At 44.8% G+C, this 72,089-nt stretch overlaps 2 protein-coding genes and 2 pseudogenes across 3 annotated transcripts in view; all 4 read right to left on the bottom strand.

Moving 5' to 3' along the window:
- Nucleotides 1-3,020, bottom strand: part of FCAR (Fc alpha receptor) — a 12,270-nt gene extending 9,250 nt beyond the window's left edge. Inside the window, 2 exon segments of the mRNA XM_045987294.1 lie at nucleotides 2,472-2,507; nucleotides 2,898-3,020. Coding sequence (XP_045843250.1) covers nucleotides 2,472-2,507; nucleotides 2,898-2,931 — 70 coding nt within the window. The 5' untranslated portion in view covers nucleotides 2,932-3,020.
- Nucleotides 3,021-8,059: 5,039 nt separating this feature from the next.
- On the bottom strand, nucleotides 8,060-15,778 carry LOC123930861 (putative killer cell immunoglobulin-like receptor like protein KIR3DP1). 2 transcript variants are annotated; one of them, XM_045987291.1, is made up of 9 exons: nucleotides 15,646-15,778; nucleotides 15,418-15,453; nucleotides 14,351-14,635; nucleotides 13,398-13,697; nucleotides 12,203-12,238; nucleotides 10,464-10,763; nucleotides 8,991-9,095; nucleotides 8,613-8,665; nucleotides 8,060-8,516 (listed from the first exon to the last, which is right to left on the bottom strand). In XM_045987291.1, exons 1-9 carry the CDS (start codon nucleotides 15,677-15,679, stop codon nucleotides 8,370-8,372), a joined length of 1,296 nt encoding a protein of 431 aa, XP_045843247.1. In that variant the 5' UTR covers nucleotides 15,680-15,778; the 3' UTR covers nucleotides 8,060-8,369. The 2 variants fall into 2 exon arrangements, with proteins under 2 accessions (XP_045843247.1, XP_045843248.1); XM_045987292.1 differs by lacking the exon at nucleotides 15,418-15,453.
- A 22,534-nt stretch (nucleotides 15,779-38,312) lies between these two features.
- Nucleotides 38,313-42,567, bottom strand: LOC123930618 (annotated as a pseudogene).
- A 20,165-nt stretch (nucleotides 42,568-62,732) lies between these two features.
- Nucleotides 62,733-68,120, bottom strand: LOC123930617 (annotated as a pseudogene).
- Nucleotides 68,121-72,089: the final 3,969 nt, after the last annotated feature.

The raw sequence follows: 72,089 nt of genomic DNA, 5'->3' as shown, positions 1-72,089 counted from the left end.
GGGAAATAATCAAGATTAGAGCAGAGATCAATGAGGTAGAAACCAGAGATACAGTAGAACGTATCAATGAAACTAGAAGCTGGTTTTTTGAAAGAATCAATAAGATCGATAAACCATTTGCCACACTAATCCAAAAGAAAAGAGAGAAAGCCCAAATTAATAAAATTATGAATGAAAAGGGATAGATCACAACTAACACCAAGGAAATAGAAACAATCATCAGAAATTATTACCAACAGTTATATGCCAATAAGCTAAGCAACCTACATGAAATGGCTGCATTCCTGGAAAACTACAAACTCCCAAAATTGAACCAGGAAGAAATTGACAACCTGAATAGACCAATATCTAGTAACGAGATTGAAGCAGTGATCAAAAACCTCCCAAAAAACAAGAGCCCAGGACCTGACGGATTCCCTGGGGAATTCTACCAAACTTTCAAAGAAGAAATAACACCAATTCTCCTGAAGCTGTTCCAAAAAATTGAAGCAGAAGGAAAACTTCCAGACTCTTTTTATGAAGCCAGCATTACCCTGATCCCCAAATCAGGCAAAGACCCTACCAAAAAGGAGAATTTCAGACCAATATCACTGATGAACATGGATGCAAAGATTCTCAACAAGATCCTAGCAAACAGGATCCAGCAGCACATTAAAAAGATTATCCACCATGACCAGGTGGGATTCATCCCTGGGTTGCAAGGGTGGTTCAACATTCGCAAATCAATCAGTGTGATAGAACAAATCAATAAGAGAAGAGAGAAGAACCACATGGTTTGCTCAGTTGATGCAGAAAAAGCATTTGACAAAATCCAGCATCCATTTCTGATTAAAACTCTTCAGAGTATAGGGATAGAGGGAACATTCCTGAACTTCATAAAATCTATCTATGAAAGACCCACAGCAAATATCATCCTCAATGGGAAAAAGCTTGCAGCCTTCCCGTTGAGATCAGGAACACGACAAAGATGCCCACTCTCACCACTCTTGTTCAACATAGTATTAGAAGTCCTAGCAATGGCAATCAGACAACAAAGAAAAATAAAAGGTATCCAGAATGGCAAGGAAGAAGTCAAACTCTCTCTTTGCAGATGACATGATTCTTATATGGAAAACCCCAAAGACTCCACCCCCAAACTACTAGAACTCATACAGCAATTCAGTAACGTGGCAGGATACAAAGTCAATGTACAGAAATCAGTGGCTTTCTTATACACTAACAATGAAAATACAGAAAGGGAAATTGGAGAATCGATTCCATTTACTATAGCACCAAGAACCATAAGATACCTGGGAATAAACCTAACCAAAGAGGTAAAGGACCTGTCCTCGAGGAACTACAGAACACTCATGAAAGAAATTGAAGAAGACACAAAAAGATGGAAGACCGTTCCATGCTCTTGGATTGGAAGAATAAACATTGCTAAAATGTCTATATTGCCTAGAGCAAACTATACTTTTAATGCCATTCAAATCAAAATTCCACCGGTATTTTTCAAAGAGCTGGAGCAAATAATCCTAAAATTTGTATGGAATCAGAAGAGACCCCAAATTGCTAAGGAAATGTTGAAAAACAGATACTAATTTTTTAAAAAAAATACACAAGTATATAATCACAGGCCATGACACACAGTCTGCAGCTCAGAGATGTAGATCTTGGAAGTCTGATAATAGTGTAAGGGTTCAGCTGATGAGTAGCAGCTGACTAGGCAATGTGGATGGGTAGATCTGGAGCATTGTGGATAGAAGGGATGATGGGAGAAGGGTTAATAAAGTACAAATAAGTGAGGGACAAATTAAAGTAAGTTCTGCATGGGTGCGGAGCAGAGTTTCAGTGGGAGAGCAGAAGATGGGTTGGGGGAGCAAATGCAACTTGTGCGGGCAGCACTTGGGAGAACCAGTCACGTCAGTAGATTTATCTGAAGTTTGACCCCTGAGGGGTTGGAGGGAGATAAAGATACCTGTGCTTTAAACACTCAAGTAATCCAGTCTACAGTCTTTGGAAGGAGCTGGAAGAGAGAAGACACGGATGGACAAGACAGGAGTGGAGGGGACAACATACACTCATACTTGAGAGCTACTTGGTGTCCAGTACAGAGACAGCTTGTGAGGGTGGGACTAAGGTAACATCCCATTAGATGAAGCAAAGTGGTTAGAGTGGAGAGAATTAGATTGTGAAAACAAGCAGGTCTGACACAGGGACAGATATTGGGCAATCACCAATGGTTCCCAACTTCCTCACCCCTGCAGTTGTGAACAGTCAGTTAAATATGTATCTTTGATATTGGGGAAGACAGTCTAATGGAAGAAAACACTAAATCCAGGTCTGAGTATGATGTGTTTGGAGAGGGGAACACAGCAGAGATGGCTGGGATGGGGAATAAAATTGGAATTTGCTTGGGTTTTTGACTGCTCTTAACCCTTCTGTCCCAAGATATAAGGTAGCTGGGAGAGAGTTAGCAGAACACTTACCTTCCTGTGCCCAAATCTTCTGGCTCTGACAGAGCACTGGAAGAGAGAGATTCATGAAAGATCAGTTCTCTGGTTTCTATATTTATTTCAAGTCACCCTGCTTAATGACATGCAGGGTGTAATTTTTTTCTTCCACAGCAAGCATCGTTTTGAAGCTCATCTTTTAGTTTTATCTTCCAGATTCCAGGCCCTAAGGCTCTCATCTATAGGAATTCTGTACCCCTCATGGATCTCTAGACAGCATTACATGGGTTGAATACATCCCATATGTTACTTGGATTTAGGCAGACACAGTTATAGATAGCCGGGCAAAGGTCAACTCTCCAATATGGAGGTTAGAATCTTCTGAGCCCTCATAGTAAGAGGGACATTGACTGTTTTGGGGCTCCCCCCTTCCCCTGGACCCACTTGCTTTTGAGGACTCACCAAGACAGAGAAGGATGGTGTCTCTGGGGTCCATTATTCTGAAACAGCCTCAGCCCAGTTAGTCTCTTGTTGGTGTACATTTGCAGAATGAGAGATCTTTGTAGACAGTAAGATAGATCAGCAGGAAGTATGAGGTCAGAGTCTCTGGTCAGAGAATTTCTCCATCTATTGCCCCACAAATAATGGTTCCTTCCCAAGAACTAAGTTCTGGATAGCTCTTGGGTGGGGCCTGAGAGGCGACCAATCTTACTGCTTATGTTTCCTATTGAGAAGTGAGTGTTTTCCTCAACTGATGTCTATTGGGGCTTAAATCCTTCTTTAAACCAGAGCCCACATGGAGGGGCCTGGGACAGAGTGTCAGATGGTGCCATACAGACAGAGATTCGTCTTCATTGGACCATTAGTCAAAAGCCACATGTCCTTGCCTGTTATGGACCCATGTGCCCTCTCTGGAATTCAGGGACTAAGTATATACACTTGGCTTCATCAGAAAGACATATACTCTCACACAGAGGATTTTCTTTATGCCAGAATGCAGAGGAATTTTCTCAGGAGCTATTCATCATCTGTAGGGAAAGAAAGTCTTATACCTGTACCTATTCTTATCTATATATCTAGATACAGATACTGGATAGATAGACATTTAGCTGTAAGATGGGATGGGAAGTCAAATATTCCAAATCAAATTCTCTAACATTTGCCACATTTTCATTATAATACATACACTCTTGCCTTCCAATACACCAAATGCCCAAAGTCTTGAGCTTCTCTCATCTTTTGGAAGGCACGACCAACAGTCATATTTTTAAAACAGTGAAAATGAGTCTTCAAGAGAAATGACTTTGCCAAAGACCCTGCAGTTAAGAAGGAGCAAGACAAAATTTAATTGTTAGATATCCAAAAAATTTTCATCTCTGAAGCATGTCTTGGACTCTCCAGGGGAGACGCTAAGGTTATTTGATCCTTCATCCTGGGACGAGATGATCATGACCAATATGTTACATTCCAATGATCGATAGAGCGTGGATTTGTCTATTTGCTTGTAGGAACACAGTGACTCACCCTTGAGGGAAGGGTCGACTTGAAAAGACCCAAGGGATCTACTTTGAGAAATGGTGAAAGTTGCTTTTCTTAGTATATACTGATATCTGAATATTTTATATTGTATGTCAGAGAATAAATGGAAGTGTTGCTATCTAGCTATAAGATATATCTATCTATAATATCTATTTATATCTATATATACATATAACTATACTATTTATATAACTACATCATATATCTATTTATCTATATATATATAGCTATAATATATATCTATCACTGTTTAATAAAATATGCCTTTGTCATTGAAAAAAAAATGAGCTTACTTCAGGATACGTCATATTTCCCAGCTGCTAGTGTTTTGAAATGGTGACCAGCATTGTATCCTAGACAAAGGTTTTTTTCAGCTTTAGCACTGTTGACATTTGGGGCTGGAGAAGGATTCTCTGCTCCCTGTGTGTGTGTGGAGGAGGCCATCCTGGACACTGAAGGGTGTTGAGCAGCATCCCTGACCTCTGCATGATAGATGCCAGTAGCAACCCCCTCCACAGTCATGACAACTAAAAATATTTCCAGACATTGCCATAACGGTTCCTGGTGGGCAATATTGCCCCAACTGAGAACCAATGTCCCGCACCATCTACTGGCACATGCGGGCTGTGGAACTAAACCTTGTTCTGAGATATCACTTAGCTTCATACATCCCACAGCATCCCACCTCCTTTCCTTGAAGCATTTAGCTTCTACAGGATGTAGGCCCCACTTAGGGTCACAGAATGTAGATCAGTCCAGTGGGAAGGCCTCTAGAGAACATTTCCAAGCACAAATCCTCAAAGTGTTCCTTTAACTTGCTGTTCCCTGAGGTCTCAACAAGTTCCTCCCAGAATCAAACCTATCCTAAACACCCTGTTTTTTCCTCCCAACTACCCTGAAGGAATCTCTTGCTTCTCTGCCAAGGAGGAAGACACTGTAGTCTGGAGGAAAAACTCACCTTCTCACATTAATTTGTAACACTTCATGAGAAGCTACATGGACACTTAACCTCTCTTCCAAACTCTTGCCTTAACCCTAGCATCCATGCTGAAACTCTGTTCAAAAAGCCACATCTAGGCTGGGGTTGCAGAAAACCTCGGTTGTCCATGTGATCATTATGGGTTCATGCATGCCCTGATGTCTGGGGAATTCCAGGTAACTCCACCATGTTTCCCCTTGGAGATATCACTAAGATCTAATATGCTTGTTTTCCTTCCCTGGCTATTGTACACTTATGTTGTGCAGAAACCAGGAGTCCCAGAGAATTGATCCGTACCCTGGGTGCAGTCTGTCAGGCCCTGTCATCACTGTTCAGGTCCCTCTACAAACTGATGACAAGAGAGGAAGCTGAAAAACTTCCTTTCTAATTATAGCCGTTTCCCCACAATGTGTGATGAACAAAATTAACTGACTTCCTGGAAATTTTTTGAGCCAAGTCCAAGGCCATACCTGGTTCTAAATTCAAGTGTGTTTTAAAGTCCATATCTGGGACAATCCCCTAAATCCAAGGTGTGACTTTTGTTTACAGGCGGTGGTATGGATGGGCTCAGGGGTCTTCTCTTTGGGGCCCCATGATGGTCAACAACTGTGCTGTGTTGTGTGGCCTTTGGCAAGACACATCTTCTCTTTGACAAGACACTTAATCTCTTTGAATTTCCCTACTTTGCAAAGTGGTGATAACAAGGAGTTCTGACAGATTTCACATAAAGATTGATCAAGGAAACATATGTAAAGCACATTTAATTAAACAGGTGCTCAAAAAGGTGTGAATTCCTGTCATTGCCACAAAGACACCTATCATTTTCACTGTTGTTCACTAATAAAGATGTTCACTAATTTTGATGCTAATTCTGCATCCAAAATATTGTTAGACCTATGTTCTAATGAGCCCCCCAAACTCAGATGTCTTAATTTCTTACACTGCTTTGTTTTTCCAGAATCATCCAGATAGATCCACCTGCTCCTACTGGATCTCCTTGATTGAGCCTTGGGGGCAATCATCTATACTGAGTTGAGACATTGTGTGCATGGGACCCTTTAATGTGCCCTGAAGTGGGAGCTGCAGAGGTGGTGGGAGAGAGCCAGTCCCCATGCTGGGGACACCAGCCAGGTGCTCTCTGGCAACCAACCAGAGTTTCCAGGTGTCTTTCACTTGAGGATGCTTGGACCTGCCCCCAGTATGGCTTCCCAGATTCCAGTAGTAATGGGTAGATCTATCCAGATGACTCTAGAAGGATGAAGGAGGGCAAGAAATTTAAAACATGAGTTTGAGAGACTCACCATGACTAGATACATAACTGTGACATAGTCGCACAATGGATTCCTACACAGGAGGGAAGACACTTCTCTTACATGCATAGATAGGATTAAATTTCAAGCATAGACCGGTGGAACAGAATAGAGAGCCCAGATATGGACCCTCAACTCTATGGTCAAATAATCTTCAACAAAGCAGGAAAAAAATACAGTGGAAAAAAGACAGTCTCTTCAATAAATGGTGCTGGGAAAACTGGACAGCTATATGTAGAAGAATGAAACTCGACCATTCTCTTATACTGTACACAAAGATAAACTCGAAATGGATAAAAGACCTCAACCTTAGACAGGAATCCATCAGAATTCTAGAGGAGAACATAGGCAGTAACCTCTTCGATATCAGCCACAGCAACTTCTTTCAAGATATGTCTCCAAAGGCAAAAGAAACAAAAGTGAAAATGAACTTCTGGGACTTCATCAAGATCAAAAACTTTGGCACAGCAAATGAAACAGTCAACAAAACAAAGAGGCAACCCACGGAATGGGAGAAGATATTTGCAAATGACAGTACAGACAAAAGGTTGATATCCAGGATCTCTAAAGAACTCCTCAAACTCAACACACATAAAACAGATAATCATGTCAAAAAATGGGCAAAAGACATGAACAGACACTTCTCCAATGAAGACATACAAATGGCTATCAGACACATGAAAAAGTGTTCATCATCACTAGCCATCAGGGAGATTCAAATAAAAATGACATTGAGATACCACCTTACACCAGTTAGAATGGCCAAAATCAGGGGCGATTGGGTGGCTCAGTGGGTTAAAGCCTCTACCTTTGGCTCAGGTCATAATCCCAGGGTCCTGGGATCGAGCCCCGCATCGGGCTCTCTGCTTGGCAGGGAACCTGCTTCCTCCTCTCTCTCTCTGCCTGCCTCTCTGCCTGCTTGTGATCTCTGTCTGTCAAATAAATAAATAAAATCTTAAAAAAAAAGAATGGCCAAAATTAGCAAGACAGGAAACAACGTGTGTTGGAGAGGATGTGGAGAAAGGGGAACCCTCTTACACTGTTGGTGGGAATGCAAGTCGGTGCAGCCACTTTGGAGAACAGTGTGGAGATTCCTGAAGAAATTAAAAATCGAGCTTCCCTATGACCCTGCAATTGCACTACTGGGCATTTACTCCAAAGATACAGATGTAGTGAAAAGAAGGGCCATCTGTACCCCAATGTTTATAATGGCCACAGTTGCCAAACTGTGGAAAGAACCAAGATGCCCTTCAACGGATGAATGGATAAGGAATATGTGGTCCATATACACGGTGGAGTATTATGCCTCCATCAGAAAGGATGAATACCCAACTTTTGTAGCAACATGGATGGGACTGGAAAAGATTATGCTGAGTGAAATAAGTCAAGCAGAGAGAGTCAATTATCCTATGGTTTCACTTATTTGTGGAGCATAAGAAATAACATGGAGGACATGGGGAGACGGAGAGGAGAAGGGAGTTGAGGGAAATTGGAGGGGGAGATGAACCATGAGAGACTATGGACTCTGAAAAATAATCTGAGGGTTTTGAAGGGGCGGGGGGGGCGGAGGTTGGGGGAGCCAGGTGGTGGGTATTATGGAGGGCATGTATTGCATGGAGCACTGGGTGTGGTGCATAAACAATGAATTCTGTTACACTGAAAAGAAATTTAAAAAAAAGAAAAAAATTTCAAACATACAATGTTGAATGAAAGAAGTCAGTCACAAAAATGCATACTACGTGATTCCATGTAGATGAAACTCAATAATAGCTAGGAAGAAACATGACTGATGATAGATAGATTTATTTGTTTATGTAACATAGCAACACAAGTCTGAACTTACTCTTGAGAAGGAAAGGTGGTTTTGTGGACAATATTGGAAATGTCTGAATCATCCTAATAGTATCCTAGAAGGGATGGAGGGTTTTCTAGGGGGTTTTGATATTGTTATTCCTTCTTAGGATGAGAGGAAGATGAAGACTTCTGTCTTCTGATTCCAGCTGTTGTTGGGGAGGGGTGTTCAGAAAGTGCTATGGCATCCATGGAGAGCCTCCTCAGGGTCTTCTTGTGGGTTCTTGGGGCATAAAATTCATGCCTTGATTGGTCTCAGCCTGTTGAGAGTTCCATGTACACACTGTCATAATGCAAGGGTTCCCCAGGCCTCTGGGAAGTGGGAGTGGTGTTTTTCTGCATGAAAATGCAATGATCCAACTGTGTGTATGTCACTTCCTGTGGGCCTTCTGCTTGAGGGTCCTGCATGACAGGAAATGGTTAAGAGGATGAGCACAAACTCGGGGGATTCAGAGGAGATGAGATGGCCCTGAAGAGGGTGAGCCGAGGACAACCTACCTCCCTGCTCAGCATTCTGTCCACTTCAGGCTCTCTGTTCATTATAGGAGCATCTGCAACGAATGGAAGTCATCAAAAACTTGGAAGATTCTCATTTTATAGATACAGATACCAAAGCACAGAGAGGTGCAGCAAAGGCCTGGAATTACTGCCACAAAGTAGAGTCAGAAATTCTACCTCTCTGAAGTTCAAAGATGTATCTCCTTCATGTCTCCCTATTTCCATTCCGTTGATGAGGATGGGGGCATGGAGGTTCTCTCTAGAAAGCCCAACCTCTGTGGCTCCTGCTTTGAACCAGGAGTCAGCCTGCACGCAGAGGTCCCCCTGCTCCCCCACTCTTCCCCAGACAGGCACTGGCCTCTACTTCCCAAGACTCACCCTCTTTGGGAGGGCACCACTGACGAGTGAGGAAGAAAAGAAGGATGGCGAGGAAGACGATGACCACTAAGGGCACAGCCAGAACTTGCTGGTGTCTGGGGTTACCTGTAGGAAGAAATGGATCTAATAGAAGCAAATACAGGCAGCACCCAGTGTCCTGCCATCTTGGTTCCAGCCCCACTAGACCATTTCAGATCTATGACCTACACAACTGTAAGATTATTTAAAAAACTGTGTTGTTTTCATGCACTGAGCATGTAGAGATTTGTTATAGCAGCAACAGAAAATGGATACAAAGCACATATCCAGCACAAGGATGTATAGTGGAGCAGTGCTTGAATGAATAAATGAGGCAATCATAATTTGGGTGGTAGACTGCATTCTCAGTTCTCTCTCCCTCTACTGGGTACATCACGGTTGCAGCTTGACAGACAAGAGCTAATTTCTTGGCAAATGGAACTTCTCTAAGCACTTCCTGCCCCTCACCAAATGCTCTCTTCCTTCCCCCTGCCCTCAAGTCCCCACAAATCTTATCTCCACTTAGGAATGGGGACAGAGTAAGCCCGGCATTGTTCCCAGCCAGGAGATCAGGTTTATTCTCACCCTCCTCTCCTAGAGGAGGTCTCTGCTGCAGAAAATTAGAGGTTAAGAGTCCTCACTGGCCCTGTGCTGACCCAGACCCTTCTGCTGTCGTAGAGTCTGGTGATCAGAGAGGGAAGGTAATCAGCCCAAGGTCACGGAACTGGAAGGTGGCTGAGCCAACACTCAAACCCAAGGCTTCTCTCCGTCAGGTTTCCACAAACAGGGATAAAAGGCACCGTTTACTTACCAGTTTTGGAGGTTAGTTTTGTGGATGGGAGACAACTACTTGAAGAGTTTCATAAAAAACAAGCCAGGAGAGAGGTGGAGAAGTGGAACTGACTGTCTTCTACCCACTGAAGCTCTTCATCATCTAACACTGAGCTCGTGGGAGCTCCTAGAACCCCTCCCCAGAATCTCTGGGGCCTTGACTTCCTGGGGCTTCAAGCTGCTGAGAGGAGATGGGAGAGGTTGATGACAAAAAGGGCCTCTACTACAGAGGAGGCTTCTCCATCTTGTGGTAAAGACACTCATACCACCTGGGAGAGCACTTTGTGGGCGAGAGGTGAGGAAGGGCTGCTGGGAAGTGGGGAATGGTGATGGGCCAATGCAACATCTGATATCCCTAAACTGGGCCTCTTATCTCCTGATCCTGGGTTTGCCCTGACCTCTTTCCATCTTTCTGGGGACACAGATCCCCAGTTTGGGTCACCACACAAGCCATGCAGGAGGATGTTGGAGGTGAGTCCTCAGTCTCTCCCTCCTTGTCTCTATCTATGCTTCCATCTCCCCAGAACTCCTAAGCATCCCCCTAGTACCAGAAGGATGCCCCTCTCATAGGCCTTCAAATCATCCTGAATCACTGGACACAGAGCAGGTTCTGGACTTCCTCACCTGTGACAGAAAGGTACAGTGGGTCACTCGGGCCTGACCACTCATAAGGAGAGGTGTTGAAGGAGCCGTGGCATCTGTAGGTCCCGCCGAGGGCTGGGTGTGCGGGACCCAGAGGGAAGTCAGCCTGGGTTGCACTGCCATGCTTCTGCCCCTTAGCGAGCCAGCACTCATGGGGCTGCTCATCTCTGGATAGATGGTACACATCAAAGGACCTCTCTGAGCAGCAGGACAAGGTCACGTTCTCTCCTGTCCTCACCATGGTGCCTGGCTGGGCCCAGAGAGAAGGTTTCTCTTGTAGACCTGGAGGAAGGGGAGGTGGTTCAGTACAGAGAGGCTCTTCCTTGCTCATAGTGTCCTTCACACCTGGACTGAGAATTCTCTCCCCTGTTCCCAGAGCCCAAGGCCCACTGTGTCCCCTCATGTTCACCTCTCCTACTCTTGTGCTTGCCCCCCTCCTATCCTTTTTCCCTTTTGTGCTGCCTTACTCTCTCTGCCTCTCCTGGGATCTGTTGGTTTGAGATGCCTTTTACTTTAATTATGAGACTCTCATTCCACCTTGTCTTTGTCTTTCTGCATTATCTATCTATCAATCACCTATCTATCTATGTATCTTTCTATCATCTATCTATCACCTCTCTATCTATCATCTATATCATCATCTATTATCTATCATCTCTATCATCTATCACTTATCAATCTATCACCTATTTATCTATGTATCTATCATCTATCAATCTATCGATCACCTATCAATCTATTATCTATCATCTATCTATCTATCATCTATCAATCTATCACCTATCTATTTATCTATTATCTATCTATCTATCTATCATCTATCAATCTGTCTTCTATCTATCTATCATCTATCATGATCTATCAGTCTATTATCTATCTATCTATCTACCTATCATCTATCATCATCATCATCATTTCCCTATCTATCATCTATCTCCATCACCTTGGTTTCTATGATCTGCTCTGTTTCTCTGTCCTCAGTCCTCTTCTGGGATCTCTGTCACCCACCCCACATCATCTTTCTCTTTGTGCCCCACTAGAGGGTCATGTTCCCTCCTGAGGTCACAACAGGGCTGGGCAGGCTGAGAGGCTGGGTTTGCCCTGGGATCCTAGGAGAGGAGGAGGGGCACATGTGAAACGGGGCTCAGACCCCCACATTATCCCAGGCTGGGCTGTGAGAGGGAGACACCTGAGAGCCCACCTCCTTCCTGAGGGCAGAGTCTGGTTCTGGGACCCTGAGTGGGCTCGCACCTGTCACCACCACCAGCTCCAGGGGGTCACTGAGCTCTGACCAGCCAGTGGGACTGAGATAGTCACAGCGGTATCTTCCTGCATGTACATCTGTCATGTGTGTGATGGAGAATTTGGCCTTGTCCCTGGGCTCTAGTGGCTTCTGTCTGTCCATGGTCTCTAACTTTCCCTCTTTATGCAGGTGGTACTCCTGGGCCTCCAGGCACCCCTGACACCAGATGGTCACACCAGTCCCACAAGGCCTCACAGAGCCTGGGTCAGCCCAGATGGTGGGTTTGGGGAGGGTCCCTGGAAGGAAACAGAGGCTGGGACACAGAACTTCCCCACCCCCCAAGTCCTAGCTCAGCTCCAAACCCCCAGACACTCCCCTCAGTCAGCCCAGAGCTGCTGTTCTCTATCCCCTGCTGCCTGGTGGGTGACCCCTGTCCCCAGTGAGGAGTTGGGACTGGGACCCCTGGGGAAAGACTCACCTGCCTGTGCTTTGGTCCTGGGATCCACACTCAGCCCTGGAAGAGAGTCCCTGTGAGAGGTTTGCCCCAAATCTTGGCAGATCCCCTTCTCCCCTTGAGCCTCCTGCGCCTGGGATCTCCTACAGACCAGGGACTGGCTGTGGGGTGGGACCCTCCAGACTAGGATGTCCCCTCCCCTTCTCAGATCTCATCAAGACAGAGCAGGGCTGTGAGGGTGGGGGTCATGGTGTTTCCTCTCTCTGGTTCCAGCTGTGCAGACGGAGGGTCCACTGTGACTACAGGACAGACAGACACACAGGGTGTGTGCCCCACTCTCTGGTCTCAGTCCTTTAGGGTTTTTATTTGCATTCTCCATCTTTCTATTTCCTTTTTCTTTCTTTTGTGTTTTGTGCCTCCAAGGCAGTGTCTGTCTGTCTATCCGTCTGTCTTTCTCTGTCGTCCCTCCATTCTGTGTGTGTGTTCACATGCACACATGCATTTCTGGTCTATTTACACAGACTTTCTACGTACATTGACACACATCGACTCTACTTTCTCTCTGATTGCATCTCTGTAGGCTTTGACCTCAATAATCCTGTAACATCCTGGGTGACCTTCAACATAGGCCTGAGAATCAGCTTTGGGAACCCGTAAAACACACCACACACAGGGGCTGGTTCTGGCTGCTCCACCTGGGAGCATGGTTTCCTGGGGCCTATTGTGGCTCAACGACATGGGATGAAGGCGTGTGAGAGTGCATGCGGCATCTGTGGGTGCCACATGCGGTGAGGACCCAGGGCCCCTCGGTCACCAGCCTGAGACAGGCCAGCCTGGCCCTGAAACTTGGTCACATACATGGTGTGTCTTTGGGTTCACCTGGTAGAGAAAAGGGCATGGACTTTAACTGGAAACCACATTCTAATCTGTCCCAGGTCTCTGAACAAACTCAGGGTGGAAGGGCACCCTGTCTCTGATGGGGGTGTACCCGACTCTCTCTGTCCCTTTGCTCTTTGTCTCCATTACTGACTCTCTGCCTCTGCCCCCTCTAACAAGCAATTTCTACTGTTTCTCTTCTGTCATTGTCTCTCTTGGTGTAGCTCTTGCCAAGGCTGCCTCTCTTCATAAAAACCCACATTCATCTCTTTCTTCACCACATGGGGCTTCCAGGTCTTATCTCTGTCTCCAAGAGGATGGGGACAGGTCTGGACAGTCTCACCTGTCATCACGATGTCCAAGGGATCACTGGGGGCAGACCACACATGGGAGGAGCGATAGAGAGAACCAAAGCACCTGTAGGTCCCTGCATGGGCGGCTGTCACAGGACCCACGGAAAAGTTAGCACAGGAGCCCCCATGATGATGCCGACCAGCACGGTACAAGGGGTCCTTGGATACCCCCTCTCTGTGAAGAATGAAGCTTTCAAACAGGATCTCTGAGCAACAGACCAAGGTCACGTTCCCTCTTGATTTCACCGGGGGACCCGCCTGGGCTAACAAGGAAGGTTTCCTGTAGACTCCTAAGAACATAGATGTTATAAATTGAGAAGGAGCCACCCTGCCTCACCCCATTCCCTGGGATCTGAAATGACTGAGGGTGCCCTGTGTCAGTCTGTCTCCTTCTCCTCTGTGTCCTTTTCTGTCTGCATGTCCCGGTCCCTCTCTGCCAACATGGGTCTTATGGGCTAGGATCAAGGAAGGGGTTGACAGGACTGGGTTCCTTCTGGAGGCTGAAGGGCAGAATTCGAACTTGAGCCTTTTCTGGCTCCTGGGGGCAGCCTGTATTCCCTGTCTTGTGACTCCTTCCTCCATCATCAGGGCTAGCAGTGGCTGGTGGACTCTCTCAGGCAGCATGACTCTGAAGCTCATTCTCCTGAGTCCTTCTACTTTGTTATTACACTAAGTTCACCTGGATAATCCAGGATAATCTCCCCATGTCAGGGCCACTGCTTAATAACCTTAATTCCATACTCAACCTTAATTGCCCTTGGACTATTCATAGACGTGGAGTGTTATGATATAGACATCATTGGGGGGCCATTATTCTGCCCACCTTCATGAAATGCCCTTTCATCTACAATACTTGGAGCCATTCCCGTTGTTCTAATTGGACTTGACTAACACTCCCATCAGGAAATCTGACATTAGAAAGATTGGGACAGTGTTCTCTGACCTGTGACCACAATCACCAGGGGGTCACTGGGTGCTGACCACACAGAGGGGGAAGCACGGTAGGATCCACGACATCTGTAAGTCCCTGCATGTTCTGGGGTTACAGGGCCAATGAAGACACCATTTTGTGATATTGTGCTGTGTAGCTTGGAGATGAAGATGTTATTGTCCTTGTACAGTCTGAATATTTCAAACTTGTGATGGGAGCGACAATGAAGAGTCACATGCTGTCCTTGAGGAACCATGGGGCTTGGCCAGGCAGAGAGGAAGGGCTTGTTCTGACCACCTGGGGGAGGAGGAGGCACAGCATTTGTTTCCCCTCCCTTGACTCAGAGGCCTCCCTTCTTTCCAAGTCTCCATGGCTCCTTTCCAAACCCACCATGCCGACACCACACAAAGACTCCTCATGCCACACAGACATGTAGGCCTCTCCTACAACACACATGTCAGCTGAGAGTCTGGGTGAGTGCTGAACTGTGGGCTCTTCCTAGGTGTTAGTAATGTAAGTCAGTTATGTAAAAGAAGACAAAGGAGATGCTGAACAGAAGAGTAATGACCTAAGTGTATGCCAACATCAGCAAACCCATGAAGCAGATTACATGACAGAGCCTTGTCGGAATGTGCTGGAATTCCAGGGGTCCTGGCATGGGGATCTCTCCCCTCTGCTGAGAACATCAGTGGCAGCTGCCTGGGGCTCCTACACTCGTGGGTGTGTTGGGGAGCTCGAGTAGTTGTCCCAACCTCAGACAGTCTGTTGTTCCTGGCACTGCTTGCCAACTCTGATCTAGAGACAGCAACAGTTTCTCCTAGACCCCCCAGGTCTGAGAAGCAGTATCCTCCAGATGGCTTTAGAGCCTGGCTCAGCCAAGGGGGTGTAGTGAGGGTCTCTGGACCAAAACTGGGACTAGGGTTTCCCTGGGTCCCCTACCTTCTAGTTCACAAGAGATTCACCCACAAATCCTCCCACAGTCAAACCATCACCCAACCTCCTGTACCGTCTGCTTTCCTATTGCAGGAATTCTCTTATTCTGAGTGGATGGCAGCCCAAGTTTTGGGAAAAGGACTCACCCACTTGTGCCCAGAGCCTCTGGCTGAAAAAGAACCCTGGAAAGAAAGACTCACGATGGATTGTCCATCTCCATAGAAGACCCGGCCTCCCACTCCCCCCACCTGGCTTGAGCTTCACTATCAGGTCTGCTTTGTCCCCATGGGAATGTTCTGCTATGGGGAGACCCAGCCTCCCAGGCCAATATTTCCACCATGCGTTCCCTCTCTTCGACCCCTTCTGGGACTCACCAAGACATGCGAGGCTGATGACTGCAGGGGACATGGTGCTGCTCCTGCTGCACGGTGACCCAACAGAGTTGACAAGTACACAGGATGTTGTGAAATGGGGCCCAGTTCGTGTTCATAAGCTGACCGCAGCGAGGAAAGGAGACGCACAGACGCTCTTCTTACTCTGTATCTAGGTGGGTGTGAGGGCTCAGCTGAGGGTAAAGTCGGGCTTCCTGGAAATTGTTAGACTGGACCTGTCGTGTCACATCATTTACTGTGGTCAGACTTGAAACGCATCTCAGACACCATTTGTCACACCCAGAATGATGAAAGGATAGCAGTTTTTTTTTTTAATCTAAGCTTCAAAATCTCCATATGTAACATACAACATATCTAGTAGATAGTATTATAAAAAGAATTATAATATATGAATCAAAATGATTTTCTAAGCTGACATTTCTGGTACTGAACCCATACTTATTAAAGATTATTTAATTTCTCCTTTGAAGGATTATGCAGTCATTTAGAATCATAGAATATCACTTTATTAGCAAAGAACAATGCATGTAAATTCTGGATCATATGGTTTTACCTGAAATTCATCCTATGACCCAGAAATCCAAACTCAGAGATTCATCTGTCTGTGTCTATCTATATATATCTCTCTCAATGTTACATAAATTTAAATATCCATTAATACAATGCTATGGGAAATTCACCTTCTTTTTACAAAATTTTTATATTTAATTTCTTTTCAGTGTAACAGAATTCATTCTTTATGCACCACACCCAGTGTCCACGCAATACATGCCCTCCATAAAACCCACCACCAGGCTCCCCCGGCCTCCCACCCCCGCCCCTTCAAAATCCTCAGATTGTTTTTCAGAGTCCATAGTCTCTCATGGTTCATCTCCTCTCCCAATTTCCCTCAACTCCCTCTCCTCTCCATCTCCCCATGTCCTCCATGTTATTTCTTATGCTCCACAAATAAGTGAGACCATATGATACTTGACTCTCTCTGCTTGACTTATTTCACTCAGCATAATCTCTTCCAGTCCCGTCCATGTTGATACAAAAGTTGGGTATTCATCCTTTCTGATGGAGGCATAATACTCCATTGTGTATATGTACCACATCTTCCTTATCCATTCGTCCGTTGAAGGGTATCTTGGTTCTTTCCACAGTTTGGTGACTGTGGCCATTGCTGCTATAAACATTGGGGTACAGATGGCCCTTCTTTTCACTACATCTGTTCTTTGGGGGTAAATACCCACTAGTGCAATTGCAGGGTCACAGGGCAGCTGTATTTTTAATTTCTTAAGGAATCTCCACACTGTTCTCCACATAAAATTTTTTTTTCCATTTTATTTATTTTTTCAGCATAACAGTATTCATTGTTTTTGCACAACACCCAGTGCTCCATGCAAAACGTGCCCTCCCTATTACCCACCACCTGTTCCCCCAACCTCCCACCCCTGACCCTTCAAAACCCTCAGGTTGTTTTTCAGAGTCCATAGTCTCTTATGGTTCGCCTCCCCTTCCAATTTTTTTTTTAATAAACATATAATGCATTTTTATCCCTAGGGGTACAGGTCTGTGAATCGCCAGGTTTACACACTTCACAGCACTCACGATAGCACATACCCTCCCCAATGTCCATAGCCCCCTCCCCCTCTCCCAATCCCACCTCCCCCCAGCAACCCCCAGTTTGTTTTGTGAGATTAAGAGTCATTTATGGTTTGTCTACCTCCCAATCCCATCTTGTTTCATTTATTCTTCTCCTATCCCCCTAACCCCCCATGTTGCTTCTCCATGTCCTCATATCAGGGAGATCATATGATAGTTGTCTTTCTCCGATTGACTTATTTCACTAAGCATGATACGCTCTAGTTCCATCCACGTCGTCGCAAATGGCAAGATTTCATTTCTTTTGATGGCTGCATAGTATTCCATTGTGTATATATATCACATCTTCTTGATCCATTCATCTGTTGATGGACATCAAGGTTCTTTCCATAGTTTGGCTATTGTAGACATTGCTGCTATAAACATTCGGGTACACGTGCCCCTTCGGATCACTATGTTTGTATCTTTAGGGTAAATACCCAGTAGTGCAATTGCTGGGTCATAGGGTAGTTCTATTTTCAACATCTTGAGGAACCTCCATGCTGTTTTCCAGAGTGGTTGCACCAGCAGCTTGCATTCCCATCAACAGCGGAGGAGGGTTCCCCTTTCTCCGCATCCTCGCCAGCATCTGTCATTTCCTGACTTGTTAATTTTAGCCATTCTGACTGGTGTGAGGTGATATCTCATTGTGGTTTTGATTTGTATTTCCCTGATGCCAAGTGATGTGGAGCACTTTTTCATGTGTCTGTTGGCCATCTGGATGTCTTCTTTGCAGAAATGTCTGTTCATGTCCTCTGCCCATTTCTTGATTGGATTGTTTGTTCTTTGGGTGTTGAGTTTGCTAAGTTCCTTATAGATTTTGGATACTAGCCCTTTATCTGATATGTCGTTTGCAAATATCTTCTCCCATTCTGTCAGTTGTCTTTTGGTTTTGTTAACTGTTTCCTTTGCTGTGCAAAAGCTTTTGATCTTGATGAAATCCCAATAGTTCATTTTTGCCCTTGCTTCCCTTGCCTTTGCCGTTGTTCCTAGGAAGATGTTGCTGCGGCTGAGGTCGAAGAGGTTGCTGCCTGCATTCTCCTCAAGGATTTTGATGGATTCCTTTCTCACATTGAGGTCCTTCATCCATTTGGAGTCTATTTTCGTGTGTGGTGTAAGGAAGTGGTCCAATTTCATTTTTCTGCACGTGGCTGTCCAATTTTCCCAGCACCATTTATTGAAGAGGCTGTCTTTTTTCCATTGGACATTCTTTCCTGCTTTGTCGAAGATTAGTTGACCATAGAGTTGAGGGTCTATTTCTGGGCTCTCTATTCTGTTCCATTGATCTATGTGTCTGTTTTTGTGCCAGTACCATGCTGTCTTGATGATGACAGCTTTGTAATAGAGCTTGAAGTCCGGAATTGTGATGCCACCAACTTTGGCTTTCTTTTTCAATATTCCTTTGGCTATTTGAGGTCTTTTATGGTTCCATATAATTTTAGGATTATAATTTAGGATTATTCTCTGCATCTCCTGGATTTTGATGCTTGTTCCCTTTTCCATATTAGGAAAATTCTCTCCAATAATTCTCTCCAATAGACCTTCTGCTCCCCTCTCTGTTTCTTCTTCTTCTGGAATCCCAATTATTCTCAAAGATTTTATTTATTTATTTGACAGAGAGAGAGATCACAAGTAGGCAGAGAGGCAGGCAGAGAGAGAGGAGGAAGCAGGCTCCCTGCAGAGCAGAGAGCCCGATGCGGGACTCGATCCCAGAACCCTGAGATCATGACCCGAGCCGAAGGCAGCGGCTTAATCCACTGAGCCACCCAGGAGCCCCTGGAATCCCAATTATTCTAATGTTGTTTCGTCTTATGGTGTCACTTATCTCTCGAATTCTCCCCTCATGGTCCAGTAGCTGTTTGTCCCTCTTTTGTTCAGCTTCTTTATTCTCTGTCATTTGGTCTTCTATATCACTAATTCTTTCTTCTGCCTCATTGATCCTAGCAGTGAGAGCCTCCATTTTTGATTGCACCTCATTAATAGCTTTTTTGATTTCAACTTGGTTAGATTTCAGTTCTTTAATTTCTCCAGAAAGGGCTTTAATATCTCCAGAGAGGGTTTCTCTAATATCTTCCATGCCTTTTTCGAGCCCGGCTAGAATGTTCAGAATCATCATTCTGAACTCTTGATCTGACATATTACCCATGTCTGTGTTGATTAGGTCCCTAGCCTTTGGTACTGGCTCTTGTTCTTTTGTTTGTGGTGATTTTTTCCGCCTTGTCATTTTGTCCAGATAAGAGGATATTAAGGAGCAAATAAAATACTAAAAGGGTGACAAATACCCCAGAAAAATGCGCTGTAACCAAATGAGAAGAGACCCCAAATTGTGGGGGGGAGAAAGGGGATAAAAAGAGGTTCAGAAAAAAAAGAAAAAAATTTAAAAAATAAAACAAATGAAGAAAAAATATAAAAAAGAAAGAAATATATATATATATTTAGATAAGCTAGTCAAAAAAAGTTAAAAAAGAAAAGGGTAAAAGTTTTAAAAAATTTAGCAGAAGAAGAAAAAAGAAAAAAAATTGAAAAAAGAAAAAAAAATTGAAGTAGCCGCAAGACTAAAGAATCATGGGGGAGAAAGCCATGAGTTCCGTGCTTTGCCTTCTCCTCCTCTGGAATTGCGCTGCTGTCTTAGGAATTGAACCTACTTTCCTTGATAGATGAACTTCGTCCTGGCTGGATATTTTGTTGCTCTTCTGGGGGAGGGGCCTGTTGTAGTGACTCTCAAGTGTCTTTGCCCAAGGCAGGATTGCACCGCCCTTACCGGCGGCCGGACTAAGTAATCGGCTCGGGTTCGCTTTTGGGAGCTTCTGTTCCCTGAACGCTTTCCGTAGAGTTCCGGAGGACGGGAATGAAAATGGCGGCCTCCTAGTCTCTGGCCTGGAGGAGCTGAGAGCCTGGGGCCCCACTCCTCAGTGCGCCCCCAGAGGACAGCACCCAATCACTCCCATATCCCCAGCCTCCAGCCGCGCTCCGAGCTCACCCAGCCCACGACCAGTTCAAGGTAACCCCGAGCTGAGAGTTCAGTCCTCGGCTCTGTCTGTGCAGCCGGCTTCTCCGTTCTAATACCTGCGAGCTCTGCGACACTCCGACACCCCCGATCCTTCTGTGACCCTGCGGGACCTGGGGCCACGCTGACCCCGCGTGGGCTTCACCCTGGTTTAGCCACTGGAGCAATGTCCCTTGTGGAACAGACTTTTAAAAGTCCTGATTTTGTGCTCCGTTCCTCCGCTGCTTGCCGGGAGCCGGCCCCTCCCCCCCGTGGTCTATCTTCCCGTCGTTTTAGATTCACTTCTCCACCAGTCCTACCTTTCAGAAAGTGGTTGATTTTCTTTTTTTAATTTATTTATTTTTATTTGTTTATTTACAGCATAACAGTGTTCATTGTTTTGGCATCACACCCAGTGCTCCATGCAGTACGTGCCCTCCCTATTACCCACCACCTGGTTCCTCAACCTCCCACCCCCCCCCCCCCCCCGCCGCCCCTTCATAACCCTCTGGTTGTTTTTCAGAGTCCATAGTCTCTCATGGTTCATCTACCCTTCCAGTTTCCCTCAACTCCCTCTCCTCTCCATCTCCCCATGTCCTCCATGTTATTTGTTATGCTCCACAAATAAGTGAGACCATATGATACTTGACTCTCTCTGCTTGACTTATTTCGCTCAGCATAATTTCTTCCAGTCCCGTCCATGTTGCTACAAAAGTTGGGTATTCGTCCTTTCTGATGGAGGCATAATACTCCATTGTGTATATGGACCACATCTTCCTTATCCATTCATCTGTTGAAGGGCATCTTGGTTCTTTCCACAGTTTGGCGACCGTAGCCATTGCTGCAATAAACATTGGGGTACAAATGGCCCTTCTTTTCACTACATCTGTATCTTTGGGGTAAATACCCAGCAGTGCAATTGCAGGGTCATAGGGCAGCTATATTCTTAATTTCTTCAGGAATCTCCACACTGTTCTCCAAAGTGGCTGCACTAACTTGCATTCCCACCAATAGTGTAAGAGGGTTCCCCTTTCTCCACATCCTCTCCAACACACGTTGTTTCCTGTCTTGCTAATTTTGGCCATTCTAACTGGTGTTAGGTGGTATCTCAATGTTGTTTTAATCTGAATCTCCCTGATGGCTAGTGATGATGAACATTTTTTCATGTGTCTGATAGCCATTTGTATGTCTTCGTTGGAGAAGTGTCTATTCATATCTTCTGCCCATTTTTTGATATGATCATCTGTTTTGTGTGTGTTGAGTTTGAGAAGTTCTTTATAGATCCTGGATATCAACCTTTTGTCTGTACTGTCATTTGCAAATATCTTCTTCCATTCTGTGGGTTGCCTCTTTGTTTTGTTGACTGTTTCCTTTGCTGTGCAGAAGCTTTTGATCTTGATGAAGTCCCAAAAGTTCATTTTTGCTTTTGTTTCCTTGGCCTTTGGAGACATATCTTGAAAGAAGTTGCTGTGGCTGATATCGAAGAGGTTACTGCCTATGTTCTCCTCTAGGATTCTGATAGATTCCTGTCTCACGTTGAGGTCTTTTATCCATTTCGAGTTTATCTTTGTGTACGGTGTAAGAGAATGGTCGAGTTTCATTCTTCTACATATCGCTGTCCAGTTTTCCCAGCACCATTTATTGAAGAGACTGTCTTTTTTCCATTGAATATTTTTTCCTGTTTTGTCGAAGATTATTTGACCATAGAGTTGAGGGTCCATATCTGGGCTCTCTACTCTGTTCCACTGGTCTATGTGTCTGTTTTTATGCCAGTACCACGCTGTCTTGGTGATCACAGCTTTGTAGTAAAGCTTGAAATCGGGTAACATGATGCCGCCAGTTTTGTTTTTGTTTTTCAACATTTCCTTAGCAATTCGGGGTCTCTTCTGGCTCCATACAAATTTTAGGATTATTTGCTCCAGCTCTTTGAAAAATATCGGTGGAATTTTGATCGGAATGGCATTAAAAGTATAGATTGCTCTAGGCAGTATAGACATTTTAACAATGTTTATTCTTCCAATCCAAGAGCATGGAACAGTCTTCCATCTTTTTGTGTCTTCTTCAATTTCTTTCATGAGTGTTCTGTAGTTCCTCGAGTATAGGTCCTAGTGGTTGATTTTCTGTTTCTAGAGTTGCTGTTCTTCTTCTCTTCGATCTCCCATTGGATTTGTAGGTGTTTGCAATGTTTAGATAAGCTATTGAGCTGATCTCCTGCTACCTGATGTAGTCTCAGCCTGCTACTTCTCTGCCATCTTGACTCCTCCCCCTCCACATAAAAATTTTTATAGCTCCATTTCATTGTTCTGGATTGCAATTAGTATTTCTTTCTTTCTTTTTTTTTTTTTTTACTTTTCTTTTAAATCTTTATTTATTTATTTATTTATTTATTTATTTTTAATTTTTATTTGTTTATTTTCAGCGTAACAGTGTTCATTGTTTTTGCACCACACCCAGTGCTCCATGCAGTATGTGCCTTCCCTATTACCCATCACCTGGTTCCTCAACCTCCCACACCCCCGCCCTTTCAGAACCCTCTGGTTGTTGTTTTTTTTTTTTTTATTAATTTTATTTATTTATTTATTTTTATTTGTTTATTTACAGCATAACAGTGTTCATTGTTTTGGCATCACACCCAGTGCTCCATGCAGTACGTGCCCTCCCTATTACCCACCACCTGGTTCCTCAACCTCCCACCCCCCCCCCCCCCGCCGCCCCTTCATAACCCTCTGGTTGTTTTTCAGAGTCCATAGTCTCTCATGGTTCATCTCCCCTTCCAGTTTCCCTCAACTCCCTCTCCTCTCCATCTCCCCATGTCCTCCATGTTATTTCTTATGCTCCACAAATAAGTGAGACCATATGATACTTGACTCTCTCTGCTTGACTTATTTCGCTCAGCATCATCTCTTCCAGTCCCGTCCATGTTGCTACAAAAGTTGGGTATTCATCCTTTCTGATGGAGGCATGATACTCCATTGTGTATATGGACCACATCGTCCTTATCCATTTGTCCGTGGAAGGGCATCTTGGTTCTTTCCACAGTTTGGCGACCGTGGCCATTGCTGCTATAAACATTCGGGTACAGATGGCCTTTCTTTTCACTACATCTGTATCTTTGGGGTAAATACTCAGCAGTGCAATTGCAGGATCATAGGGAAGCTCTATTCTTAATTTCTTCAGAAATCTCCACACTGTTCTCCAAAGTGGCTGCACTAACTTGCATTCCCACCAACAGTGTAAGAGTGTTCCCTTTTCTCCACATCCTCTCCAACACACGTTGTTTCTTGTCTTGCTAATTTTGGCCATTCTAACTGGTGTCAGGTGGTATCTCAATGTTGTTTTAATTTGAATCTCCCTGATGGCTAGTGATGATGAGTGTTCCCTCTATCCCTATACTTTGAACTTCTCAAACTCAAGTGATCATATCACATCAGGGACTGTGACTCAGTACCCATTCTGCCAGTGGCCAAGGGGGAATTTATGCACTCTCCAGCACCACAGGGGAGCAGGCTGAGGCTTCTCTCTGAGAGGGAGATTGGGGTACAGTTTTCTTTCCTCTGAACTCCAAAAATGATCAAAAGCTGTCAAGGTAAGGGGGAAATAAAAAACAACAAACAAACATAAAAACCTTCGGAGAACAAAAGCCTGAAAAAACCGGTTTCCTCAGAGCCCACCCCCTTGAGGGGGGCGGGAGGAATTTACTCAGGGAACATCATTGACTGAAAACCCACGTGGCAGGCCCCTCCCCCAGAAAACCAACCAGGAAAGAAAAAAAAAGACAACAACCACCACTACTTCATAGATACAACTTTTATTTTTAACTTATTCTCACTATTCTGGTTCATTTTTTTTATAGAGATAATTTTTTAACCTATTTACCAGCACAGTGAGATGTCCAGTACATCAAATTCCATAACAACCTTCTAACCTGAACTTTTTGATACATGCACCCATGGTTTTCTTTTGCTTTTCTATTTTTTTAATTTTTTTAAAGAATTTTAGTTTAGTCTAGTTTATTCTTTTTTTATTTTTATTTTCTAATATTCATATAGAGTTAAACTTCAAGGTAATCCCCTTTCCCCAATCAATGCTACCCCTATAGGTAAACCAATTTTTAATCCCCCTTTATCTTAGGAAGGTTGAATCCTTTAACAAAGATAGCAAGATACATCCAGGAAGAATCAAAATAACCTTCCTCACCCACACTGAGAATTTATAACCACTCTTCCATCTTTTCTTCCGCCAGTGTTTCTGTGTATTTGTGTTTGTCCTGATAGTATATAAATCTTATAGTTGGAGTTCTTTTTGACGAGCTTCTTCCTTTTTTTTTTGCTTTTATATATATACATATATATTTTTTTCCTCTTGTCATATACTTTTATCAGTCTTTTTGTTTCTCCATTTTTGTTTGTATACTTCATAAATCTTACTTTGGGGCCCGTTTGGGCTGAGCCTTCTCTTTTATCTTCCCTTTCTCCTCTCTCTCTCTCTCTTTTTTAATTTTTTAAAAAAATTTCTTTTCTTTTTTCTCTCATCTGGGTGGGGAATCCTGATTGCTCAGAAGTGTTCCAGGGTGCACCTTGACTGTAGCACAATCGATAAATCCAGCTACATCCGATCAGTCATCTCTCACCAAAATGACAAGGAGGAGAAATGCCCAACAGAAGAAAAATACAGAGGATGGGCCTTCTACAACAGAGCTAATGGCTATTGACATAGACAATATGTCAGAAAGGGAATTCCGGCTAACAATTATCCAGGCAATAGCTAGGTTGGAGAAAGCCATGGATGACCAAACAGAATTGATTAGGGCAGAACTGAAAGCCACCAAGGATGATGTTCAAAATGCTCTCAATGAGTTCCAATCTAATCTAAATTCTCTAAAAGCTAGGGTAACTGAGACAGAAGATAGAATTAGTGATCTGGAGGACAAACAGATAGAGAGAAAGGATCAGAAGGAAGCCTGGAACAAACAGCTCAGAAGCCACGAAAACAGAATCAGGGAAATAAATGATGTCATGAAAGGTTCCAACGTCAGAATTATTGGAATCCCCAAAGGGGAGGAGAAGGAAAGAAGTCTAGAAGATATAGCGGAACAAGTTGTCTATGAAAATTTTCCCAATCTCATGAATGGAAACAGCGTTAATGTACTAGAGGCAGAACGCCCCCCCCCACCAAGATATTAGATTCTCGAAAGTCCTCGCGACACCTGATAGTTAGAATGAAGAATTACAATTGTAGGCAGACCCTCTTGAAAGCAGCTAGGACAAAGAAGCTTCTTACACGCAGAGGAAAGCCCAGTAGAATAACATCAGACCTGTCCACAGAATCCTGGCAAGCCAGGAAGGGCTGGCAAAATATATTCAGAGTACTAAATGAGAAGAACATGCAGCCAAGAATACTTTATCCAGCAAGACTGACATTCAAAATGGTTGGAGAGATAAAGAGTTTCCAAGACCGGCAAGGCTTAAAAGACTATGCAACCATCAAGCTGACACTGCAGGAAATATTAAGGGGGGTTCTATAAAAGAGGAAAAATCCCAAGAATATCATTGAACAGAAATATATAGAGACAATCTACAGAAAGAAAGACTTCAAAGGTAACACGATGTCAAAAAACGTATCTCTCAATAATTCCTTTCAATGTTAATGGCCTGAATGCACCCATAAAACGACACAGGGTTGCAGATTGGATAAAACGACAGGACCCATCCATATGTTGTCTACAAGAGACCCATTTTGAACCTAGAGATACACCCAGAACCCAGACTGAAAGTGAAGGGACGGAGAAGCATCTTTCATGACAATGGGCCTCAAAAGAAGGCCAGAGTAGCGATTCTCATATCAGATAAATTAGATTTTAAACTAAAGACTATACTCAGAGCAACAGAAGGACACTACATAATTCTTAAAGGGACTATCCACCAAGATGATCTAACAATTGTAAATATCTACGCCCCAATATGGGAGCAGCCAATTACATAAGAAAACTATTTTTCAAGATAAAGAGTCATATTGATATGAATACATTAATAGTAGGAGATCTTAACATGCCTCTCTCAGTAATAGACAGATCACCGAAGCAGAAAATTAATAAAGAAATAAGAGCATTAAATGAAACATTGGACCAGATGGACCTCATAGACAAAAACAGAACTTTCCACCCTAAAACAACAGAATACTCATTCTTCTCAAGTGCACATGGAACCTTCTCCAGAATAGACCACATACTGGGTCACAAAGCAGGACTCAACCAATACCAAAAGACTGACATTATTCCCTGCATATTCTCAGATCACAAGGCTTTGAAGCTGGAGCTCAATCACAAGGAAAAGTTCGGAAGGAACTCAAACACCTGGAAGCTAAAGACCACCTTGCTTAAGAATGCTTGGATCAACCAGGAGATCAAAGATGAACTTAAACAATTCATGGAAACCAATGAGAATGAAGACACTTTGGTTCAAAACCTATGGGATACAGCAAAGGTGGTCCTAAGGGGGAAATACATAGCCACCCAAGCCTCCCTCAAACAAATTGAAAAATCCAGAATACACCAGCTGTCTCTACACCTTAAAGAACTGGAGAATCAACAACAAATCAATCCAGCTCCACAAGCAAGAAGGGAAATAATCAAGATTAGAGCAGAGATCAATGAGGTAGAAACGAGAGATACAGTAGAACGTCTCAATGAAACTAGAAGCTGGTTTTTTGAAAGAATCAATAAGATCGATAAACCATTGGCCACACTAATCCAAAAGAAAAGAGAGAAAGCCCAAATTAATAAAATTATGAATGAAAAGGGAGAGATCGAGAGGGGAGTCAACAGTGAAAATGAACTTTTGGGACTTCATCAAGATCAAAAGCTTCTGCACGGAGCACTGGGTGTTGTGCAAAAAGAATGAATACTGTTACGCTGAAAAAATAAATAAAATGAGAAAAAAAAAAAAAAGCTTCTGCACAGCAAAGGAAACAGTCAACAAAACAAAAAGGCAACCCACGGAATGGGAGAAGATATTTGCAAATGACAGTACAGACAAAAGGTTGATATCCAGGATCTATAAAGAACTCCTCAAACTCAGCATGCACAAAACAGATAATCATATAAAAAAATGGGCAGAAGATATGAACAGACACTTCTCCAATGAAGACATACAAATGACAGCTTTGTAATAGAGCTTGAAGTCCGGAATTGTGATGCCACCAACTTTGGCTTTGTTCTTCAATATTCCTTTGGCTATTCGAGGTCTTTTCTGGTTCCATATAAATTTTAGGATTATTTGTTCCATTTCTTTGAAAAAAATGGATGGTATTTTGATAGGGATTGCATTAAATGTGTAGATTGCTTTAGGTAGCATAGACATTTTCACAATATTTATTCTTCCAATCCAGGAGCATGGAACATTTTTCCATTTTTTTGTGTCTTCCTCAATTTCTTTCATGAGTACTTTATAATTTTCTGTGTATAGATTCTTAGTCTCTTTGGTTAGGTTTATTCCTAGGTATCTTATAGTTTTGGGTACAATTGTGAATGGGATTGACTCCTTAATTTCTCTTTCTTCAGTCTTGTTGTTGGTGTACAGAAATGTAACTGATTTCTGGGCATTGATTTTATATCCTGACACTTTACTGAATTCCTGTACAAGTTCTAGCAGTTTTGGAGTGGAGTCTTTTGGGTTTTCCACATATAGTATCATATCATCTGCGAAGAGTGATAGTTTGACTTCTTCTTTACCAATTTGGATGCCTTTAATTTCTTTTTGTTGTCTGATTGCTGAGGCTAGGACTTCTAATACTATGTTGAATAGCAGTGGTGATAATGGACATCCCTGCCGTGTTCCTGATCTTAATGGAAAAGCTTTCAGTTTTTCTCCATTGAGAATGATATTTGCGGTGGGTTTTTCATAGATGGCTTTGATAATATTGAGGTATGTGCCCTCTATCCCTACACTTTGAAGAGTTTTGATCAGGAAGGGATGCTGTACTTTGTCAAATGCTTTTTCAGCATCTATTGAGAGTATCATATGGTTCTTGTTCTTTCTATTAATGTGTTCTATCACATTGATTGATTTGCGGATGTTGAACCAACCCTGCAGCCCTGGAATAAATCCCACTTGATTGTGGTGAATAATCCTTTTAATGTACTGTTGAATCCTATTGGCTAGTATTTTGGCGAGAATTTTTGCATCTGTGTTCATCAAGGATATTGGTCTGTAGTTCTCTTTTTTGGTGGGATCCTTGTCTGGTTTTGGGATCAAGGTGATGCTGGCCTCATAGAATGAGTTCGGAAGTTTTCCTTCCATTTCTATTTTTTGGAACAGTTTCAGGAGAATAGGAATTAGTTCTTCTTTAAATGTTTGGTAGAATTCCCCTAAGAATCCGTCTGGCCCTGGGCTTTTGTTTGTTTGGAGATTTTTGATGACTGTTTCAATCTCCTTACTGGTTATGGGCCTGTTCAGGTTTTCTATTTCTTCCTGGTTCAGTTGTGGTAGTTTATATGTCTCTAGGAATGCATCCATTTCTTCCAGATTGTCCAATTTGTTGGCGTAGAGTTGCTCATAGTATGTTCTTATAATTGTCTGTATTTCTTTGGTGTTAGTTGTGATCTCTCCTCTTTCATTCATGATTTTATTGATTTGGGTCCTTTCTCTTTTCTTTTGGATGAGTCTGGCCAGGGGTTTATCAATCCTATTGATTCTTTCAAAGAACCAGCTCCTAGTTTCATTGATTTTTTCTATTGTTTTTTTGGTTTCTATTTCATTGATTTCTGCTCTGATCTTTATGATTTCTCTTCTCCTGCTGGGTTTAGGGTTTCTTTCTTGTTCTTTCTCCAGCTCCTTTACGCGTAGGGTTAGGTTGTGTACTTGAGACCTTTCTTGTTTCTTGAGAAAGGCTTGTACCGCTATATATTTTCCTCTCAGGACTGCCTTTGCTGTGTCCCACAGATTTTGAACTGTTGTGTTTTCATTATCATTTGTTTCCATGAATTTTTTCAATTCTTCTTTAATTTCCTGGTTGACCCATTCATTCTTTAGAAGGATGCTGTTTAGTCTCCATGTATTTGGGTTCTTTCCAGCTTTCGTCTTGTGATTGAGTTCAAGACAGCATGGTACTGGCACAAAAACAGACACATAGACCAGTGGAACAGAATAGAGAGCCCAGAAATCGACCCTCAACTCTATGGTCAACTAATCTTCGACAAAGCAGGAAAGAATGTCCAATGGAAAAAAGACAGCCTCTTCAATAAATGGTGCTGGGAAAATTGGACAGCCACATGCAGAAAAATGAAATTGGACCACTTCCTTACACCACACACGAAAATAGACTCCAAATGGATGAAGGACCTCAATGTGAGAAAGGAATCCATCAAAATCCTTGAGGAGAACGCAGGCAGCAACCTCTTCGACCTCAGCCGTAGCAACATCTTCCTAGGAACAACGGCAAAGGCAAGGGAAGCAAGGGCGAAAATGAACTATTGGGATTTCATCAAGATCAAAAGCTTTTGCACAGCAAAGGAAACAGTTAACAAAACCAAAAGACAGCTGACAGAATGGGAGAAGATATTTGCAAACGACATATCAGATAAAGGGCTAGTATCCAAAATCTATAAGGAACTTAGCAAACTCAACACCCAAAGAACAAACAATCCAATCAAGAAATGGGCAGAGGACATGAACAGACATTTCTGCAAAGAAGACATCCAGATGGCCAACAGACACATGAAAAAGTGCTCCACGTCACTCGGCATCAGGGAAATACAAATCAAAACCACAATGAGATATCACCTCACACCAGTCAGAATGGCTAAAATTAACAAGTCAGGAAATGACAGATGCTGGAGAGGATGTGGAGAAAGGGGAACCCTCCTCCACTGTTGGTGGGAATGCAAGCTGGTCCAACCACTCTGGAAAACAGCATGGAGGTTCCTCAAGATGTTGAAAATAGAACTACCCTATGACCCAGCAATTGCACTACTGGGTATTTACCCTAAAGATACAAACATAGTGATCCGAAGGGGCACGTGTACCCGAATGTTTATAGCAGCAATGTCTACAATAGCCAGACTATGGAAAGAACCTAGATGTCCATCAACAGATGAATGGATCAAGAAGATGTGGTATATATACACAATGGAATACTATGCAGCCATCAAAAGAAATGAAATCTTGCCATTTGCGACGACGTGGATGGAACTAGAGCGTATCATACTTAGTGAAATAAGTCAATCGGAGAAAGACAACTATCATATGATCTCCCTGATATGAGGACATGGAGAAGCAACGTGGGGGGGTAGGGGGATAGGAGAAGAATAAATGAAACAAGATGGGATTGGGAGGGAGACAAAGCATAAATGACTCTTAATCTCACAAAACAAACTGGGGGTTGCTGGGGGGAGGTGGGATTGGGAGAGGGGGAGCGGGCTATGGACATTGGGGAGGGGAGGCGAACCATAAGAGACTATGGACTCTGAAAAACAACCTGAGGGTTTTGAAGGGTCAGGGGTGGGAGGTTGGGGGAACAGGTGGTGGGTGATGGGGAGGGCACGTTTTGCATGGAGCACTGGGTGTTGTGCAAAAAGAATGAATACTGTTATGCTGAAAAAATTAATAAAAAGGGAAGAAAAAAAAAAGACATACAAATGGCTATCAGACACATGAAAAAATGTTCATCATCACTAGCCATCAGGGAGATTCAATTTAAAACCACACTGAGATATCATCTTACACCAGTTAGAATGGCCAAAATTAGCAAGACAGGAAACAACGTGTGTTGGAGAGGATGTGGAGAAAGGGGAACCCTCTTACACTGGTGGTGGGAATGCTAGTTGGTGCAGCCACTTTGGAGAACAGTGTAGAGATCCCTCAAGAAATTAAAAATAGAGCTTCCCTATGACCTTGCAATTGTACTACTTGGTATTTACCCCAAAGATACAGATGTAGTGAAAAGAATGGCCATCTGTACCCCAATGTTTATAGCAGCAATGGCCATGGTCGCCAAACTGTGGAAAGAACCAAGATGCCCTTCCACGGACAAATGGATAAGGAAGATGTGGTCCATATATACAATGGAGTATCATGCTTCCATCAGAAAGGATGAATACCCAGCTTTTGTAGCAACATGGACCGGACTGGAAGTGATTATGCTGAGTCAAATAAGTCAAGCAGAGAGAGTCAAGTATCATATGGTCTCACTTATTTGTGGAGCATAACAAATAACATGGAGGACACGGGGAGATGGAGAGGAGAAGGGACTTGACGAAATTAGAAGGGGAGATGAACCATGAGAGACTATGGACTCTGAAAAACAATCTGAGGGTTTTGAAGGGGTGGGGGGTGGGAGGTTGGGGAACCAGGTGGTGGGCAATAGGGAGGGCACGTACTGCATGGAGCACTGGGTGTGGTGCAAGAACAATGAACACTGTTACGCTGAAAATAAACAAATAAAAAAAACAATGAATACTGTTACAGTGTAAAGAAATAAAAAAAAAGAGATGAAAAATAAGAAAAACCTGAAAAAATAAATAAAAGGCTACAAAATTAAAATAGAAAAAAAAAGCAAAACAAAACAAAACAAAAAAACCCAAAATCAGGATCCCTGCTCAGTGGGGAGTCTGCTTATCCCTCTAACCTTCCCACCACTCATTCTCTCTCTCTCCTTCTCTACCAAATAAATAAATAAAATTTTTAAAAGTGAAAAAAAAGATGTATCACTATTAAAGAGAATGAAATAGATAAAAAAAAAAGAAAATAGAAGGAGAGGTAAAAAGCTTTCAGGACAAACAAAAACTGAAAGAATTTGCAAACACCAAACCAGCTCTACAGGAAATATTGAACGGGGTCCTCTAAGCAAAGAGAGAGCCTAAAAGTAGTAGATCAGAAAGGAATGGAGACAATATACAGTAACAGTCACCTTACTGGCAATACAATGGCACTAAATTCATATCTCTCAATAGTTATCCTGAATGTTAATGGGCTAAATGTCCCAATCAAAAGACACAGGGTATCAGAATGGATAAAAAAACAAAACCCATCTGTATGTTGCCTACAAGAAACTCATTTTAGACTCAAAGACACCTCAAAATTTAAAGTGAGGGGGTGGAAAATGATTTACCAAGTTAATGGGCATCAGAAGAAAGCTGGGGTGGCAATCCTTACATCAGATCAATTAGATTTTAAGCCAAAGACTATAATAAGAGATGAGGAAGGACACTGTATCATACTCAAAGGGTCTGTCCAACAAGAAGATCTAACAATTTTAAATATCTATGCCCCTAACATGGGAGCAGCCAACTCTGTCAACCAATTAATAACAAAATCAAAGAAACACATCAAGAACAATACAATAATAGTAGGGGACTTTAACACTCCCCTCACTGAAATGGACAGATCATCCAAGCAAAAGATCACCAAGGAAATAAAGGCCTTAAATGACACACTGGACCAGATGGACATCACAGATATATTCAGAACATTTCATCCCAAAGCAACAGAATACACATTCTTCTCTAGTGCACATGGAACATTCTCCAGAATAGTACACATCCTGGGTCTCAAATCAGGTCTCAACCGGTATCAAAAGATTGGGATCATTCCCTGCATATGTTCAGACCACAATGCTCTGAAGCTAGAACTCAACCACAAGAGGAAATTTAGAAAGAACCCAAATACATGGAGGCTAAACAGCATCCTTCTAAAGATTGAATGCGCCAACCAGGAAATTAAAGAAGAATTAAAAAAATTATGGAAACAAATGGTAATGAAAACACAATGTTTCAAAATCTATGGGACACAGCAAAGGCAGTCCTGAGAGGAAAATATATAGCGGTAGAAGCCTTTCTCAAGAAACAAAAAAGGTCTCAAGTACACAACCTAACCCTACACCTAAAGGAGCTGGAGAAAGAACAAGAAAGAAACCCTAAATCCAGCAGGAGAAGAGAAATCATAAAGATTAGAGTAGAAATCAATGAAATAGAAAAAAACAATAGAACAAATTAACGACACTAGGAGCTGGTTCTTTGAAAGAATCAATAAGATTGATAAGCCCCTGGCCAGACTTATCAAAAAGAAAAGAGAAAGGACCCAAATACATAAAATCATGAATGAAAGAGGAGAGATCACACCTAACACCAAAGAAATACAGACAATTATAAGAACATACTATGAGCAACTCTACGCCAACTAATTTGACAATCTGGAAGAAATGTATGTATTCCTAGAGACATATTAACTACCACAACTGAACCAGGAAGAAATAGAAAACCTGAACAGACCCATAACCAGTAAGGAGATTGAAACAGTCATCAAAAATCTCCAAACAAACAAAAGCCCAGGGCCAGACGGATTCTTAGGGGAATTCTACCAAACATTTAAAGAAGAACTCATTCCTATTCTCCTGAAACTGTTCCAAAAAATAGAAATAGAAGGAAAACTTCCAAACTCATTTTATGAGGCCAGCATCACCTTGATCCCAAAACCAGACAAGGATCCCATCAAAAAAGAGGAAAGGATGAATACCCAACTTTTGTAGCAACATGGACGGGACTGGAAGAAATTATGCTGAGTGAAATAAGTCAAGCAGAGAGAGTCAAGTATCATATGGTCTCACTTATTTGTGGAGCATAACAATTAACATGGAGGACATGGGGAGATGGAGAGGAGAGGGAGTTGAGGGAAACTGGACGGGGAGATGAACCATGAGAGACTATGGACTCTGAAAAACAACCAGAGGGTTTTAAAGGGTGGTGGGGGGGGTGGGAGGTTGAGGAACCAGGTGGTGGGTAATAGGGAGGGCACGTACTGCATGGAGCACTGCGTGTGATGCCAAAACAATGAACACTGTTATGCTGTAAATAAACAAATTAAAAAAAATTAAATGAAAAAAAATAGGATTAGAGACCAATGTCCTTGATGAACACAGATGCAAAAATTCTCACCAAAATACTAGCCAATAGGATTCAACAGTACATTAAAAGGATTATTCACCACGACCAAGTGGGATTTATCCCAGGGCTGCAAGTTTCGTCCAACATCCGCAAATCAATCACTGTGATAGAACACATTAATAAAAGAAAGAACAAGAACCATATGATACTCTCAATAGATGCTGAAAAGGCATTTGACAAAGTACAGCATCCCTTCCTTATCAAAACTCTTCAAAGTGTAGGGATAGAGGGCACATACCTCAATATTATTAAAGCAATCTATGAAAAACTCACCACATATATCATTCCCAATGGAGAAAAACTGAAAGTTTTTCTGCTAAGGTCAGGGACACGGCAGGGATATCCATTATCACCACTGCTATTCAACATAGTACTAGAAGTCCTAGCCTCAGCAATCAGACAACAAAAATAAATTTAAGGCATCCAAATCAGCAAAGAAGAAGTCAAACTATCACTATTCGCAGATGATATGATACTATATGTGGAAAACCCAAAAGACTCTGTTCCAAAACTGTTAGAACTTGTACAGGAATTCAGTAAAGTGTCAGGATATAAAATCAATGCACAGAAAGCAGTTGCATTTCTGTACACCAACAACAAGACAGAAGAAAGAGAAATTAAGGAGTCAATCCCATTTACAATTGCACCCAAAACTATAAGATACCTAGGAATAAACCTAACCAAAGAGACTAAGAATCTATACACAGAAAACTATAAAGTGCTCATGAAAGAAATTGAGGAAGACACAAAGAAATGGAAAAATGTTCCATGCTCCTGGATTGGAAGAATAAATATTGTGAAAATGTCTATGCTACCTAAAGCAATTTATACATTTAAGGCAATCCCTATCAAAATACCATCCATTTTTTCCAAAGAAATGGAACAAATAATCCTCAAATTTATATGGAACCAGAAAAGACCTCGAATAGCCAAAGGAATATTGAAAAAGAAAGCCGAAGTTGGTGGCATCACAATTCCAGACCTCAAGCTCTTACAAATCTGTCATCATCAAGACAGCATGGTACTGGCACAAAAACAGACACATAGATCAATAGAACAGAATACAGAGCCCAGAAATAGACCCTCACCTCTATTGTGAACTAATCATTGACAAAGCAGGAAAGAATGTCCAATGGAAAAAAGACAGCCTCTTCAATAAATGGGACAATTGGACAGCCAATGGGACAATGGGACAGTGGGACAGTTGGGAAAATTGGACAGCCACATGCAGAGAAATAAAACTGGACGATTTCCTTACACCAAACATGAAAATAGACTCAAAATGGATGAAGGACCTCAATGTGAGAAAGGAATCCATCAAAATCCTTGAGGAGAACACCAGCAGAAGCCTCTTCGACCTCAGCTTCAGCAATGTCTTCCTAGGAACATTGCCAAAGGCAAGGGAAGTAAGGGCAAAAATGAACTATTGGGATTCCATCAAGATCAAAAGCTTTTGCACAGCAAAGGAAACAGTTAACAAAACCAAAAGACAACTGACAGAAAGATATTTGCAAATGACATACTAGATAAAGGGCTAGTGTCCAAAATCTATAAAGAACTTAGCAAACTCAACACCCAAAGAACAAACAATCCAATCAGGAAACGGGAAGAAGGGGGCACCTGGGTGGCTCAGTGGGTTAAGGCCTCTGCCTTCGGCTCAGTTCATGATCTCAAGGTCCTGGGATTGAGCCCCGCATTGGGCTCTCTGCTCAGCGGGGAGCCTGCTTCCCTTCCTCTCTCTCTCTGCCTGCCTCTCTGCCTACTTGTGATCTCTGTCAAATAAATAAAATCTTAAAAAAAATTAATTGGGCAGAGGATATTAACAGATATTTCCGCAAAGAAGACATCCAGATGGCCAACAGACACATGAAAAAGTGCTCCACATCACTCGGCATCAGGGAAATACAAATCAAAACCACAATGAGATATCACCTCACACCAGTCAGAATGGCTAAAATTAACAAGTCAGGAAATGACAGATGCTGGTGAGGATGCAGAGAAAGGGGAACCCTCCTCTACTGTTGGTGGGAATGCAAGCTGGTGCAACCACTCTGGAAAACAGCATGGAAGTTCCTCAAAAAGTTGAAAATAGAACTACCCTGTGACCCAGCAATTGCACTACTGGGTATTTACCCTAAAGATACAAACATAGTGATCCGAAGGGGCACGTGTACCCGAATGTTTATAGCAGCAATGTCTACAATAGCCAGACTATGGAAAGAACCTCGATGTCCATCAACAGATGAATGGATAAAGAAGATGTGGTATATACACACAATGGAATACTATGCAGCCATCAAAAGAAATGAAATCTTTCCATTTGTGACGACGTGGATGGAACTAGAGGGTATCATGCTTAGTGAAATAAGTCAATTGGAAAAAGATAACTATCATATGATGTCCCTGATATGAGGAAGTGGAGATGCAACATGGAGGGTGGTTAAGGGGGTAGGAGAAGAATAAATGAAACAAGATGGGATTGGGAGGGAGACAAACCATAAGTGACTCTTAATCTCACAAAACAAACTGAGGGTTGCTGGGGGGAGAGGGTTTGGGAAAGGTGGTGGGGTTATGGACATTGTGGAGGGTATGTGCTATGGTGAGTGCTGTGAAGTGTGTAATCCTGGCAATTCACAGACCTGTACCCCTGGGGATAAAAATACATTATACATTTATAAAAAAATAAATTTAAATTAAAAAAAAACCCAAACAAACAAACAAACAAACAAAAAAACCACAAGAGACCATGATGTGATGGGTTCCCTGGGGAATTCTACGAAACTTTCAATGAGGAAATAACACCTATTCTCCTGAAGCTGTTCCAAAAAATTGAAGCAGAAGGAAAACTTCCAGACTCTTTTTATGAAGCCAGCATTACCCTGATCCCCAAGCCATTCAAAGATCCCACCAAAAAGGAGAATTTCAGACCAATATTCCTAATGAATATAGATGCTAAGTTTCTCAACAAGATCCTAGGAAACAGGATCCAACAGCACATTAAAAGGATTATCCACCATGACCAGGTGGGATTCATCCCTGGGTTGCAAGGATGGTTCAACATTCGCAAATCAATCAATGTGATAGAACAAATCAATAAGAGAAGAGAGAAGAACCACATGGTTTGCTCAGTTGATGCAGAAAAAGCATTTGTCAAAATCCAACATCCATTTCTGATTAAAACTCTTCAGAGTATAGGGATAGAGGGAACATTCCTGAACTTCATAAAATCTATCTATGAAAGACCCACAGCAAATATCATCCTCAATGGGAAAAAAGCTTGCAGCCTTCCTGTTGAGATCGGAAACACGACAAGGATGCCCACTCTCACCACTCTTGTTCAACATAGTATTAGAAGTTCTAGCAACGGCAATCAGACAACAAAGAGAAATAAAAAGGTATCCAAATTGGCAAGGAAGAAGCCAAACTCTCTCTCTTTGCAGATGACATGATTCTTTATATGGAAAACCCCAAAGACTCCACCCCGAAACTACTAGAACTCATACAGTGATACAAAGTCAATGTACAGAAATCAGTGGCTTTCTTATACACTAACAATGAAAATACAGACAGGGAAATTAGAGAATCGATTCCATTTACTATAGCACCAAGAACCATAAGATACCTGGGAATAAACCTAACCAAAGAGGTAAAGGTTCTGTACTCATCCACTTATTTATTATGAAAACAGAGTCTGTGTTTTGGGCTGAGGAATGGAGGGCAAAAGCGTCCATCAGGGAAGGTGGAGATGGAAAGTGAAGGAAAATGTATCTCACGAAGGTGGACCAGAGCTGCCACTGTAGGAAGGTATGAACCAGCCGTGCTGTGTGGGACGAACCATCAAGTCACAGGGATGACGAAAGACAGGGGCAGTCAAGGATGTCCAACAGTGTGGGGGGGAAAGCACCACAGGTCATGGGGGATGAGTCCTGTACAGGGAGCAGCCCAGACATGTCCTGCACCTGAACCATGCTCCCCCTTGATGTTGTCAGCAGACAGATCAGTGAGCATGAGCTTCAGGCTTTTATCCAGATCCCTCTGGGCACCTGGGATGCATGTACAAAGCTCTGCCCCACAGAACGGTGGCTTTGCTCCCCCTCGTGTTTAGCTCCTGGCTGTGTCTGGGGTCCTTCTCTGGCTGTGCTGAGTCTCTAGCAGCAGAATCCCGAGGACCACCAGGATCAAGACAGCCACACCCATGCGGGTCAGATTCTCCACCGTGTAATCTCTGGGTTCCAAGGCTAGGGATGAGGATAGAGAGGTTGCAGAGGTCAGAGAGGACCCAAATCACCCATATCCTGCATGTCCACCCAGGGGACCTGCTTCCCCAGACAGGACCCCACCCATCAACTAGATAACCATCACTGAGAATTTCTCCTACTCAGCACTGCTGGAGTCTTAGTTGTTTTGGGGTGGGCTCATGGCGCCAGGTGCTTCTGCAGGGAAGATGGAAGCAGAGATAGGAGCTGGAGATCCCCCGTCCACCCTGTCCTCTGCTCTTTGTCTATATCCCTCAGCCTGTCACTATGTGGTTTTTGTACAGTTCCTGAACTAGCCCTTCTCTGCACTAGGGGGCTTTCCTCTGCTCTCCTCACTGGATTCCTTCAGCCTCCTTGTTCTCTTTGATTTCAGACTCTGCTTCTGAGTCACTCAGGATAGATTCTGGCTGTGCACCACCAGTTCAGGGTTGCAGAGAAAAATGGCCTCCCAACACAGAAATCATCATGTCCTTGCACGTTCTCTGTTCTGTCTGGGACACAAGAACTCCTGGGCTATGTCCCTGCAGATGACAGTTCCCACTTATTCAGTAGCTGAGGACCAAGAAGTGTCCATGGACAAGGGGCTGGAGCCAGGGGCTCCTGACTGTCAGGAGTACAGAGGGGCTGATTTCTGTGGTCAGGTCCCTGTCCCTCCATGCCAACCTGCTCCCTCCCTACAGGGTCTGCACTTTATTCTGTACCTACAGTATTCCTCCTTTTCTTTTCTTTTTTTTTTTTTAAATTTTTTTTTTCTTTTTTACAGATAGAGAGAGAGAGAGAGAGAGATTACAAGTAGGCAGAGCAGCAGCCAGAGAGGGGAGGAAGCAGGCTCCCTGCCAAGCAGAGAGCCCGATACGGGGCTCGATCCCAGAGACCCTGAGATCATGACCTGAGCTGAAGGCAGAGGCTTAACCCACTGAGCCACCCAGGCGCCCCATCCTCCTTTTCTATGTTCATTAATTCATTCTTCTTATACTTACAGATACCCACAGTTCCAGACACACACACACACACACAGACACACAAACACACACACACACACAGACACACACACACAGAGATCTGTGCACACATCTACAACAGACATATAAATATGTATCCACGAAAGGTGATGGTCAGTCACTGGGTCATAGGCACATTGTTATTGCCTGCGTGCAGTGTGGATCAAGATGGGAAGAAGAGCTACATAAGTAAATAAACAAACAAATAATAAATAAATAAACCAAAAAAATGAGACTGATTGAAAACGTGCTAAGACCCGGGAGTGCCCAGAGCTTGTGCCCCACAAGGACCATGTGAATCCATCTAATCCCAATGCACACAGGAGAAGGAGGACTCCTTTCTGGGTCTGGTGTCCCTGTCACCTGAGTTCCCTTTGTCATCCTCTGCAGGTGCTGCTCTAGAAGGTGTGAGAAGCAGACACAGGGACACTGGACCAGTGACCACACTCAACGCAGAGTGGTCACCAGCTGCACAAGGACACAGGGTGCAGGCTCCCTGGGGACTCCCGTAAGCCGGGATCAGCCCCTCTTGGGTCTCAGTTGTGCACCGAGGGGCGTGGAGGTGCCCAGGTGAGCATGGGGGCAGCAGAGAAGTGCACACAGGTAGGGAGGCTTTTGTCCAGAAGAGTGTCCTGTGGGGCTGACACCACGGACTGGATTCTGCTCTGGAGGGACAGGAGGTAAGTGGGAGGCGCTGTCCACTCACCCTCATCCTCACTCACCCCCCACGCAGCCCCTACTCCTTACTCTGCTGAGACTGCAGGATGGGGGACCCCGGGTGCACACTGTGGATCTTCCCAACCTCTCCAGGGCAGGACCCTCCTCTGTGGAGCCCACATTGCCCCCATATTTGTTACTGAGTCAGGCTTTCCTGAGACGTGGGTCCTGAGCTGACAGAGCTCAGACAGGACAGGGTCAGGGACCCTCACCTGAGACCAGGAGCTCCAGAGGGTCACTGGGCTGTGACAACAAGTAGGGGGAGGTGCTGGTGGAGCCGTAGCACCTGTAGGTCCTCCCGTGGGCTGAGGTCACAGGACTCATGGGGAATTCAGCCTGGTGCTGTCCAGCTCGGAACTGTGATCTAAGACGCAGGAGTGGATCGGCTGCCCTCTCCTTGGACAGAAGGAAGGTGTCCACAGAGCTCCGTGACTGACACAGCAGGGTCACATTCTCTCCTGGAGCCACCATGGTTCCTGGCTGCACTGAGAGGGAGGGTGTGTAGGGCAGCTGTCCTAGAGAAGAAAGGGCGGGTGAGGGGCTGTCCAGCCCTGCCCTGCTGAGTCTGTCTGTGTTCTCTGAGTGTGTCCCTTCCCATCCCCCAGCTCTCTCTCTCTCTCTCTCTCCCTGGGAACACCACACACCTGGTCCTGGCCACCACCACCTGGGGCTCCCCTGGCAGGACCTGTGCAGAGTCTGCAGTCCTGACTGACACTGAGTGCCCTCACCTGAGAGCAGGATGTCTAGGGAGTCACTGGGGGCCGACCACTCAGAGGAGAGGGTGTGTCCACCGGAGCATGTGTACTCGCCTCCATGGGAGGGTCTTGCATGGCCCAGTGGGAAGTCTGCCACAGACAGTCCAGCCTGGGGCTGCCAGCCCATCTGCCAGGGAGGGGCACGTTCCCCCTCCTTGGACAGAGCAAATCTGTCATAGCCGACATCAGAGCGACACTGGAGGGTCAGGCTCGGTCCAGTGGTCACGACCGGACCCTCCTGGGTCAGGAGGGAGGGCTTCCCTGACACAACTGGGAAGACCAGCTGTGGATGGCAGGGGCTGTGTCTCCCCAAACCTGCCTTCTCCCTTCCTGATCCCTAGGTCTCACAGCTCATCACCCCCAGTGACTCTGAGATGTGAGTCCTGTGGTCCCCTCACCTACCCTCTCATTGGGGCTCCCCTGGGAGCAGAGTCCCCATTAACCGTCTGGTGCCTCAGACAATGGATGGGGCAGCCATCAGACTTTCTCACCTGAGACCAGCAGCTCCAGGGGGTCACTGGGGTCCGACCACACCTGGGGGGTGTTGCTGGAATAGCCGTAGCATCTGAATGGCCACCTGAGGCTGGGGGTCACGGGACCTACAGGGAACAGGGCCTGGGTGTCCTCACGGGGGGGCTGGCTGGGAGTCCAAGGTCCAGGAGGGCTGGCCTTCTCCTTCCTTCATCAGGACAAACCTGTGGAATCCCATCTGTGAGGCACACTGGAGGGTCAGGTTCCCTCCTGAGGTCACGACAGGGCTGGGCTGGGCTGAGAGGCTGGGTATGCCCTGGGATCCTAGGAGAGGAGGAGGGGGTGGTGTTAAATGGGGCTCAGGCCCCCCACATTATCCCCAGGCTGGGCTGTGAGAGGGAGACACCTGAGAGCCCACCCCCTTCCTGCAGGCAGAGCCTGGGGCTGTGACCCTGAGTGGGCTTGCACCTGTCACCATCAGCTCCAGGGTGGTCACTGAACCTGAGCAGCCAGTGGGACTGAGACAGTCACAGAATATCAGATGCATATACATCTGTCATGTGTGTGATGGAGAACTTGGCCTTGCCCCTTGGCTCCAGCAGCTTCTGTGTGTCCCAGGTCCATGAGTCTCCCTCTTTATGCAGGCGGTACTCCTGGGCCTCTAGGCCCCCTGACACCAGATGGTCACAGGTGTGCCCCAGGTTATCACAGAGCCTGCTCAGCCCAGATGGTGTGTTTGGGGAGGGTCCCTGGAAGGAAACAGAGGCTGGGACACAGACTTTCCCCACCCCCAGGTCCCAGCTCAGCCCCAAACCCCCAGATGTCCCCATCAGTCAGTCCAGAACATCTCTTCTCCCTCCCCTGCTGCCTGGTGGGTGATCCCTGTCCCCAGTGAGGAGGTGGGACTAGGACTCCTGGGGACAGACTCACCTGCCTGCACTCTGGTCCTGGGGCCCACACTCAGCCCTGGAAGAGAGTCCCTGTGAGAGGTTTGCCCTGAATCCTAGAAGATCCCCTCCTCCCCTTGAGCCTCCTGAGCCTGGGGACTGGGAAAGACCAGGGCCTGTCTGTGGGGTGGGTCCCTCCCAGACTAGGGACTCCCCTCCCCTCCTCAGATCTCACCAAGACAGAGCCGGGCAGTGAGGGTGGGGGTCATGGCGTCTCCTCTCTCTGGTTCTGGCTGTGCAGACGGAGGCCCCACTGTGACCACTGGACAGACAAAACCACAAGGTGTGGCCACACGGAGGCCTGTCCTGCCTGTCACAGGGTTGTCATGTCAGCAGTCCCCAAGAAGGGGAACAGCTCCTCCCCAGGCCCAGCCTGGCTCTGGTGTCCATGAGCATGCAGCGGGTGGACCCCGTGGCTTCCTGAGGTGCCACATCCAGGTGAGGAGACCAGGGCAGGTCCTTCCCTCCCAGAGCCGGTCCCATGGATCTCCTCTTCCTCAGCACATCCAGGGTCCCCACCATGGAGAGGGTCCCCAGACCCTGGGAATGCTGTGAAGAATGTGGGTTCCTGCTGCCCTGCGGAGGTCACGTCAGCACCGACACACCTGTGACAATCTGCTCGGCTCAGGATGAAATCATGGTGGCAATGAGGCCAGAGGAGAAATAGGGGCAAATAGGGAAAGAAACACAGCCCCTCTCCTGTCCCTGGAGCGTGGGCTTTCTTTCTGCACAGCCTTGTGGACTTCTCTATTTTCCTCTGACACTGTCCACTTTCCCTTCCAGGGAGCACACCTCTGAGTCCCCTGCTGGCTCCTCTGTCCCTTGATCCAGGAGCAGAGACCTCCTTCCCACACTGGGGTTCTTTCTGAGAGCTGTAAGGGGCAATTCATGGGTGAGTGCTGTGATTTGGGGAACAAAGCTGATTCTCGTGTGAGTACTATCGCCCTATCCAAGGCCCTGGTGACCTTGTGCACATCACCAGGTAGCATGCTTTCCTGAACCCCACTCAAAGTGGTTGTGAGGTCAGGGGGACCTGCCTCGTGAGTGCGATCAATCATTGATGGTTTCCTGCCCTGGTTAAGAGGTGGACCTCTTGTGGCTGAGACACAAGAGGTCCATGTGTCAGACCCCACAATCGGGTGGACCAGAGATGACCATCCCTACAGATGAGAAATGCTATTGGTGATGTTTCTGAAATTGTTTACAATAGCGTTTTGTAGGAACTATGAAACAAGAGTTTCTGGAATTGAGAGGGACCACAGCAGAAACAGGGACAAAAGCTGAGTGACCTTCAGTGCCTGGGGTCCAGCTGAGGGTGGTCAAATATGATTTCTGCCTCTGTGTGGCCAGAAGCAGTGCCACATTCTCTCAGGCAAGAAGGGTGTCGAGTTTCTGGGTGAATATGGAATCAGCATGACCCTCCACCATGTGTGGGGTGGGCGCTGGCATGTCTCTGCCCTCTGCCCCAGCCCAGAGGTCAGCCCTGAGCCACATCCCCTCTGTGTGTGTGTGGAATGGTTCTGTCCCGTGGACCCACCCTCCACTGGCGTCTGCTCATGGGTGGGTGTGCAGTTCCTATGGGAGCCATCCCTGATGGGTACATCCCTGCTCAGATGTTAAGTTCAGAGAGTGGATGCACAGGGCAGGGTGACAGGGACTATCCACCACTTACAGTCCTGAAATCTGGGCAGCCCTAGCAGCAAATGTGTCTGGAACTCAGGGGTGTGGGAGATGAGTTTCCAACAGGAATGGACATCAGAGAGTGACCCCGATATGTAAGCAGTGCTGTGGAAGACTGTGTGCAGAGTGGGCCGTCATCGACCAGGTCGTGGTACAGCAGGAATGTGGGAAACTTATTTTGCACTAAGAACGTGAAATATTGAAGGGAGGAGACAAGATAGTGGGAGAGTGGGGGGCCCCATCGCGTCTGGTCCCTTGAATTTACTACATAACTATCAATCAATTCTACACACCTTGAATTCAACCCAAGATGTAAGAAAAAAACATACGTGGAACTCTACAAGTAGAGAAGTGAGTGCTTTTTTCAAGGAGGGATGTCCAGAGACGTGAATCTGAGGGGAGATACCAAAGACAAATGGAGGGGGGAGGGATCCTCCATGTGTCTTCCACCAAGAAGTGTTATAGTCCCCGAGGGCAAAATATGAACCTTAGAAATCTCCTCCACTGAGAGATATGGCTGCCTGAAAGGGGCTCTTGGGGTCAAACAGGCAGACTTCTAGGTGGGTCAGTGTGGTCTCTGGATCCCAGGAGTCTCAAAAATAATGTAGTGCCTGAGCCGGTAGAGTTCCCAAGCAGGGGAGCGGGGAAACTGGTTATGGTCAGTGAGCCCAGGAGGGGACTCTCAGCTTGATTCACCACAAACTCCCAGCTGTGGCAACTGGGGGGACTGCTCTCAGCCTGGGCACCCTGCAGAGGACTGGAACATGGGGACTTTCCACCATCCTCTGGGATGGGCAAAATGGGTCCACTTCCGACCAGGCAACAGCTCTCAGGGTGACAGCCTGGTAAAGGACAGTAGAGGACCACCCTCTGCCTTCCGCCAGGAAGGGCAGAGCATGTGCACTCCATATGGTGACTGCTCTCAGTTTCAGTATCCTACAAAGGGCAGTAACATGGGACCCTCGACATTCTCCAGAAGGATCACCGTGGGTGTACACTGCAGGACTCTGCTGAGTTTTGCACAGAATATATTTTGCCAGCCCTTCCTGGCTTGCCAGGTCTCTGTGGAAAGGTCTGACGTTATTCTAATGGGTTTTCCTCTGTATGTAAGGAGCCTCTTTGTCCTAGCTGCTTTTAAGAGGGTCTCTCTTGAAACGTAATTCCTCATTCTAACTATAAGGTGTCGTGAGGATTTTCGAGAATCTAAAATCTTGGGAGGAGATCTTTCTGCCTCTAGTACATGAACGTTGTTTCCATTCGTGAGATTGGGAAAATTTTCATAGACAACTTCTTCCACTATATCTTCTAGACTTCTTTCTTTTTCCTCCCCTTCAGGGATTCCAATAATTCTGACATTGGAACGTTTCATGGCATCGTTTATTTCCCTGATTCTGTTTTCGTGGCTTCTGAGCTGTTTGTTCCAGGCTTCCTCCTGATCCTTTCTCTCTATCTGTTTGTCCTCCAGATCACTAATTCTATCTTCTGTCTCAGTTACCCTAGCTTTTAGAGAATTTAGATTAGATTGGAACTCATTGAGAGCATTTTGAACATCATCCCTGGTGGCTTTCAGTTCTGCCCTAACATTGTGAACATCATCCCTGGTGGCTTTCAGTTCTGCCCTAATCAATACTGTTTGGTCATCCATGGCTTTCTCCAACCTAGCTATTGCCTGGATAATTGTTAGTCTGAATTCCTTTTCTGACATATTCTCTATGTCGATAGCCATTAGCTCTGTTGCAGAAGGCCCATCCTCTGTATTTTTCTTCTGTTGGGTATTCCTCCTCCTAGTCATTTTGGTAAGAGATGACTGAACAGATGCAGCTGGACTTATCAATTGTGGTGCAGTCAATGTGCACCCTGGAACGGTTCTGTGCAATCAGGGTTCCCCACCCAAATGAGAGAAAAAAGAAAAGAAAAGGAAATAGAGAAGAAGAAAAAAAAAAGGAAAAAGGAAAAAATGAGAGAGAGAGAGAGAGACAGGGAAAAAAGGGAAGATAAAAGAGAAGGCTCAGCCCAAATGGGCCACAAGGTAAGATTTATGAAGTATACAAACAAAAACAGACAAACAAAAAGAGTGATAAAAGTATATGACAAGAGAAAAAAATATGTATATATAAGCAAAAAAAAGGGAGGAACCTCATCAGAAAGAACCCCAAGTATAAGATTTATATATTATCAGGACAAACACAAATTCACAGAAGCACTGACAGAAGGAAAAATTGGGAGAGTGGTTATAAATTCTCAGTGTGGGTGAGGAAGGTTATTTCAATTCTTCCTGAAGGTATCTTGATGTTTTTGTTAAGGGACTCAACTTTCCTAAGTTACAGGGGGATTAGAAACTGGTTTGCCTATAGGGGTATCATTGATTGGGGAAAGGGGATTACCTTGAAGTTTAACTCTATATGTATAGTAGAAAATAAAAATTAAAAAAGAATAAACTAGACTAAACTAAGTTAAAATTAAGAAAGAATTAAAAAAATAGAAAAGCAAAAGAAAAACATGGGTGAATGTATCAAAAAGTTCAGGTTAGAAGGTTATTAAAGAATTTGATGTACTGGACATCTCAGTGTGATGGTAAATAGGTTAAAAAATTATCTGTATGTATTAAAAAAAAGAACCAGAATATTGGTAAAGAGTTAAAAATAAAAGTTGTATTTATGAAGTAGTGGTGGTTGTTCTCTTGTAGTCTTTTTTTTTTCTTCCTTCCTGGTTGGTTTTCTGGGGGAGGGGCCTGCCACGTGGGTTTTCAGACAATGATGTTCCCTGAGTTAGGTCCTCCTGCTCCCCTCAAGGGGGTGAGCTCTGAGGAAACTGTTTTTTTCAGCCTTTTGTTCTCTGGGGGTTTTTATGTTCTTTCATCTGCTTTCTCTCTCCTTGACAGCTTTTGATGGTTTTTGGAGGTTTAGAGGAGAGCAAACTGCACCCCGTCCTCCCTCTCAGAGAGAAGCCTCAGAATGTTTTGCAAAAGCTTCTGGCAGAGTCGGTTCTGAGTCACTGTCCCTGGGGATGCAGGAGCTCCTCGTTGTACCCAAAACCAGGGCAGCGGTGGCTGTCTAGGCAGCTCCAGACTACCAGAGAGGTTCCGAGCAGAGATCGCACACTGAGATTTTCCCGCTGTCTCAGGCTAGGAATGTCTGGTTTTTCCGGATGCCAGAGCTCCAGGCTAGCGCCTATGAGCACCTATCTCAAGGGAGGGTGTGGGATGGGCGCGTTTCAGGATTGCCGTCTGGCCAGGCTCCCAGCCCCTCAGGGGAGCCAGACCCCACTGGTTCTCGGGCGCGCTGGCGGGTCAGGTGCACTGGCGGCTCAGGGACGGAGACCTGATTTCTCCGCCCCACTCTCTCTGGCTCAGCGTCAGGGGAGGCTGTCCTGGGTCCGGGGACTTAGGTCCCTGACCCTAACCACCCAGGTTCCCACTATTACCCCCCACGATCCTTTGCTCTTTGTTTTTTGAGTGCTTTCAACCAGACTCCAAGTTAATGCTGGTCCCCAGACGCAGAGCACTCTCGTGTTGGGGTGTTACTTTCCAATCTGTCACCTCTGGTGGCTCCCTCCCCCTTTTGTTTATCTTCCGATATCAGTCCTACGCTCCCAGTCTGCTTTACCTGCCACTGGCATCTTCTGCTCCTGTAGAGATCCAGACATGTATAATTCTGATCTCAGGCTGATTTCATGGATGGTTGGATTTCTTTGGTAGGTAATCAGCTCACTTTAGGGTACAGGTTGAAATGGTGCCTCCTCCTACTTCCCCGCCATCTTGACTCCCCCCCTATATATATACATATATATTTTTTTCCTCTTGTCATATACTTTTGTCACTCTTTTTGTTTGTCTGTTTTTGTTTGTATACTTCATAAATCTTACCTTGTGGCCCATTTGGGCTGAGCCTTCTCTTTTATCTTCCCTTTTTTCCCTGTCTCTCTCTCTCTCTCTCATTTTTTCCTTTTTCCTTTTTTTTTCTTCTTCTCTATTTCCTTTTCTTTTCTTTTTTCTCTCATTTGGGTGGGGAACCCTGATTGCACAGAACCGTTCCAGGGTGCACATTGACTGCACCACAATTGATAAGTCCAGTTGCATCTGTTCAGTCATCTCTTACCAAAATGACTAGGAGGAGGAATACCCAACAGAAGAAAAATACAGAGGATGGGCCTTCTGCAACAGAGCTAATGGCTATCGACATAGAGAATATGTCAGAAAAGGAATTCAGACTAACAATTATCCAGGCAATAGCTAGGTTGGAGAAAGCCATGGATGACCAAACAGTATTGATTAGGGCAGAACTGAAAGCCACCAGGGATGATGTTCACAATGTTAGGGCAGAACTGAAAGCCACCAGGGATGATGTTCAAAATGCTCTCAATGAGTTCCAATCTAATCTAAATTCTCTAAAAGCTAGGGTAACTGAGACAGAAGATAGAATTAGTGATCTGGAGGACAAACAGATAGAGAGAAAGGATCAGGAGGAAGCCTGGAACAAACAGCTCAGAAGCCACGAAAACAGAATCAGGGAAATAAACGATGCCATGAAACGTTCCAATGTCAGAATTATTGGAATCCCTGAAGGGGAGGAAAAAGAAAGAAGTCTAGAAGATATAGTGGAAGAAGTTGTCTATGAAAATTTTCCCAATCTCACGAATGGAAACAACGTTCATGTACTAGAGGCAGAAAGATCTCCTCCCAAGATTTTAGATTCTTGAAAGTCGTCACGACACCTTATAGTTAAAATGAGGAATTATGTTTCAAGAGAGACCCTATTTTTTTTTCAATGTTAAAAATACTTTATTTCTTTAAGATGCGCAGTACTCAATAAATTATATTGACAACCTTTTTGCTAGACTCAATAAATTACATTGACATCCTTTTGCTAGACTAAAAAAAAGAATTCTCAAATAAAATCAGAAATTAAAGAAGAGACATTTCTAGTATTAATGCAGAAATACAAAGGATCATAAAAAACTACTATGATAAGGAGGGCACGTATTGCATGGAGCACTGGGTGTGGTGCAAAAGCAATGAATACTGTTATGCTGAAAATAAACAAATAATAATAAAAAAAACTACTATGAACAATTACATACCAACAAATTGGGTAATCTAGAATGAATAAATTTGTAAAATCATAAAATGTACTGAAACTGAATAGAGAAATAGAAAATCTGAACAGATTAGTAAGTAAATTGAATCTGTAACAATTTCATTTTTCTGTATATGATTATTCAGTTTTTGACCACTATTTATTGAAGAGCCTATCCTCTCTCTATTGAGTATTTTAGGTCCAATTGTCATATATTAGTTGACCATATATGCAGGATTTATTTCAGGGTCCCCTGGGTCCTGTTCTATTGGTATATGTGTCTATTTTTATGTCAGTATCATGCTGTCATGATTATTATACCTTTGTAGTATAATTTGAGATCAGACAATGTGATACCTCTAGGTTCGTTCTTCTATCTCAGGATTACTTTGGTTATTCAGGATCTTTTGTGGCTCCATATGAATTTTAGGATAGTTTTCTCTTTCTGTGAAAAATGCCACTGGAAATTTTATAGAGATCGCATTAAATCTGTAGATGGCTTTAGGTAGTATGGACCTTTTAACAGTATTGATTCTTCCAAATGCATGAATACATATTTTTCCACTTGTCTTGTCTTATTCAATTTCTTCATCAAAGTCTTATAGTTTTCAGTATATAGAACTTTCCCTGGTTGAATTTATTCCTAAGAATTATATTGTTCTGAAGCTATTATAAATGAAATTTTTAAATTTCTTTTTCAGAGATTTCATTGTCAGTCTATAGAAGCCCAACTGATTTCTGCATGCTGGCCTTATATCCTGCAACTTTGCAAAATTCATTGATTGACCGGAGGTTTTTAATGGAGTCTTTAGGATTTCTATATATAATATCATTTATCTGCAAGTAAAGACAATATTACTTCTTCCTTTCTGATTTAGATGTCTTTTAGTTCTTTTTTCTTGCCTGATTGTTTTAGCAAGGACCAGGAACATGTTGAATAAGATTGGTGAGAGTAGGGGTGCCTTGGTGGCTCAGTCAGTTAAGTGTCTGTCTTAGGCTCAGGTCATGATCCCAGGGTCCTGGGATTCAGTGGTGTAGGGGTCCCTGCTGAGCAGGGAGCCTGTTTCTCCCTCCCCCACTGCTCCTCCCCCAGCTTGGGCTCTCTGGTTTGCTATCTCTCTCACATCTTGGGGAGGGGGGGAGGATTGTAAGAGTAGCCATCCTTGTCTCGTTCCTGATCTTAGAGGAAAAGCTTTTAACCTTTCACCATTATATGTGATGTTAGCTGTGGGCTTGTTTTATATAATCTTTATTATACTGAGGTATGTTTTCTCTATAATCAATTTGTTGAGGGTTTTTAGATGTTGTATTTTGTCAAATACTTTTCCTGTATTTATTGAAATGGTCATATGATTTTTATACTTCATTTTATTAATGTGCTGTGTCATATTTGTTGATTTGCATTCATAGAATCACTCTTGCATCACAGAGATATATCCCACTTGAACATGGTATGTGATCCCCGTAATGTGCTGTTGAATTAAGTTTGGTGATACTTTGTTGAGATTTGTATCAGTATTCATCAGAGCTATTGGTCTGAGTTTTATTTTCTTGCAGTGTCCTTCTGACTTTGGTATCAGGGTAATGCTGGTCTTGTGAAATAAGTTTGGAAGTGTTCCCTCCTCTTCAGTTGTTGGGAAGAGAGACCCTCTTAAAAGCAGCTAGGACAAAGAGGCTCCTTACATACAGAGGAAAGCCCATTAGAATAACGTCATACCTTTCCACAGAGACCTGGAAAGCCAGGAAGGGCTGGCAAAATATATTCAGAGTACTAAATGAGAAGAACATGCAACCAAGAATACTCTATCCAGCAAGACTGACATTTAAAATGGATGGAGAGATAAAGAGTTTCCAAGACCGGCAAGGCTTAAAAGACTATGCAACCACCAAGCCAACCTGCAGGAAATATTACGGGGGTCGTATAAAAGGGAAAAAATCCTAAGAATATCATTGAACAGAAATATAGAAACAATCTACAGACAGAAAGACTTCAAAGGTAACACGATGTCAATAAAAACCTATCTCTCAATAATCACTCTCATTGTGAATGGCCTAAATGCACCCATAAAACAACACAGGGTTGCAGATTGGATAAAACGACAGGACCCATCCATATGTTGTCTACAAGAGACCCATTTTGAACCTAAGGATACACCCAGACTGAAAGTGAAGGGATGGAGAAGCATCTTTCATGCCAATGGGCCTCAAAAGAAGGCCGGGGTAGTGATTCTCATATCAGATAAATTAGATTTCAAACTAAAGACTCTAGTCAGAGCAACAGAAGGACACTACATCATTCTTAAAGGGACTATCAACCAAGAAGATTTAACAATTGTAAATATTTATGCTCCCAATATGGGAGCAGCCAATTACATAAGAAAACTGTTAATCAAGAGAAAGAGTCATATTGATATGAATACATTAATAGTAGGAGATCTTAACATGTCACTCTCAGTAATAGACAGATCATTGAAGCAGAAAATCAATAAAGAAACAAGAACTTTGAATGACACATTGGACCAGATGGACCTCATAGATATATATGGAACATCCCACCCTAAAACAACAGAATACTCACTCTTCTCAAGTGCACATGGAACTTTCTCCAGAATAGACCACATACTGGGTCACAAAGCAGGACTCAACCGATACCAAAGCCTGATATTATTCCCTGCATATTCTCAGATCACAATGCTTTGAAACTGGAACTCAATCACAAGGAAAAGTTCAGAAGGAACTCAAACACCTGGAAGCTAAAGACCACCTTGCTTAAGAATGCTTGGATCAACCAGGAGATCAAAGATGAACTTAAACAATTCATGGAAACCAATGAGAATGAAGACACTTCGGTCCAAAACTTATGGGATACAGCAAAGGCGGTTCTTTTTTTTTTTTTTTCCATTTTATTTATTTTTTCAGCGTAACAGTATTCATTCTTTTTGCACAACACCCAGTGCTCCATGCAAAACGTGCCCTCCCCATTACCCACCACCTGTTCCCCCAACCTCCCACCCCTGAACCTTCAAAACCCTCAGGTTGTTTTTCAGAGTCCATAGTCTCTTATGGTTCACCTCCCCTTCCAAAGGCGGTTCTAAGGGGGAAATACATAGCCATCCAAGCCTCCGTCAAACAAATTGAAAAATCCAGAATACAACAGCTCTCTCTACACCTGAAAGAACTGGAGAATCAACAACAAATCAAACCAACTCCACATGCAAGAAGGGAAATAATCAAGATTAGAGCAGAGATCAATGAGGTAGAAACGAGAGATACAGTAGAACGTATCAATGAAACTAGAAGCTGGTTTTTTGAAAGAATCAATAAGATTGATAAACCATTGGCCACACTAATCCAAAAGAAAAGACAGAAATCCCAAATTAATAAAATTATGAATGAAAAGGAAGAGATCACAACCAACACCAAGGAAATAGAAACAATCATCAGAAATTATTACCAACGGTTATATGCCAATAAGCTAAGCAACCTACATGAAATGGCTGCATTCCTGGAAAACTACAAACTCCCAAAATTGAACCAGGAAGAAATTGACAACCTGAATAGACCGATATCTAGTAACGAGATTGAAGCAGTGATCAAAAACCTCCCAAAAAACAAGAGCCCAGGACCTGACGGATTCCCTGGGGAATTCTACCAAACTTTCAAAGAAGAAATAACCCCAATTCTCCTGAAGCTGTTCCAAAAAATTGAAGCAGAAGGAAAACTTCCAGACTCTTTTTATGAAGCCAGCATTACCCTGATCCCCAAAGCAAGCAAAGACCCTACCAAAAAGGAGAATTTCAGACCAATATCACTGATGAATATGGATGCAAAGATTCTCAACAAGATCCTAGCAAGCAGGATCCAGCAGCACATTAAAAAGATTATCCACCATGACCAGGTGGGATTCATCCCTGGGTTGCAAGGTTGGTTCAACATTCGCAAATCAATCAATGTGATAGAACAAATCAATAAGAGAAGAGAGAAGAACCACATGGTCCTCTCAATTGATGCAGAAAAAGCATTTGACAAAATCCAGCATCCGTTCCTGATGAAAACGCTTCAAAGTATAAGGATAGAGGGAACATTCCTGAACTTCATAAAATCTATCTATGAAAGACCCACAGCAAATATCATCCTCAATGGGAAAAAGCTTGCAGCCTTCCCGTTGAGATCGGGAACACGACAAGGATGCCCACTCTCACCACTCTTGTTCAACATAGTATCAGAAGTTCTAGCAACGGCAATCAGACAACAAAGAGAAATAAAAGGTATCCAAATTGGCAAGGAAGAAGTCAAACTCTCTCTCTTTGCAGATGACATGATTCTTTATATGGAAAACCCCAAAGACTCCACCCCGAAACTACTAGAACTCATACAGTGATACAAAGTCAATGTACATAAATCAGTGGCTTTCTTACACACTAACAATGAAAATACAGACAGGGAAATTAGAGAATCGATTCCATTTACTATGGCACCAAGAACCATAAGATACCTGGGAGTAAACCTAACCAAAGAGGTAAAGGACCTGTACTTGAGGAACTACAGAACACTCATGAAGGAAATTGAAGAAGACACAAAAAGATGGAAGACTCTTCCATGCTCTTGGATTGGAAGAATAAACATTGTTAAAATGTCTATACTGCCTAGAGCAATCTATACTGTTAACGCCATTCAAATCAAAATTCCACCAGTAACCTGAAACACCTTGATGCTCCTTCTTACCATGCCCGATTTTTCCAGGTGCCTCCTTTCAACTCAGTTATGAAGCAAGGAGTTCCTTTACAACTGGATGTTAGCAAGAGCGTCCAGAGGGAGAGAAAACATCTCAGATGGGAAACGCACAGGGACCCATGGATGCACACAAGATGCAAACAACTCGTAGCCTTTGTGTCAGTCTTCTTTGTGGAGAGGTCATGAAAGACCAGAGGCCCCAAATCTCCCCCTTGGCTGAAAACAAATCCAAGGGCCACATAGCATGACCACTTATGGGTCCCCTCCATCCGTTGTTTTCCTTTTCTAATCAGAACACGGCAGGTTTTGTGCAAAGATACCAACAGCCGCAGCAAGAAACAAACCAAATGAAGACCAGAGCATCTCCGTGGATGAGGCCGCTGCCTTTGGCTCGGGTCATGATCTCAGGGTCCTGGGATCGAGTCCCGCGTCGGGCTCTCTGCTCTGCAGGGAGCCTGCTTCCTCCTCTCTCTCTGCCGGCCTCTCTGCCTACTTGTGATCTCTCTGTCAGATAAATAGATAAAATCTTTAAAAAAAAAAATTCCACCGGTATTTTTCAAAGAGCTGGAGCAAATAATCCTAAAATTTGTATGGAATCAGAAGAGACCCCAAATTGCTAAGGAAATGTTGAAAAACAAAAACAAAACTGGCGGCATCACATGCAGAAAAATGAAATTGGACCACTTCCTTACACCACACACGAAAATAGACTCCAAATGGATGAAGGACCTCAATGTGAGAAAGGAATCCATCAAAATCCTTGAGGAGAATGCAGGCAGCAACCTCTTCGACCTCAGCCGCAGCAACATCTTCCTAGGAACAATGGCAAAGGCAAGGGAAGCAAGGGCAAAAATGAACTATTGGGATTTCATCAAGATCAAAAGCTTTTGCACAGCAAAGGAAACAGTTAACAAAACCAAAAGACAACTGACAGAATGGGAGAAGATATTTGCAAACGACATATCAGATAAAGGGCTAGTATCCAAAATCTATAAGGAACTTAGCAAACTCAACACCCAAAGAACAAAGAATCCAATCAAGAAATGGGCAGAGGACATGAACAGACATTTCTGCAAAGAAGACATCCAGATGGCCAACAGACACATGAAAAAGTGCTCCACGTCACTCGGCATCAGGGAAATAAAAATCAAAACCACAATGAGATATCACCTCACACCAGTCAGAATGGCTAAAATTAACAAGTCAGGAAATGACAGATGCTGGAGAGGATGTGGAGAAAGGGGAACCCTCCTCCATTGTTGGTGGGAATGCAAGCTGGTGCAACCACTCTGGAAAACAGCATGGAGGTTCCTCAAAATGTTGAAAATAGAACTACCCTATGACCCAGCAATTGCACTACTGGGTATTTACCCTAAAGATACAAACATAGTGATCTGAAGGGGCACGTGTACCCGAATGTTTATAGCAGCAATGTCTACAATAGCCAGACTATGGAAAGAACCTAGATGTCCATCAACAGATGAATGGATAAAGAAGATGTGGTGTATATATACACAATGGAATACTATGCAGCCATCAAAAGAAATGAAATCTTGCCATTTGCGACGACGTGGATGGAACTAGAGCGTATCATGCTTAGTGAAATAAGTCAATCGGAGAAAGACAACTATCATATGATCTCCCTGATATGAGGACATGGAGAAGCAACATGGGGGGTTAGGGGGATAGGAGAAGAATAAATGAAACAAGATGGGATTGGGAGGGAGACAAACCATAAATGACTCTTAAACTCACAAAACAAACTGGGGGTTGCTGGGGGGAGGTGGGATTGGGAGAGGGGGAGCAGGCTATGGACATTGGGGAGGGGAGGCGAACCATAAGAGACTATGGACTCTGAAAAACAACCTGAGGGTTTTGAAGGGTCAGGGGTGGGAGGTTGGGGCAACCTGAGGGTTTTGAAGGGTCAGGGGTGGGAGGTTGGGAGAACAGGTGGTGGATAATGGGGAGGGCACGTTTTGCATGGAGCACTGGGTGTTGTGCAAAAAGAATGAATACTGTTACGCTGAAAAAATAAATAAAATGGAAAAAAAAACTGGTGGCATCACGTTACCCAATTTCAAGCTTTACTACCAAGCTGTGATCACCAAGACAGCATGGTACTGGCATAAAAACAGACACATAGACCAGTGGAACAGAGTGGAGAGCCCAGATATGGACCCTCAACTCTATGGTCAAATAATCTTTGACAAAACAGGAAAAAATATACAGTGGAAAAAAGACAGTCTCTTCAATAAATGGTGCTGGGAAAACTGGACAGCGATATGTACAAGAATGAAACTCGACCATTCTCTTACACCATACACAAAGATAAACTCGAAATGGATAAAAGACCTCAACGTGAGACAAGAATCTATCAGAATCCTAGAGGAGAACATAGGCAGTAACCTCTTTGATATCAGCCACAGCAACTTCTTTCAAGGTATGTCTCCAAAGGCTAAGGAAACAAAAGCGAAAATGAACTTTTGGGACTTCATCAAGATCAAAAGCTTCTGCACAGCAAAGGAAACAGTCAACAAAACCAAAAGGCAACCCACGGAATGGGTTTAAAACCACATTGAGATACCACCTGACACCAGTTAGAATGGCCAAAATTAGCAAGACGGAAAAAAACGTGTGTTGGAGAGGATGTGGAGAAAGGGGAACCCTCTTCCACTGTTGGTGGGAATGCAAGTTAGTGCAGCCACTTTGGAGAACAGTGTGGAGATTCCTGAAGAAATTAAGAATAGAGCTTCCCTATGACCCTGCAATTGCACTACTGGGTATTTACACCAAAGATACAGATGTAGTGAAAAGAAGAGCCATCTGTACCCCAATGTTTATTGCAGCAATGCCACGGTCGTCAAACTGTGGAAAGAACCAAGATGCCCTTCAACGGATGAATGGATAAGGAAGATGTGGTCCATATACACAATGGAGTATTATGCCTCTATCAGAAAGGATGAATACCCAACTTTTGTAGCAACATGGACGGGACTGGAAGAAATTATGCTGAGCGAAATAAGTCAAGCAGAGAGAGTCAAGTATCATATGGTCTCACTTATTTGTGGAGCATAAGAAATAACATGGAGGACATGGGGAGATGGAGAGGAGAGGGAGTTGAGGGAAACTGGAAGGGGAGATGAACCATGAGAGACTATGGACTCTGAAAAACAACAAGAGGGTTTTGAAGGGGCGGGGGGGGGGGGGGGGCGGAGGTTGAGGAACCAGGTGGTGGACAAAAGGGAGGGCACGTAGTGCATGGAGCACTGGGTGTGATGCCAAAACAATGAACACTGTTATGCTGTAAATAAACAAATAAAAAAAAGATTAGAAATATTTATGGAGAGAAAATGAACTGCAAGAGAGGTCAAAGGATATCACACAGAATATTCTGTGGAAAGCTTGACGGAAAATATGAAGAGGATATTATAAGACATGGATACTGGTCTAAAAGACATCTGAATAGAGGTTACAAAACAGAAAAATACTGAGAATGGAGCAGGGGCAATTTTCAAAGGTATAAGGACTAAAAATTCCTGAAATACAAATAAGAAATGTTCCTTCCATATTGCATGGAGCACTGGGTGTGGTGCATAAACAATGAATTCTGGAACACTGAAAAGAAATCAAAAAAATAAATTAAAAAAAAAGAAATGTGCGTTCAGATTAAAGGAACATTTCTAGGCCTGAGTATAAATTAATAAGAATGTTCCTTCCACATTTAGGCACAACTTAGTAAAAGTGGAAAACATAAAATCTGTAAGATTAAAGGACAGATTATCTACAAGGGAATGACAGACTGATGGATGACTTTCTGTCCATGACAATGATACCAGGAAACAATGTAAAACATTTTCAAAGTGCTGAGGCAAATGCAATTTAGTTTGAATACTACTTAAGATAAAATATTTAAGCTATAAATTTGTTGATTATTAGTTTAGATTCAATGAATGACAATGTCCTTTTAAAAATTTTTTGTTTATTTATTTGACAGAGAGAGAGATTACAAGTAGGCAGAGAGGCAGGTGGGGTTGTGGGGGAAGCGGGCTCCCTGCTGAGCAGAGAGCCTGATGCGGGGCTTGATATCGGAACCCTGGGATCATGGCCCGGGCTGAAGGCAGAGGCTTACCCCACTGAGCCATCCAGGTGCCCCTCACAATGTCTTCTTTACAATGGTTAACAGAAAGCATGTAAGAGAAGTCTAATCAACACACCTAGTCTTTTTTTTTTGAGATTTTATTTATTTATTTGACAGAGAGGGAGAGAGCACAAGCAGAGGGTACTCCAGGCAGAGGGAGGCAGGCTCCCTGCTGAGCGTGGAGCCCGATGTGAGGCTCAATCCCAGGATTGACCCTGCAGTCATGACCTGACCCAAAGGCAGATGCTTACCTAACTAAGCCATCCAGGTGCCCCTCAATATACGTAGTCTTATTTAAAATAATATTTCATTGAGGATGCTATTTTCTCAAGAAGTTAGTTTCTAGTAATCTCTACATTTTTATCAAGTTACATGTATCTATCTTAACAAGTAATATTTTTTATTGAGCAACTACTATGTTATTTTTGTATACACACACTTTAATACAAGGAGTTTCACATACAGCAAACACTATCACTATAACCCATGTGAGATTCCAGGATGGCTAACCCCAGTTGCCTATCTCTCCTCTGCCTGGGTTCCAGGGTCTTTTCAACCTACTACGCATCTTAGACTTTTTGTGGGAATGGGTGGGTGAAGACACACTGTGATAGTGGGAAAAGAAGTAAAGAACACAACCTAGTTGTAAAGAACGGCAGCTAATCCATAATTCTGTATTCAAAGCAGATAAGTGAGTTAACTATACAACATATTTTCTTGGCTCATTAGCCATATTATTTTCTTGTGACAAAAATTACTTTCAGGGTGCCTGGGTGGCTCAGTCATTAGGCGTCTGCCTTTGGCTCAGGTCATGATCCCAAGGTCCTGGGATTGAGTTCTGCATTGGGCTCCCTGCTCTGTGGGAAGCCTGCTTCTTCCTCTCCTTCTCCCTCTGCCTGTGCTTGTGTTCCCTCTCTTGCTGCTCTCTCTCTGTCAAATAAATAAATAAAATCTTAAAAAAATATATTTGCAACCTGTGTGTTCTTAAAATGTAAAGAGTACTGCCAACAGCCAATGGCTGGCTGGCTGGCCCAAAGAATGACATATTCCAAGATGAAAAATGAAAGGTTTTCAACTTCACTCACCACAGGATGGTTTTCTCTTGTTTTTTCTCTGGGTGAAAGAGAAGGTGGATCAACAGTTTTGCAGTCATCACAAAAACACTGTTTAAGTCTTTTTGGTCAGACAGCAGGAATTTTGACTTTAAAAATTAAAATTAGAAAATATAATAATGTGAAAAATCTAGCATCATTTTATCAATTTTAATGGTGACAGAAATAGGATAAATTAAATCTACAATTACTATAATAATTTTGATCAGCATCTCATTATTTATTATTATTATTGTGATTTTTAAATACTTTATTTGACAGAGATGACAAGTAGGCAGAGTGACAGACAGAGAGAGAGGGGGAGGCGGGCTCCCTGCTGAGCGGAGGGCCCGATGTGGGGCTCGATCCCAGGACCCTGGGATCAGGACCTGAGCCGAAGGCAGAGGCTTTGACCCACTGAGCCACCCAGGCACCCCATTATTTATTATTATTATCAATTGAGTGATTACAGCGAACATTTACTGAATGCTGATCACACACTGGATGGCAAACTCTTTTCCTGAACCATCTTATTTAATCTTCATATGAGCCCTGTAAGATAGGTAGCTTACTCTGTCCATTTTACAGAAGAGGAGAATGAAGCTTAGAGGGATTCAGGAAGTTTCCTTAAGGTTACACAGCTTTTACTGAAAACAGATATGATTCCCAGATCCATGCTATCAATCAACTGTGTCTATGATTCATTGTCTCAGATCTTTTTCCCATTCTGGATTCCCTTTCTTCATATAACTACTGTACCCTACATCCCTCATCCTTTTAGGGTACCTGATCAAGGAAATGCCTACATAATAAACTACAGACAAGTGCGAGTAGATACAGCACTTCATAACACAGTGTCCAGTAATTTCAAATATGGCCATGGAGAGGAAAAGACACATGGCTGGGCTCTATATGGTAGCAGGCAATGAAAAGATGAACCTTGTATCAGTCTTGACCTTGACCTACACATAATCTATCACACTAGTAAAATATGAGACAATGATTATCCTTGGGTCTGACCAATCACATCAGTAACAGGATTCCTCTCTTGAAAATCAACAACTAGTAAAGATTGTGTTAAGTTGGGAGAAGAGTGTATGACAGGGGTTCTCTCTCTCCAATTACTCTGCCTCATAGAGAGAAACGGCAGATATGTTCCTTGGTTTCTCAAATGAATCAAGGCTCAAGCAGGACAGAATAGGAAGAAAAAAATCACTCTTCTCAATACTTAATAAACTGCATTTAACTGTTAAAAAAAAGGCAAGAATTCATCTATTGAAGGTCATCTTATTCTTTCCACAGTTTAGCGACTGTGGCCATTGCTGCTATGAACACTGGGGTACAGATGGTCCTTCTCTTCACTATATCTGTATCTTTGGGGTAAATACCCAGTAGTGCAATTGCTGGGTCATATGGTAGCTCTATTTTTAATTTTTTGAGGAACCTCCACACTGTTTCCTAAAGTGGCTGTACCAATTTGCCTTCCCACCAACAGTGTAGGAGGGTTCCCTTTTCCCTACATCCTCGCCAACAGTTGTTGTTCCCTGTCTTGTTAACTTTTGCCATGCTACCTGGTATAAGGATTAGTTGGTACTTCCAATTAAATGAACTGGATGCTGTACTGAATACAAACGGTTATAAGAAACATACTTGGATCATCCCCATCACAGAGAGAAGGACTTCAAGTTCTCACCTTTAAAGATGAAGGCCAGGTGCTCATTGCACCATGGCTTCATGAACTGTTGGAAACTCCTTTTTATTTCTGATGAGCTTTTGTGTGCATTTGGAATTGTTGGTGTGTTTTATCTAAACTTTGTCTGCATCTCTGAGATTATTTCTTAATTTTTAAATGTTTATTATTATGTTCAATTAGCCAGCATATAGTACGTCATTTTAAAATTCTGACTTATAGTTAACATATGATATTAGTTTCAAGTGTCCATCATAGTGAATTAGCAATTATATATATTAGGCAGTGCTCACTCTAAGAAATCCAATTACCACGTGTCACACAGAAAATGATTACAATGTTACTGATTATATTCCCTAAAGTGTAATTTTCATCCCTGGTGCTCATTTATTACGTAACTGGAAGTTGGTACGTCTTAATCCCCTTCAGCTTTTCACCCATCTCCCCATACTTCTCCCTCTGGTTTGTGAGATGATCATTTTCACTTATTCTGTTATGTATCAGATGATAGTGATTGAGTTAAGCTACTCTGTTCCTCTCCTCCCCCCTACATCCAGTGTGGTCATGATGTAGAGGATCTTATTTGTGAACGTTTTGTTTAGAGATGTACATCTAGGTTTACATGAAGGAAATTTCCATGCCTTTTTCATTCTGCAATTACCTTGCCAGTTTCTGGGGTTCACAGTTCCCTGGCCTGATCCAATATTGCTTCCTCCCTTTTTATTCTCAGGAAAGGTTTGTGTCATTTTGGTGTGTGTATATGCATGTGTGTATGCGTGTGTGTAAGCATGTGTGTGTTTCCTAAGGGCGTAAGTGTTTGGAGGAAATTGGCAATGAAGCTTCCTCAACAGACACAAATATAACAAAATGATTATTGCCATGCCGTTAGCTCACATTTCCCTGCCATACCACAGCTGCCTTTCTTGTATGTGATGAAAACATTAAATCTACTCTCTTTGCAACATTCAAAAATAAGATACGGTGTTATGAGCTGTGATCATCACGCTGTACGTGAGATCCCCAGAACTTGTGGTCTTACAACTGTAGAGACCTTGTTCTTCTTCTGCCTATAATCCTGGCCAACACCTCCCTGTTTCCACAGTCCAGCCCCGCTGGCCACCACTCTGCTCTCGATTTCTCTCCGTTTCCACATACTTCAGATGGGGGACGGTGTGATCAGAGTCAATACATTCAAGGTATTCATAAGGTGATACATATTTTCTACTTCTCCATCATTTTAGTAGCTTCTATTTTGAGAATTTTATCCATTTCATCTACATGTCTCACATATCAGCATAAAAGAGTTAATAATGTTCCATTCTAAATTTAAAGTCTGTAGAATGGGATGCCATCCTAATAATGGTGATGTGTACCTCCTCCCTCCCTCTCTCTCTTCTCTTGGTTTTGTGGCTAAGCTTTATAAATGTGACCATTGCTTACAAAAAGGAACACTTTCAGCTTCATTGATTTTTCTCTATTTTTAAATTTGTCCTCATTACTAGCTATGTCTTGTCTTTATTATTTTCCTCCTTCTACCTTTGTTTGGAATAACTTGCTATTCTTTTTCCAAATTCTCGATAGAATAGGTTCTGTCATTAATTATTTTAGGCTTTTTCTGTTCGAATAGATTGGGTCTTGGTTCGTATTTTCCCATTTTATAGGTTTGATGTGTAACATTTACATTGTCCTTCAGTATAAACATTCTCTCATTTCCGTTTGGATTTTCTCATTTCATTCATGGGTAATTGAGAAGTCTGTTGCTTTGATTTCCAAAGTGTAGGGGTATTATTATCTTTGATGGCTGATTCGGTGACTCCCAGAGGGTCCCAAGAGTCTTACTGGTCCATGTAAAGAGTTCAGGCTGGCTGGGGTCATCATTAGGTGGCACCCACTGTGGGCAGCTCCTGTGCCTTCCAGGGTCCCTGTGGTCCCCCTTCGTGGAGTGTGGGGTCTGGGCCCCTCCTGGGCTAGTGCATGGTCAGAGCAGCATACACACTGGGCTCTGCTGGGGGCTCCCCTGATTGGGAGGAAGGGGATGCACTTGTCTCCTGTCTGAGGGTCAAGTGGTGCAGCTGGGCATAGGTCACATCCTGTGGGGTGTCAGATACAGCAACCTGCAGTGGGGAGGAGAGGGGAGGCTTGTGATTGAGGAGGGGGAGCCTGGGCATTTGGAGAAGAAGGGACCCACCTGACAGTCCGGCTGCCCGTCTTCCTCTGCTTGTCTGTCCTCCTAGTCCAGCAAACCCTCTGACACAGGGGAAGGAGAAGTGGCCAGTCCCCACCTGAGTCTTGATCTTGACCGGCTCTCCTTGGCGTACATAAGTCCCTGGGGGTCTTCATCTTTCATGTTCTGCTGTGGACAGACAGTGAGGGTGAGGTTTGTCTCCTTGATTCCCCTCGACCACCTCACACAATTTTCCCCATGGTGCCAGAGCAATGCTTCAAAGTTTCCTGGCCATTAGGTCACTTTCCTGGTGAACTCTGCAGGGGCTTCCTGATCCTTGGGGCGTGTAATTCAACTCTGGCTCTGATTCTGTTCCGGACAGTGTTTCTTGCTCATTTGGTTGAAGCTGCATGGGCCATGGTCCTGATAAAGCATGTTGCTACCTCAGGACCTTTGCACCTGCTACTCTATACCCTGCTTTATTTTCCTTGGCCACACGTTGCCCTCGAGGATGCTGCCCACTTCGGTGCATATTGTCCACCACCCACAAAATGAACTCATGGAGGGTGGTCACATTTGCTCACAGCCATGCGGGCAGCACTAGGTGGGGCCTGGCCAATGCTGGGCTCCCTGTGCCTTTTGCTGGCTGAATGAATGAAGGGGTTTGGTGACCAGTGAATCATTTCTTCATGCACCCTCTTGAGACGTGGGCATCCACCCCAACAGCCAGAAGTCAGGCAGTGTTTGGGGAGCCAGACAAGGGGGCACAGAGGAGGCCCCATGAGGTCACAGTAGGCTGATCCTGGGTGCCCAAGGAGCGTGAGGGCATTGAGGGACACTACTGAGACTAGATGGTATGAGGACATGGAATGTCCACTGGATTCAGTTTGGCACCACGAGGGCCCTGGGGTCTGCACGAGAGCGGGGATCTCACCTGATGGTCCAGCTCCACCCCCTCCTTAGGCTGAGTGTCTTGCATGGCAGCATCTACTGGGACAGAATGGGATGTGTCTCTTGGCAAGGTCCCCTGAGCCCTCCTCTCAGGGCTACAGGCCCCACCCTGCTCCCAGTTAGGGCATCTACCATCACGGGGATTCAGCAGTGGGCTGAGGGACATTGGGAATTCAGTCCTCGCCCCCGATCACAGACCCTCCCAGCCCACCCCCAAGGCGGCCCCCTTCCTCTCACAGAGGCTCTCATCCTGGGCAGCAGTGGCTGGGCTGGAGCTGGGGAGGAGACAGGGTGTTAGGGGGGCATAGTGGGTGCAGGTGGGTGGGACCCTGGGGGACTGGGGGCAGGAGTTACCTGTCGTGCAGGCCTCTGACCTTGGGGTCCGGGACTGCAGCCCCTGCAGCATGTTTGGAATCAGTCTTGTGCTGGGCTGGGAGGGTACGACCCTCCCCCACCATGTGATTCCAGGGAAAGGCGCCCTTCACACATACTGTCTGTGTGTTTCTCCATCTCCCCAGTTTGAAAGAGGGAAAAACCTTCAATTGACACATGGGGGCCGACCTGGGGGTTTCTTTCTAGGTTCTCTGGGTTGAGGTTCTGCACAAGTGTCCTACACTGGCCTTTCCCACCACTCTGGTTTCCCTCTGGCAGCTGCCCTGAGCCCATCCTTGTTCAGCTCATGGGGTAGACACCACCCCTGGAGCCCGTCACCCCCTTTTCTTCTTACCTGACTTCCTGCCTTTGCCCCGATGCCGGTGTCGAACCCGGAGGAGGAAGAGGAGGCAGAGCAGCAGGACGAAGGCCACCGAGGCCGCGATGAGGACGTACAGGTACCAGTGGGGACCTTGGACAGGAGCTACACCATGAATGAGCCAGTGATGCCATTTAACTGAGCACCTACTGTGTGCCAGGCACCTGCTGGGCTCTGTGCACTCAGCTCTGTACCCATCAACGATCACCCAGCAGATGATTGCTGCCCTTCCCGCCCACGCCACAGAGTGAAAACTGAGACATAGAGAGGTCATTCATGTGTCTCAGGTCGCCCAGCATGGAGGTGGAAGGGCTGGGACTGGAAACCAACTGTGGGTTTCCTGTATTCTGCTCATGCTGTCCCCTGCACAGACACCAGCTCGCAGTTCTGGGCTCCCCATCTGGGGCACAGCCTGTCTCTGCATCTTCTTCTGGAGCTGAGGGTCCTTCCAGATCCCCCTTATTACCCAAATGTTCCCAGCCATTGTCCTCCCTCCCCTCCCCGTCATGGATGGCGAAAGGAACCATAGATCACTCCCTGGGGGTCTTCCCCATGAGCCCTCCTCTCCCAGGATCAGAGTCATTGTCTGACGGGAAATCTACTCTGGTCCACGACTCTCTCCTTTACACTTGGGGAAACTGAGGCCCACACAGGGAGGGGCATGTGCCAGCCAACACCTCCAGAGGACCCTGAACTGAGGGGGCAGCTCAGACCCCGCTCCCCATGGACTCACCCACTAAGGCTGACAGATACCTACACTCACCCTCAGAGCCTCCTGGGGTCAGCAAGGGTGAGGTGCAGGGCCTGCAGGACTCCCCACTGCACCTGGCTGCACCTCTCCCACTGGGCCCCTCCCCCTCCCTCTGCCATGAGCACCCCAGCTCCCCTCGACCAGCCTCAGAGCCACTGGAGTCCCGAGGTCCCCCTGGCATCTCTGAAAGCCTAGAAGAAAAGCCGCTGGACAGCAGCCCCTGTGACTCACAGTCAGCTGAGCCTGGCCCTGTGGTGTGGGGCCGGGACCCATAGAAGGTCCTGGGGAAAAGACAGGAGTGTGGGGCAGTAGGCTGGAGCTTCCCCTGACTCCTTATCGCTGCTCACACTTTTCCTCCTCATGTGCCTGTGGCCCCAAAAGCCCTCCTCCACCGGGACAATTCTGGTGCTGTGGGTGAGGGAAGGGCAAGGGTGGGAGGACCCTGTTTCCCTTCTGCACTGTGAGGGGTGGACGCTCTGCTGACATTCCCTTGAGCCGCTCACTGCCATCGTAGACCAGAGCCCTGGTGGACACAGGGCCCTGAAGACAATGTTGGGACACAGATGGGACAGAGTCAGCTACTCTCACCTGAGATCAGGAGCTCCAGGGGGTCACTGGGCTGGGACAACAGGTAGGGGGACGTGCTCGTGGGGCCGTAGCACCTGTAGGTCCCCCCGTGGGCTGAGGTCACAGGACTCATGGGGAATTCAGCCTGGTGGTGCCCAGCTCCGTACTGTGATCTAAGACGCAGAGGGGGATTGGCTGCCCCCTCCTTGGACAGAAGGAAAGTGTCCACAGAGCTCTGTGACTGACACAGCAGGGTCACATTCTCTCCTGGGATCACTGTGGGCCCTGGCTGCACTGAGAGGGAGGGTGTGTAGGGCAGCTGTCCTATAGAGTGAAAGGGCGGGTTAGGGGCTGTCCAGCCCTTGTTCAGAACGGAGTCTGTCTGTGTCCTCCGAATCTTCCCCTTCCCATCCCCTGTCTCTCTCTGTCTCTCCCTCCCTGGGGACCCTCCACCCCTGGTCCCAGCCAGCACCACCTGGGGCTCCCCTGGCAGGACGTGTGCAGAGGCTAGGGTCCTGACTAATGCCCTGAGCACTCACCTGCGAGCAGGATGTCCAGGGGGTCACTGGGGGCCGACCACTCAGAGGAGAGCGTGTGTCCACCATAGCACGTGTACCGGCCCCCTTGGAAGGTTCTCACAGGGCCCAGGGGAAAGTCTGCCCCAGGGAGTCCAGCCTGGGTCTGCCGACCAAGCTGCTGGGGAGGGTCAGGTGCCCCCTCTTTGGACAGAGCGAATCTGTCATAGCTGACATCAGAGGTCACGACAGGGCTCTGCTGGGTCAGGAGGAGGGCTTCCTCGACACACCTGGGAGAGACCAGCCGTGGAAGGCAGGGGCTGCTTCTCCCCAAACCTTCATTCTCTCATCCTGAACCCCAGGTCTCATTGTCCATCACCCTCTGTGACTCTGACCTGTGAGTCCCCGTGGTCCCCTCACCCACCCTCTCATTGGGGCTTCCCTGGGTGCAGAGTCCCCGTTAATCTGTCTGGTGCCTCAAAACACGGATGGGGCAACAGTCAGACTTTCTCACCTGAGACCAGCAGCTCCAGGGTGTCACTGGGGTCCGACCACACATAGGGGGTGTTGCTGTAATAGCCGTAACATTGGAACAACCACCTGAGGCTGGGGGTCATGGGTCCCACAGGGAACAGGGCCTGGGTCCCTCCACGGGGGGCTGCCTGGGAGTTCAGGGTCCAGGAGGGCTGGCCTTCTCCTTCCTTCTCAGTACGAACCGGTGGAATCCCATCTGTGAGGCACACTGGAGGGTCAGGTTCCCTCCTGAGGTCACAACAGGGCTGGGCAGGGCTGAGAGGCTGGGTTGGTCATGGGATCCTAGGAGAGGAGGAGGGGGTGGTGTTAAATTGGGCTCAGACCCCCAAGGTATCCCCAGGCTGGGCTGTAAGAGGGAGACACCTGAGAGCTGACCCCCTTCCTGAGGGCAGAGTCTGGGTGGGGCTGGGACCCTGAGTGGGCTCACACCTGTCACCACCAGATCCAGGGGGTCACTGTACTCTGACCAGTCATTGTGGCGTTCATAGTCACAGCAGTATCTTCCTGCATATACATCTGTCATGTATGTGATGGAGAAGTTGGCCTCGTCCCCGGGCTCCAGTGGCTTCTGTGACTCCCAATTCCATGAGTCACCCTCTTTATGCAGGTGATACTCCTGAGCCTCCAGGCCCCCCTGACACCAGATGGTCAAAGCTGTCCCCCAGGGCATCACAGAGCCTGGATCAGCGCAGATGATGGGTTTGGGGAGGATCCCTGGAAGGAAACAGAAGCTGGGAGATAAACCTTCCCCATCCATAGGTCCCAACTCAACCACAACCCCCCAGGCGTGCCCCCTGGGTCAGCCCAGAACTGCTGTTCTCCATTCCCAACTGCCTGGTGGGTGACCCCTGTCCCTTGTGAGGAGGTGGGACAGGGACCGTTGGGGACAGACTCACCTGCCTGTGCTTGGGTCCTGGGGTCTACACTCAGCCCTGGAAGACAGTCCCTGTGAGAGGTTTGCCCCGAATCCTAGCAGAACCCCTCTTCTCCATGAGCCTCCTGAGCCTGGGGTCTCTGACAGACTAGGGCTTGACTGTGGGGTGGCTTCCTCCCAGACTAAGGCCTCCCTTTCCTTCCTCAGATCTCACCGAGACAGAGCAGGGCCATGAAGGTGGGGGTCATGGTGTCTCGTCTCTCGTACTCTCTCTGTGCAGAGGGTGAGACCACATTGCCCACAGGACAGGCAGACATAGAGGGTGTGGTTCTCAGAGGTAATTGTCCTATCATGGGGTTGTCATGTACGCAGGATATGACAATAGGAAGGTGGACACCCCCTGCCCAGAGGCCTAGCCTGGCTCTGGTGTCCATGATGGTGCATCAGGGGAAGCATAAGGCTCACTGAGACGCCCAATCAGGTAGGGAGACCAGGGCAGTTCCTTCCCTCCCAGAGCCTCCCCCATGGGTCTCCTTCATCCCCACAACCCTCGTTCTCACCATGGATGGGTCCCCAGACCCAGAGCTGCTGCAGAGGACGTGTCAGTCCTGTATATCCTGACTCATGTCAGTGCAGACACTCGTGTGATGTCTCTGAATGGCTCAAGTCAAGGTCACGGTGGCAATGAGCCCAGAGGAGAAAAAGACGCAAATAGGGAAGGGAACACAGACCCTCTCTTGGCCCTGGAGTGTGGGCTCTCTTTCTGTCACAGCCTCCAAGGACTTCTCTGTTTTCCTGTGACATGGTCCACACCCCATTCATGGGCACATGCCTGTGTGAGTACCTCCTGGCTCTTTGTTGCCCCTTGTTCCAGGGACAGAGATATCCTCCCCACCCTGGGGTCTTGCCTATATGCTGTGGGGAACAATACTTGGGTGAGTGCTCTGATATGAGAGATAAAGCTGATTCTCATGTCATTACTACTCCAGTGTCCACTGCCCAGGTTACTGTGAGCACAGTGACCTGGTCTGTAGTATGCTATCCTGACTCTAGTCCTCAGAGTGGTTTTGAGATCAGTGGGACCTAGATTGTGGATGGGATGAATCTTGTTAGATTCCTGACCTGATTAGGAGGGGTGTGGTTAAGACTGAAGCAGTCCATGTGTCAGACTCCACAGTCAGGTTAGATCATTGATCATTGTGAGAAGTCCCAGGGAAGACTGAGAGAGAAAGGTGGGAATTAAGAACAACAAGAGACAGAAAGCTGCGATCAGGAGGTCTCCACAGGCTGATGACCCAGTAGAGCCCCAACACGCCTAAGAGACTTTATTTTATAGTTCAATAACAAGAACGTTTACCAGGGAGATTGAGGTTGGGGGACCACAAGACCCAGGTGACCGCCATGCTTCAAAGCAAGAGACTTTTCTCAAGAGATTTACAGAGGAGCTCAAGGTCTGTGTCAGCATGACTGAGAGAGCTAATGTGATCCCAATCAAGTAGTGAATAAACTGCAGGGATTGCAAGAGCTAGCGCTTGGCAAGACTCCCTAGACTGCAAGGACCCTGTCAGTTTGCAGTTAGGTCTCCACATCCTTGAGAGACCCCATGTGTTCTTAGAACTGAAAAATGCTATTTATAATGTTTCTGAAATTATTAGAAACAGGTATTTGGTGGGTATTAGGGAGGGCACGTATTGCATGGAGCACTGGGTGTGGTGCAAAAATAATGAATACTGTTATGCTGAATAGAAATAAAATGTTTTTTTTTTTTAATGTGAACTAAGGAAAAATTGGAGCACATTGAGTGTTTGTAGCAATAATGCAGTTATATTATGAATGAAGATAGAAATCTGGAGATGAATTAATTAAATTCTCTGGAGGTAAAAAAGAAAAACAAAAACGTAATGTGACTAATCATTCCATCTGTGAGAAGATGCAGCTGAAAGGCAGAACACGAAATTGGAAGACAACACTGAGGATGCTTTGTCTGATGCCAGACAGACAGGCTGAAATGTGAACATGCAGATACCCAGGGAACAGGGGACCAGTAGATACTGTGAGTCTGGAAAGAGAGCAGCAAGGAGGGTGTCAGGCAACAGTTCCTGGGGCCAGTGGTCAGGTGTTGTAAAGAGACACAGACAGAGCAGGAGGCTGCTGGTATGCATGGATGTGTCCCTGAGATCTGTGTTTCCGTGTCTCCCAATAAAGCAAAGGAAGTTGACGGGAGCTGAGTTTTGAGCAGAAGAAAAAAGCAGAGATATTTGGGACATGCCCTTGTATGGAATCATGAATGAGGGATGCTTTACTCACACAAGGGAGCATGAAAGGGCAAAGGCAAAAGGGTCAGCAGGGCCCACATCCTCAAGCACAGGAGACAGGGACTTTGTGTAGCCTTGGGCTTATGTCTGTGAGCGAGGAGGAGAGTTCCCCAGCAACAGTGTTCAGAACTCCTCTTTGTGGGGTCCCCTCTTTTACTTGGTATAAGGCAATGTTTTCTTTCTTTTTTTTCTTTAATCTGGGAAATCAAAATATTTTATTTATTCATTTGTTTATTATTTTTTAATTTTTTTAACTACTGAATTAAATTTTATTTTTTAGTGTTCCAAGATTCATTGTTTATTCAACACACCCATTGCTCCATGCAATACCTGCCCTCCTTAATACCCACCACCAGCCTTCCCCAACCACCCCTCCATTACAAAGCCCTCCGTTTGTACAGTCAGAGTCTACAGTCTCTCATGGTTCATCTCCCCTCCGATTTCCCTCAATTCACTTTTCCTTTTCCTACTCCTAATGTCCTGCATGTTATTCCTTATGCCCCACAAGTAAGTGAAATTCTGCTGGTCTTTCCTAGACAGCATGTGGATGGCTCTTATTTTTTATTCAGAGTGATACTTTTGATTGGAGCATTAAACCAATTTATTTTTGGAGTCACTATTAAAAGAAGATGTGGTCCATATATACAATGGAATATCAGTCAGCCATCAGAAAGGATGAATACCCAACTTTTGTATCAACATGGACAGGACTGTAGGAGACAGTGCTGAGTGAAGTAAGTCAAGCAGAGAAGGTCAATTATCATACGGTTTCACTCATATGTGGAGCATAAGGAATAACATGGAGGACATTAGGAGAGGAAGGGAAAAATGACGGGGGGTAAATCGGAGGGGGAGACAAACCATGAGAGACTGCGGACCCTCAGAAACAAACTGAGGGGTTTGGGGGGAGATGGGTGAGCCCCGTGATGGGTATTCAGGAAGGCACGGAGTGCATTGAGCACTGGGTGTTGTATGCAAACAATGAATCATGGAACACTGCATCAGAAACTAATGATGTGGGGCGCCTGGGTGGCTCAGTGGGTTAAGCTGCTGCCTTCGGCTCAGGTCATGATCTCAGGTCCTGGGATCGAGTCCCGCATCGGGCTCTCTGCTCAGCAGGGAGCCTGCTTCCCTTTCTCTCTCTCTGCCTGCCTCTCTATCTACCTGTGATCTCTCTCTGTCAAATAAATAAATAAAATCTTTAAAAAAAAAAAAGAAACCAATGATGTACTTTGTGGTGGCTAAATAACAAAAAATCTGCATAAGATTATCAGATTTACAAATCTACTCACAAGATGGGTCAGTGCACAAAATCAATTTTTTACGCTAAATGCTTGCTCAAATGTATACAAATATGAAGTATTTCATAACTTACATTACATAAACATGCAAAGAAACAGGCAGAAGGCACCATCACAACTGCCACTTCCCAACGGAAACCAGGAGACAAAAGAGGCACAAACAAGTCCACTTGCAGAGAGCGGGAAAGGGGGTCGGCAGGTGTGGAGCCTGCAGCCCAGAACAACTCCTCCATCCCATACTTATTAGATACGAGATAACAATCAACAAAGGAGGAAGCAGATTATAGATAAACGAGATATGCCTGACCAAGCAGTATAGGATTTGTGGTTGTGTAAACACATTTAAAGGAATCATCTAATTAACTACAGGTGATCTCTGCAGAAGGGGAGGTAACAGAAGTTCCACCCTGAGCAGGCGGGCGACCCCAGCTGCTCCGCTGCAAGGACGTGTATCATCCTCTCCCCAGGGGCCCCTGGTGGTACACGATGAATCATGTGTGTCAGTACATTGTTCTGAGGGAAGGTTACACACAATTTTATCTTTATTTGCACATTCATTTACTTATTTATTTATTTTAAAGATTTTATTTATTTACTTTTG

The sequence above is a fragment of the Meles meles genome, chromosome 19 (assembly GCF_922984935.1).
Source record: "Meles meles chromosome 19, mMelMel3.1 paternal haplotype, whole genome shotgun sequence".
Taxonomy (NCBI): Eukaryota; Metazoa; Chordata; class Mammalia; order Carnivora; family Mustelidae; genus Meles; species Meles meles.
This window is presented reverse-complemented; position numbering and strand designations above follow the sequence as displayed.

Coding starts and splice junctions, on each gene's coding strand:
- LOC123930861 (XM_045987291.1), bottom strand. CDS start 15,679: ATGTCCCCTGCAGTCATCAGCCTCGCATGTCTTG. Junction 14,636..15,417: donor GAGGCTCTGGGCACAAGTGG/GTGAGTCCTTTT, acceptor CTCCTCCCCCAG/GTGGTCAGAACAAGCCCTTC. Junction 9,096..10,463: donor ACTGTACCTTTCTGTCACAG/GTGAGGAAGTCC, acceptor TTCTTCCTACAG/GTAACCCCAGACACCAGCAA.